The sequence below is a fragment of the Capricornis sumatraensis genome, chromosome 9, assembly GCF_032405125.1.
Source record: "Capricornis sumatraensis isolate serow.1 chromosome 9, serow.2, whole genome shotgun sequence".
Taxonomy (NCBI): domain Eukaryota; kingdom Metazoa; phylum Chordata; class Mammalia; order Artiodactyla; family Bovidae; genus Capricornis; species Capricornis sumatraensis.
The window spans coordinates 9,924,870-9,996,958 of NC_091077.1; the positions used below are offsets into that span (position 1 = coordinate 9,924,870).

The 72,089-nt window shown below is 43.1% G+C and overlaps 2 protein-coding genes across 2 annotated transcripts in view; both read right to left on the bottom strand.

Moving 5' to 3' along the window:
* Positions 1-24,457: 24,457 nt before the first annotated feature.
* CASP14 (caspase 14) lies at positions 24,458-28,776 on the bottom strand. The gene is made up of 6 exons (XM_068979265.1): positions 28,750-28,776; positions 26,430-26,579; positions 26,102-26,327; positions 25,844-25,960; positions 25,505-25,608; positions 24,458-24,562 (listed from the first exon to the last, which is right to left on the bottom strand). The coding sequence occupies exons 1-6, from the start codon at positions 28,774-28,776 to the stop codon at positions 24,458-24,460; spliced, it is 729 nt and encodes a 242-aa protein (XP_068835366.1).
* A 40,393-nt stretch (positions 28,777-69,169) lies between these two features.
* TEKTL1 (tektin like 1) overlaps positions 69,170-72,089 on the bottom strand; it is a 10,093-nt gene continuing 7,173 nt past the window's right edge. The window contains exons 3-7 of the mRNA XM_068981471.1: positions 70,957-71,155; positions 70,606-70,772; positions 70,356-70,451; positions 70,153-70,266; positions 69,170-69,421 (exon numbers count right to left, since the gene is read on the bottom strand). Of these exons, the coding sequence (XP_068837572.1) occupies positions 69,170-69,421; positions 70,153-70,266; positions 70,356-70,451; positions 70,606-70,772; positions 70,957-71,155 (828 nt within the window). The remainder of the gene's footprint in view (positions 69,422-70,152; positions 70,267-70,355; positions 70,452-70,605; positions 70,773-70,956; positions 71,156-72,089) is intronic.

The window sequence follows — 72,089 nt, forward strand, 5'->3', positions numbered from 1 at the left end:
TGTGCCTGAGTATGAACTCCAAAAGTGGGGTTGATGGGCCAAAGGTTGCCTTCTGATAAATATTACCAAGTTTTTCTCCACAGAAATTGTATTAATTTACAGTCCCCTTAGAGATATGTGAATGCCTGTCTTCTCACACATTGTTCATCAACAGTGTGTGTGGTCATCTCTTGGGTATTGTTCCTGTCACTCTGATATGTAAAAAAACTAGTATTTAGTATGATTAAAAATAATTAACAGACTTTATTATTTTATTACAGTTTTAGATTTGCAGAATAATTGAGCAGATAGTACAGTGAGTCCATATACTCACCCCTGCTTATTGTTTCCCTTATCAGTAATGTTTTGCATTGATGGGTGCATTTGTTACAGTTAATGAACCAATATGGATACATTCCTCAGTATGAATTTTTTAATTTAAAATTTCCTTTTATTTTTATTTGTTTTTTCATTTATTTTTATTGGAATATAATTGCCTTACAATATTGTGTTATTAATAGTTTCTACTGTACAACAACATGAATCAGCTATAAGTATAAAAATATCCCCTTCCTCTTGAACCTCCCTCCCACTCCCCCATCCCACCCTTCTAGGTCATCACAGAGCACTGAAGCTTCCCACTAGCCATCTATTTTACACATGGTAGGCAACCCACTCCAGTACTCTTGCCTGGAGAATCCCAGGGATGGGGGAGCCTGGCGGGCTGCCGTCTATGGGGTTGCACAGAGTCGGACATGACTGAAGTGACTTAGCAGTAGCAGCAGTGTATATACGGGAGAAGGCAATGGCACCCCACTCCAGTACTCTTGCCTGGAAAATCCCATGGACGGAGGAGCCTGGTGGGCTGCAGTCCATGGGGTCGCGAAGAGTCGGACACGACTGAGCGACTTCACTTTCACTTTTCACTTTCATGCATTGGAGAAGGAAATGGCAACCCACTCCAGTGTTCTTCTTGCCTGGAGAATCCCAGGGACGGGGGAACCTGGTGGGCTGCCATCTCTGGGGTCACATAGAGTCGGAAATGACTGAAGCGACTCAGCAGCAGCAGCAGCAGCAGCAGCAGCAGCAGCAGCAGCAGCAGCAGTGTATACACGTCAGTGTTCTTCTCCCAGTTGGTCCCACCCTCCCCATCCCCACTGTGTCCACATGCTTGTACTCTACTTCTGCACCTCTATTTCTGCTCTGCAAATAGGTTCATTTGTACCATTTTTCTAGATTCCAGATACATGTGTTAATATGTAATATTTGTTTTTCTCTTTCTGACTTATTTCACTCTGTATGACAGACTCTAGGTCCACCCACATCACTACGAATGGTGCAGTTTCACTCTTTTTTTACGACTGAGTAATATTCCATTGCATATATGTACTGCATCTTTATGCATTCGCCAGTCTATGGTCATGTCTCAGTATGAATGTTAATTTAAATTTCTATATGAGTGAGATGGAAAATCTTTTTAATATATGAATAGAATCTGCATTTTCTTTTCTGTGAACTCTCTCTTCAGATCCTTTGCCTATGCCTATTTTCCTTTTCATTTGTTGAATTTTTTTTCTTTTATTTTTTTAAGTTCACATCATGTGGAAGGCAGATCCTAATTCCCTGACCAGGGATTGAACCTATGCCCCCTGCATTCGGAGCATGGAGTCTTAACCATTAGACTGCCAGGGAAGTCTGATGTTGGATTTTTCTTTCTTTTTTTAATTTTAATTTTTTTAATTTTTTATTTTTAAAAAAATTTTTATTTTTACTTTATTTTACTTTACAATACTGTATTGGTTTTGCCATACATTGACATGAATCCACCATGGGTGTACATGCGTTCCCAAACGTGAACCCCCCTCCCACCTCCCTCCCCACAACATCCCTCTGGGTCATCCCCGTGCACCAGCCCCAAGCATGCTATATCCTGCATCGGACATAGACTGGCGTCTTTCTTTATTTTTAATATAAATTTATTTATTTTAATTGAAGGTTAATTACTTTACAATATTGTATTGGTTTGGCTATACATCAACATGTATCCACCACAGGTATACATATGTTCCCCATCCTGAATCCCTCTCCCTCCTCCCTCCCCGTACCATCCCTCTGGGTCATCACAGTGGACCAGCCCCAAGCATCCAGTATCATGCATTGAACCTGGGCTGGCGACTCATTTCATATATGATATTATACATGTTTCAATGCCATTCTATCAATTTCTAGAAGCTCTTTATACATGAGGGGACTTAACCATTTGTCTATGCTATAATTGGCAAATCTCTGATCCCTTAAAATCTACTTCCCAGGGTTTCCTTCTTTTTATCTTCCTTCTTTCTGTATTTTCATTCATTTTGTCAGTTGTTTCTGTTTCTGGTTAAGAAAAAAAAATATTTGACAAGGTCAGTGAGGTTGGGGGAAGAAAGCTGTCCACACATGCCTGCTCTCAGGCTGAATCATTGGGAAAACAATTAAACCTTTACACTGCTAAGAGAAGCTGTCCCTTGTGATACTGTGTGTGAAGTCTCCCTTTTCTCAGCTTTGACTTGCACTAAAAAATTATTCTTTAGTAAAGCCTATTTAGGTATGAAAGGTAGCAAGGACAAAGAGGCATACTAAGGAGACAGATGCTTAGATAATTGTGTTACAAAACGATGAAAGGTTTTTTTTTTTTTTGCTACTCTATGGGACCTTAGTTTTTTGACCGGGGTTGAAACTGGCACTCTTTGCATTGGAAGTGCAGAGTCTTAACCACTGGACCACCGGGGAAGTCTCTGAAAGTTTTAATAGAGGTGGCATGGTGCAGTGGAAGAAGCTTTAGAATGAAAGCAGGATTCACTACTTACTATGTGACCCAGAACAAGTCACTTTTCCCCTTCCTCTTTGAAAACATAAGAAGATTCAAATGTCTACTCTAGAGAGTCAGGTGGGTGCCTGATGGGTATGTCTGTTTTGCAGCCCTGTTTCCTGATGTCTGATAAGAGCATCACACTTTCCTAAGAAGAGATATGATATCCAGCTGTGGCTAATCCCTACATCTCAACTGGAGGCAGGGGGTGTACATGTATCAGATCTGGCCAATCAGAATGCCTTATCTCTTAGTGATGGTATCACCTGACCACCACTTGACTAATCATATCCCTCCCTGGACTTTGTTGTTGGAACAGTGCAGCTAGGCTAAGGTAGTAGTGTGGTCTGGAGTTGCTTGGATTAAGAAAAGACTCTGATGATGTGGGGAAATTCAACACGTTCCTACTTTTAGAACAAGTGCCTTGATACTTGCAAATGTATGAAGGAGGGACCAGACCCTTCAAGGACCCAGCAACATTGTTAAATGATAACAGTGAAACCTGGGATCACATACTCATGTCATGTCCTGAGCTTTGATGAGGATGTAGCTTGGGACATGTGTGTTCTTTGTGGCTAATTGGGTTTCACCACAGTAGGTTGAGGTGATGCCCAACCACCCAAACCAGGACAAGTTCCTGCTTGTTGGGGGATGATACTCATCATTCTGGCAGAGAGTCACTTGAGGAGAGAGTCTCAAGGATCAACTTGAGAAATGCTTCCCAGATGGAAAGATGGAGATGGCATGTTGACAGAAGAGCATTTCCACAGGGTCTTATGGCTTAATTTTCATCGTCAACAGCAGGCATGATGTATGGAGAAGAGGATGGAGATGAACATTGTGAGGGGAGAAGGAAAAAGGGATCAAATAGGAAGAGAGGCCTTGAGTCTTGGTACCGTCACTTACTCACACGTGATTTGGGAAAGTTCATCCTCTTTGCCATCGACTGAGTTGTCATTGTGTGCCACACATGCTTCATACTTCATCTGTAAAGTTTATGATTGTTCTTCAAAGTAGCTATTTTTAACCCCCATTTTGCAAACAGAGAAATGTGAGCTTGGTGAGATAAAGTGATTTGTCCAAGGGTGCATGGCTGGGAGTTGGAGGAGTCAGGTATGAAATGCAGAGTCAGTTTGATTCTGAAGTCTTTGTTCTTTCCATCGAATCTTATCATTTAACCTCAGTTTCCTCATCTGTAAAATGAGACTCATAATAATGCCTACCTTATAGGACTGTTGCAATGATCAAGTGAGATAAAGAAATTATAAAGGAAAAAATGCTGTAAGAAATGTGTATTGTGGTCATTATATATAGTTTGCAGTGTATATTATATTGTGGGGTTATGTAATGCTTGTCAGTATATTTAGGAGTAGAATGATTAGGTTTAAACTTGTTTACTCAATTACAAACCGACAGTTTTATTTTATTTTACAGTATGATTTTGCTTTTGCAGAAAATTATACACATATATGTATAGAGTGGACTTGCAGTATAGGAGACCTGGGTTTGATCCCTGGGTTGGGAAGATACCTTGGAGGAGGGCAAGGCAACCCGCTGCAGTATTCTGGCCTGGAGAATCCCCATGGACAGAGAAGCCAGGCAGGCTACAGACCATGGGGTCGCAAAGAGCTGGACATGACTGAGTGACTAAGTACAGCACAGCACATGCATAGAGTGGTGGTTCTTTTTCTGAGTTTTTTTTTTTTTTTTAATTTATGTATTATTTTTGGCTTTGTTGGGTCTCTGATGCCGCGAGCAGGGTCTACTTTCTAGCTGTGGTGTGAGGGCTTCTCATTGCAGTGGCTCCTCTTGTTGCAGGACCCGCAGGCCCTGGTAGTTGCAGCCTTATGAGCTCAGTAGTTGGAGGTCATGGGCTCTAGAATGCAGCCTTAATAGCTGCTCCGGGGCAAATGGAATCTTTGCGGACCAGAGATGGAAACCATGTCCCCTACAATGGCAGGCGGATTCTTAACTGGTGGACCACCAGGGAAGTCCAAGAGCGGTGCTTCTTAACTAGAGATGATTTTACCCCCAAGAGACACTTGATAATGTCTGGAGACATTTTTGATTGTCACTAGTAGGAGGTGCTGCTGGCATCTGAGGGGCGGAGGCTGCTGCTCAACTTCCCACAGTGCACAGACAAACCCCATCACAACAAATAATTATCCAGCCTCAAGGGTCAGTAGTGCTGAGATTGAGAAACCCAGGTATAGGGTAAGGAATAGGAGTAAATATAGGACAAATCTCCCTCTATTTATCTCTGGCATCTGGGAATGTAGGATAATTTTGATTATGATTCTTCACGGTAATCTATTTTTTCCCTAAAATTTAAAAATCAGTAAACTTGTATTTATTGAATATCAGTTAATATATGCATAAGAGCTCTTTATGGAGGAAAGCATAATTTTGCTCATATAGGATATGACATGTGAGGTGGAGAACTATGGGTTTTGCAAAAGAAAATGTAGGGTTTAGTTGTTCAGCAAACTAACAGATTCTATTTTAGGAGTAGGATAGGGTTTGAATTTATACCAAGAGCACTGAAAAGAGAGAGATAATGCTATAAACTTTTGATATCTATTATTGTTATTACTGGATGCCAACACCTGAACCACCTAAGTTGTCCTCTCAAGAACCCCTAGGGGGTAATTTATATAACTGGAGATATGGATGAAATGTAGTATAGAAGGATATTCACTGACCTGCTTTTGAAATGGTAAAAAGCTGAAAATCATTTAAATCCCCATTGAAAGACTGGTTACATATATTATGAAACATCAATAAAAGGCTATTATTTGTCATAAAAGGTGCTTCAAAATGATTTTTTAGTATCATGGTCATAGTTTTAGAAAACAAAAATTATTTCATTGCCAACAATGTATTAATAACAACCCAAGACAAACATTATACCTATATATGTAAGCATATGGGCTTCCCAGGTGGCACTAATGGTAAAGAACCCACCTGCCAATGCAGGAGATATAAAAGATGCGGGTTCAATCCCTGGGTTGGGAAGATCCCCTGGAGGACGGCATGGCAACTCACTCCAGTATTCCTGCCTGGAGAATCCCATGGACAGAAGAGGCTACAGTCCATGGGGTCACAAGGAGTTAGACACGACTGAAACGACTTAGCACGCACGCATGTACTAGTACGTGTTCATGTGCAGAGTTACTTTTATGTTTTAATTCTTTAAATATTTATTTATTTATTGGTTATGCCAGGCCTTAGTTGCGGCATGAGGGATGTTTAGTTATGGAATGCAAACTCTTAGTTGTGGCATGTGGGATCTAGTTCCCTGACCAGGGATCAAACCAGGGCCTCCTGTGTTGGGAGCGTGGAGTCTTAGTCACTGGACCACCAGGGAAGTCCCTGCATGGTTAATTTTAAATATGAATAGTAACATCATAGCATTTTATATTCCATAGTGAAAGTGAAAGTGAAATCGCTCAGTCGTGTCCGACTCCTTGTGACCCCATGGACTATAGCTTACCAGGCTCCTCCGTCCGTGGGATTCTCCAGGCAAGAGTACTGGAGTGGGGTGCCATTTCTTTATCACTATTGGGCCATTAGTATTTTCTACTTTGTTTCTATTTGTTTTTCCTTATTATCATTCCCTTGCCCTATTCTGGGGCTTCCCTGATAGCTCACTTGGTAAAGAATCTGCCTGCAATGCAGGAGACCCGGGTTTGATCCCTGGGTCGGGAAGATCCCCTGGAGAAGGGAATGGCAACCCACTACAGTGCTCTTGCCTAGAGAATCCCATGGACAGAGGAGCCTGGTGGGTTACAGTCCATGGGGTTGCAAAGAGTCAGACATGACTGAACTACTAACACTTGGCCCGTTCTACACCTACCCCTTTCAGATAATTATCGTTAACAACATGATGTGTCCTGATGTATACTTCTCACCTGAGACTGTACTATACATCCATATATATATATATATATATATATACACTAATGTATATATACTAATATATATATATAAGTTGCTTTTAAAAAACACTTGGGAACTTCCCTGGTAGTCCAGGGGCTGACTCTGTGCTCTCAATGCAGGGCGCCCTGGGTTCAGTCCTTGGTCAGAGAACTAAATTCCACATGTCACAACTAAACATCTTGTATGCTGTCACTAAGACCTGGTACAGCCAAAAAAGAAAAAAAAAAAACAAAAAACTTGGCAGTGCATACCTCATAGTATTCTTCCAGGTGATTAGATAAATATCTCACTCATTATTTTAATAGGTGCATAACATCACACTATATGAATGTAATCTGATTATTCACTCAATCCACCCTTGAGGACACGCAAGTTATCTCTACTTTATCTTTCATTGTCGCTATAAACAATCTTTGGTAAACATGTTTCTATAAGGTGGAGTCCCAGATTTGGAATTTCAAACAGGTAAGTCATATTAACTTCCCAAAAATGCAATAGTAAATCATGTTCCCACTAATAATATGTAGGCGTGCCCTTTTCAACACATCTTTGTAAGCACTGGGTCTTATTTACAAAGAAATCACCCGTCTGATGAGTGCAAGTACACATCATTATCGCTTTTATTTCCATTTCCCTGACTGCTAATGAAGTTGAACCTGTTTTCATTAACTTATTTTATTTAAGAATTTCTCTTTTGCGATTGCCCAGTTCAAATATTATTTGCGATTTGGACACATTTGGGATGTGTTTTATTTGCAGAACCTTTTTCTATGTTATAAATATTGATCTTTTAATTGTTACAAGTGTTACTTGGCTCCAGAACTGTACAAAATATTATTAATCCTGACCCATCTACACACTTAATTAATTGGGAATGCCTGGTGGTTCAGCCATTAGGACTCAGCAGTTTTACTGCTGTGGCCGGGGTTCAATCCCTGGTCAGAGAATTAAGATCCCTCAAGCCCTGTGGAACAGGCCAAAAAAAGAAAAGCTTTCTAAATTAATTAACTATTTTAAAAATGAAAGTATAGTTAATTTACAATGTTGTGTTAGTTTCAGGTGTAAGCAAAGTTATTCAGCCATCTATATCTATCTATGAAGGATCAGTTCAATTCAGTCGCTCAGTTGTGTCCGACTGTTTGCGATCCCATGAATTGCAGCACACCAGGCCTCCCTGTCCATCACCAACTCCTGGAGTTCACTCAGACTCACGTCCATCGAGTCAGTGATGCCATCCAGCCATCTCATTCTCTGTTGTTCCCTTCTCCTCCTGTCCCCAATCCCTCCCAGCATCCGCTGGATCATTGAAAAAGCAAGAGAGTTCCAGAAAAACATCTATTTCTGCTTTATTGACTATGCCAAAGCCTTTGACTGTGTGGATCACAATAAACTGTGGAAAATTCTGAAAGAGATGGGAATACCAGAACACCTGACCTGCCTCTTGAGAAACTTATATGCAGGTCAGGAAGCAACAGTTAGAACTGGACATGGAACAACAGACTGGTTCCAAATAGGGAAAAGAGTACGTCAAGGCTGTGTATTGTCACCCTGCTTATTTAACTTCTATGCAGAGTACATCATGAGAAACTCTGGGCTGGAAGAAGCACAAGCTGGAATCAAGATTGCCAGGAGAAATATCAATAACCTCAGATATGCAGATGACACCACCCTTATGGCAGAAGGTGAAGAGGAACTAAAAAGCCTCTTGATGAAAGTGAAAGAGGAGAGTGAAAAAGTTGGCTTAAAGCTCAACATTCAGAAAGCTAAGATCATGGCATCTGGTCCCATTACTTCATGGGAAATAGATGGAGAAACAGTGGAAACAGTGGCAGACTTTATTTTTTTGGGCTCCAAAATCACTGCAGATGGTGACTGCAGCCATGAAATTAAAAGACGCTTACTCCTTGGAACTAAAGTTATGATCAGCCTAGACAGCATATTCAAAAGCAGAGACATTACTTTGCCAACAAAGATCTGTCTAGTCAAGGCTATGGTTTTTCCAGTAGTCATGTATGGATGTGAGAGTTGGACTGTGAAGAAAGCTGAGCACCAAAGCATTGATGCTTTTGAACTGTGGTGTTGGAGAAGACTCTTGAGAGTCCCTTGGACTGCAAGGAGATCCAACTAGTCCATTCTAAAGGCGATCAGTCCTGGGTGTTCTTTGTAAGGAACGATGAAGGATCAGGTCAATCATATTAAGGTTTCATAGTAAGTCCTATATACTAAAGGGATGTTACAGCTCTGGATTTACTCAGCATCTGCTCAACAGTCATACCAAGAAATTCACACATTTTCCAGTCCCAGGTGAGTCTTGGAGATGCTGGGATTTATTTTTATTTTTTTCTCTTTTTTTTATTTTTATTTTTACTTTATTTTGCTTTACAATACTGTATTGGTTTTGCCATACATTGACATGAATCCACCACGGGTGTACATGCATTCCCAAACATGAACCCCCCTCCCACCTCCCTCCCCTGGGACTTATTTTTAATTTTTGGTCTTGGTGGAACTTTCTGGACTGGATTGGTTCTCACCTCTTCAGCTTCTCCAAGCCAGAGCAAGAATAACTCACATTTGAAAGCTCTAAGAGGTTCAAGTTCACTTCATGATTTGCCAAAGACCTTGTCATCCAATTATCATTCATTTCTGAACATCTCAAGTCACTTGTCTTTGAACATAGACTTCTACCCACAGTCATTTGGTGGTGTCAGTGAGAAATTCCACTGTTGACATTGTGTCCGTGTGTCACTGATGTGACCATTTCAGTCAGCTTAGATGTCCACAAGTAGGAGGACCTGGGCTCAGTCTAATTCAGTTTCTGAGAGGACTCCAGCCTTTGGCTTTGTCATCTAATATTAAAATCACTGTAACGTGCAGTCACTATGGAAAACAGTATGAATGTTCCTTAAAAAACTAAAAATATATGATCTGACAATCTCACTTTGGGCATATATTTGGAAAAGATGAAAACTCCAATTTGAAAAGATACAATCACCTCAATGTTCATAGCAACATTATGTATAGTAGCCAAGAAATGGAAGAAACCTGTGTCCACTGACAGATGAATGGATAAAGAAGATGTGTTACATATATATATGATCAAATATTACTCAGCCACAAAAAAGAATGAAACAATGTCGTTTGCAGGAACATGAATGGACCTAGAGATTATTATATTACATCAGAGAAAGGCAAATATCATATGATACCACTTAAAAGTGGGATCTAGAATAAGACACAAATGAACTTATATAAAAAAACAGAAATAGACCCACAGAAACAGAAAACAAACTATGGTTACCAAAAGGGGAAAGCAGGGGAGGGGTAAACTGAGTTTGTGATTAATAGATATAAACTACTGTATGTAAAATAGATAAACAACCAGGTTATACTGCACAGTACCTGAAACTATTTTCAATATCTTACAAACCAAAAAGAAAATGTATATACATATATTAAACGGAATCACTTTGCTGTACACCAGAAACTAAAACAACATTGTAAGTCAACTACTTCAATAAAAAGTTTTAAAAAAATCACTGCACTGTAATTTTAAAGAGAGTAATAATGTCTCAGTTTCTTTGCAAGAGGCCTCATTCTGGGGCCAGACAGAACTAGCTAAACTCTTTGGAATGTCTTCTGTCTATAATATGTGAGTCCACACCAGCTAACTAACAATGGGTCAGTGACGCATGACAATGGATTAAGACTCTAGTCTCTTGGGAACATTGGTCAAAGCTGAATAAAATGGGCTACTGTAATGGAATTTTGTTTTTTTTTAATTTATTTATTTTTAGTTGAAGGGTAATTGCTTTACAGTATTACATTGATTTATACCATTTTATAACTAGAATTTTATTTGGGAATGATTGGGGAAAACTAATCACTATGTTAGTTTCCCTGGTGGCTCAGACGGTAAAGCGTCTGCCTGCAATGCGGGAGACCCAGGTTTGATCCCGAGGTCGTGAAGATCCCCTGGAGGAGGAAATGCAACCCACTCCAGTACCCTTGCCTGGAAAATCCCGTGGACAGAGAAGCCTGGTGCAGGCTACAGTCCATGGGGTCACAAAGAGTCAGACGCGACTGAGCGACTTCACTTTCACTTTCAATCACTATGTTACTCACTTTTCAAGTAGGAGCAGTTTGATTTCATGGCTACCTTATATGTTTACTCATTTATTCATTTTTATGGATGAGAATGCCTTTGTGCTAAGTTGCTTCAGTCATGTTTGACTCTTTGTGACCGTATATCCTATAGCCTGCCAGGCTTCTCTGACCATGGGATTCTCCAGGCAAGATTACTGGAGTGGGTTGCCATTTCCTCCTTCAGCAGATCTTCCCAACCCAGGGATCGAACCCACATCTCTTATGTCTCCTGCATTGGCAGGTAGGTTCTTTACCACTAGTGCCACCTGGGAAGCCCCAGATGACTATAAATATTTGTCAGGAGTTTTTGAGGCTCAGCCCCTTCTCCTGATTAGAATTTATTAGCTCAAGGAAGGAGAAATAAAGCACAATAAGCTCTATGATGACGTGATAAGCAGCAAGCTTGTGAACTGCCCACGGTGGGCCATCTCCCAGATTTGGAAAGTCAAACTCTTTCCAACAGCTAGAGGAAGGTTCCACTACACTCTGATGCCGACATGGGGGCACCTCCCTCTCCACCCCTTTTGCCCCTCGTTCACAGCACGTGAGTCTCTGTCTCTGTCCTGGGTTCTGAAGTCTGATTGGTACTGATGCCCTTTGGAGGGAACCAGATGCGGGAAGAACCCAGGGCACAGATGAAATGGGCTTGTGTCACCAGCTTGTAACACTCATCTCTCATAGCTTCCATCTCTTCTTTGAAGACAGATGGGGAGAACATGTTATCTTTCCTGCAGGGTCCGCATGACAAGGAATTTTAAAAATGTATTTTCTGTATTACTTCCTTATTTTATTAATTTTTTTAACAGTAGGTCCTTGGTTATCTATTTTAAATATAGCAGTGTGTACATGTCAACCCCAAAGTCCCAATCTATCCCCCCTCCCCTTCCCCCTTGGTAACCGTAAGTTCATTCTCTTAAGTCGGTGAATCTGTTTCTCATTTGTAAATACATCCATTTGTATTATTTTTTAAAAACTTTTTACTCAGCTTTAAAAAGATTTTTTACTTATTTAAAAGAACTTTTTGTTTTGTATTGGGGTCTAGTGACAGAGGATGAGATGGTTGGATGGCATCACTGACTCCATGGACGTGTGTTGAGCAGACTCTGGGAGATGGTGAAGGACAGGGAAGCCTGGCGTGCTGCAGCCCACAAGATCACAGTCAGACACGACTTAGCGACTGAACAACAACAGCTAGCTGATTAACAGTGTTGTGACGGTTTCAGGTGACCAGTGAAGGGACTCTGCCATACATGTATATGTCTACATTCTTCCCTCAAACTCCCCTCCCATCCAGGCTGCCACATAACTTTGAGCAGAGTTCCAGGTGCTATATAGTAGGTCCTTTATCCACTTTAAATATAGCAGAGTGTATATGTCCATCCCAAACTCTCTAACTATCCTTTCCCCCAACCCCCACTCCCAACCAACCCTAAGTTCATTTTATGAGTCTGAATCTCTGTTTTGTAAGTTTATTTATATCATTTGTTTTTGGATTCGACATATAAGGGATGTCGTATGAAATTTTTCCTTTTCTATTTGACTTATTTCATTTAATATAATAATCTTCAAGTCCATCCATGTTACTGCTGTGCTGTGCTTAGTTGTTCTTAGAGTCCTGTCTGACTCTTTACAACCCCATGGGCTTTAGCCCGCCAGAGTCCTCTGTCCATGGGGATTCTCCAGGCAAGGATACTGGAGTGGGTTGCCACGCTCTCTTCCAGGGGATCTTCCCAATCCAGGTCTCCCCTGCATTGCAGGTGAATTCTTTACCAATTGAGCCACCAGGGAAGCCTGTGAACAGGAATCAAACCAGGGTCTCCTGCATTGCAGGCAGATTCTTTACCAGCTGAACTACCAGGGAAGCCACGTTGCTGCAAGTGGTATTAAAAGTCCATGTGGTGAAAGCTATGATTTTTCCATTAGTCATGTATGGATGTGAGAGTTGGACCATAAAGAAGGCTGAGCACTGAAGAACTGATGCTTTCGAACTGTGGTGCTAGAGAAGACTCTTGAGAATCCCTTGGACAGCAAGGAGATCAACCCAGTCAAAACTAAAGGAGATCAACCCTGAATATTCAATGGAAGGACTAATGTTGAAGCTGAAGCCCGAGTACTCTGGCCACCTGATGCGAAGAGCTGACTCGTTGGAAAAGACCCTGATGATGGGAAAGATTGAAGTGCAAAAGGAGAAGAGGGGATGGCGGAGAATGAGATGGTTGGATGGCATCACCTACTCAGTGAACATGAATTTGAGCAAATTCTAGTGAAGGACAAAGGAGCCTGGCATGAACTGCAGTTCACGGGGTGGCAAAGAGTCGGACATGACTTAGCGACTGAACAGCAACAACATACGTGTGTCTGTGTGTTGTGTGGGCATACGTGTATGTGTGTGTATAATCTCCCCAGGGCTGCTGTAACAAAATGCCACAGACTAGGTGGCTTACACAACAGAAATTAATTTACTTGAAGTTCTGGAGGCTAGAAGTTTGAGATCAAGGTGTCAACAAGTTTGGTTTCTTTAAAAGTCTCCCTCCTTGGTGCGTGGATGACTGTCTACTCTCTGCAGCTGGTCCTAATCTCTTCTTATAAGGACAGTGGCTATATATTGGATTAGGACCCACTGCAATGACCTGCTGTGCGAAAAGTGAAAGTGCTAGTTGCTCAGTCGTGTCTGACTCTGTGCAACCCCATAGACAGTAGTAGCTCCTCTGTCCTTGGAATCCTCCAGGCAAGAATACTGGCATGGGTTGCCATTTCCTCCTCCAGGGAATCTTCCCGACACAGGGATCGAACCCAGGTCCGCCTCATTGCAGACAGATTCTTTACCATCTGAGCCATCAGGGCGGTCCCATGTGAATATGTACTTATGTGTACATGTATGTGTGTATGTGTATCAGGCGAGCATGGTTATGTGTGCAAATGAATGTGCATTTATATGTGTGGACGTGTACTTATGTATTTACTTAAGCACGTATATGTACTTAGGTATGTGTGTGTATATGTGTATGTGTAGACATATGTGTTTGGGTATAATTTTATTTATTTTTGGCTGTGCTGGGTCGTTGGTGCTGCTCGAGCTTTTCTCTAGTTGAGGCTAGCGGGATACTCTTCATTCAGGTGCATGGGCCTCTCATTGTGGTGGCTTTGATTGTGGACATGCGCAGCAGTAAGCGGCAGCTTGCAGCAATCAGCAGTGAGGGGTAGCTGAAAGCAGGGTCTTAGTTTCCTGGACCAGGAGTCCTAACCACTGGACCACAAGGGTGAGCAGTTAGGGCTAGAGTCCCTAGTCCTTGCCTGCCTAGTCAGGAACAAATTCAGGCAAGGAGGCAGAAGGTAAAGAGTAATGTATAAAGGAAAGGAAAAGTACATGCAGAAAGGCACACGGGCCAGCTCAGAGAGAGACTTGCGCCTTTGGGAAGTGTAAATCCTTGATAAGCTTTTCCAGGTCTTTGTCTTCCCTCAGGCCAGTCATCTTCTTCTGTCCTCTCTCTGGTTAATTTGCCTCCGGTCCCTCCCCTGGGTGCATGCATACCCTTCAGCCAAGATGGGTCTCAAAGCGAAGGCTTTTGGGAGAGCAAAATGCATTATGGTCTGGAATTATCCCCTGACTTTTGACACCCAAGGAGCCTTTCTGCACAGGTGTCGTATCTCCCTTGTCCCACAAAGACAGGGATTGGAGATCCCTTAATCCTTTACTCAAACAGGGTTTTCCCTCTTTTTGTTCTTGCTATGATTGTAACCTTGACTATTGCCGTGACTATTACCTTAAGGTCTTTACTAGAGGCAAAGACTGGTTATTTACCCTGTTTCTGTTGTTACTTCCATTTTGGATGGCAAACAGGAGGCTGATTGTAAATGCCTTGACTGGTGCCCACCTGTCTCTTGTCTCAGGGAATGCAAACAAGAGGCTTGTTTTAAGTATTCATTCTGAAGACCATTTGTTCTAGCCCCGTGAATTGCAAATAGGAGGCGAGCTGTAAATCACACTTGGAGCTCGTCTATTTCCTACCTCAGCTTCTCTTGTTGTGCAGCATGGGCTCTAGGGGCGGGGCTTCAGTAGCTGTGGCATGTAGGCTCAGTAGGTTCTGGGCTCTGGGGCACAGGGTCAGTAGTTGGGGCACATGGACTTAGTTGCTTCTTGGCATGTGGGATTTTCCCAAGTTAGGGATTGAACCACGTCTCCTGTATTGACAGGTGGATTCTTCACCACTGAACCACCAGGGAAGCCCTGTTGAATTATTTCTTTATGATAACTTTCCTGAAGTGGAGTTATAGGGTCAAGGAAAAAGAACATTTTTACAGCTCTTGATGAAGCCAATCATTTCCAAAGGTTATAAATTTATACATCATCTATTCATAAAACTTTGTACTAATTTTTAGGGTGTTACAGGTCCCTATCTGGTGCTGTGGTAAAGAGCCCGTCTACCAATGCAGGAGAGAGATGTGGGTTCAATCCCTGGGTCAGAAGATTCACCTGGAGAAGGCCATGGCAACCCACTCCAGTATTCTTGCCTGGAGAATCCCATGGACAGAGGGGCCTGGAGGGCTACAGTCCATATGGTTGCAGTCTCAGAAGTGATGGAAGCAACTTCGCATGCATGCACAGGTCCCTTTGGAGCTGGTGGAGTTTGCATTGCTTTTTTCTGCAGAACACTCCCTTCTTTGCTTGCATGGGATTTATGAGCTTCTTTGGGGCATTGCTGTGGGTGCTGCTGCTGCTTCTAAGTCACTTCAGTCGTGTCCGACTCTGTGAGACCCCATAGACGGCAGCCCACTAGGCTCCCCTGTCCCTGGGATTCTCCAGGCAAGAACACTGGAGTGGCTTGCCATTTCCTTCTCCAATGCATGAAAGTGAAAAGTGAAAGTGAAGTCGCTCAGTCGTGTCTGACTCAGCGACCCCATGGACTGCAGCCTACCAGGCTTCTCCGTCCATGGGATTTTCTAGGCAAGAGTACTGGAGTGGGTTGCCATTGCCTTCTCCTGCTGTGGGTGAGCTCTGTTTAAATAGCTTTGGGGTTTGGAGGTTGCAGGAAGGGAGATCTTGAAATTCAGAAGTGGATGCTTACCTTGGGGGATGGGGTAGATTTTGGTACTAGAAGTTTCTAAGGTTAAGCCAAAATTGCTTCCTTAACATTACTTCCTGGAGGTCCTTGCTTTCATCCCCAAACCAGAGAGAATGTTCTCACTGCTTTAAGAGCTTAGTGTTTTCAAGGTCCCTTTGTGCTAATGTGTGAATCAGTGGTGGTTTAATTGCTAAATCATGTCCAACTTTTGTGACCGCATGGACTGTGTAGCCTGCCAGGCTCTTCTGTCTGTGTGAATCTGTATTACATGCTTTTTTAGATTGCCAGATAATATTCTGTTGTATGTTGTATGGGTAAGTTCTATTCTTTTTTTAAAAAATAGGCTCATTAGAAGAATTGAAGCATAGTTAATTTACAATGTTGTGTTAATTTTTGGCATACAGCAAAGTGGTTCAGTTATACATTGTCAACTATGAATTGGCACTTGCTATCTGTCTCTACAAGGATTAAACCATACGCTGCTGTCGCTGCTGATTTTCAACACTCTCCAAAAGTAGTTCAAGGTGGAGAGCAGAAATGAGGCACTCTGTGCTCAGGGGGAAAAACTGGCAGAACAGGTCTTGAGATAGTTATTTTCAGGAGTTGATTTTATGAACCCAATTCTTGCGTCTCCTCATAACTAGAAAGGCACTGAAATCCCTCATGGTGATAATTGTTCCTTGTGTCTGGCAGAAAGCTTCAGGAGACTAACAGAAACCTTCTGGAAGAATATGTGCTTGATTGCATGTATTCCCCTTCATCCAAATCATATATATACTGACCTTCCCTGCCTCCCCCGCCTCTTTGGAGCAGACTCTCAGAGCTATCTGAGGTGCTGTCTCCCAGGCTGCAGTCCTCATTTTGCCCCAAGTAAAACTTAACTCACAGCTTTCATGCTGTGCATCTTTTAAAAGTAGACAACATGTATGTTTATCTGTCTGCTCTTTTTTCAGGTGCTTATCCATTATAGGTTATTTCAAGATACCGGGCATCGTACCCTGTGCTGTACAGTAGGTCCTAGTTTATTTTATCTATAGTAGTGTGTGTATGTTAATCCCAATCTCCTAATTTATCCCTTCCTCCCTTTTTTCTTTAGGAACCATAAGTTTGCTTTCTATGTCTGTGAGTTTATTTCCAACAGTTTATTTTTAAATAAAAAAGAATTTAAAGAAAAACTTGAGTAAAATAATAGCATAGGGGTTTGTAGATATATGATGAACATAATGTGCACAGACCATTAAGTCTTTACATGGTTCTCACTCATTGTTTCCTCAGATAGATCTCTGCTCAACTATCACCTTTGTTGTTGTTCAGTCGCTAAATGATATCCGACTCTTCCCTCCAATTCTTTATTCTCTTAAGGTGCTCCCCCATTCCACTGCACTCAGCACTATCCAAAATCATATTGTACTGTTTATCATCTCTCCACCAGAATGTGAATTCCATGAGATCAGGAGCTTGGTCCACCACACTATTTACAGAACCTAGAACAGTATTTGGCATTGGGTAGGAATTTGATAAATTATTTTAATGTAACGAATGAATGAACACACGGAAAATAAAAATGCTCATAACTTTGTCTTAGCAATGCTTTGAGAAATGTTTATACACATGAACAAAGAGGCAAAGACCAGGATATTGGCCATGATGTCAAAAGGCAAACTGGTTGTACACTGAGGTGACTTTTGATGTTTCATACATAAACATTTTTTTTTCTGTTACCACTTTTTAATGTGGTAAAATAGGCAAGTTTATAATTTTATACATTAAAATGTATAGAGTTTATAAAATTTCATACAATTTTATAAATATACAATAATATATACAATTTTAGTCATTTTTAAGACTATAGCTCAGTAACCTTAAGTACATTCACATGGTTGTACAATCATTACAACTATCCATCCAAAACTTTTTCATCTTACCATACTAAAACTCTGTACCCATTAAACAATAACTCTCTAGCCCTCACCCCAAACCCTGGTAACCACCATTCTTTTTTTGTCTCTATCATACATGAACATTTAAAATTTTAATTGTATGTATGGACTAAAAAATTGAGATATAATTGACATGCAACATTATGTAAGCTTAAGGCATACCATATGCTGTTTTGAAACATTTATATATTGCAATACAATTTCCACCACAGCATTAGCTAACACTTCTATCATGTCACATAATTATCATTTCTTTTTTGTGGTGACAACCCTTAAGATTCAGTCTTTTAGCAACTTGGAAATGTATACTACAGCATTGTTGACTATAATCCCTACACTGTGCATCAGACCTCCTTAACTTATTCATCATCCAGTTTGCAAGTTTGTACCTTTAAAACATCTCCCCAATTCCCCTATCTCCCAGGCTCTGATCACCACCTTTCTACTCTGTTTCTACAAGTTCAGCTTTTAAAAGTTTCATGTACAAGTGATTTCATACAGGATTAGTCCTTGTCTGGCTTATCTCACTTAGCATAATGCCTTCAGGTTCCATCCATGTTGCTGCAAGTGGCAGGATTTCCTCCTTTCTCATGGTTGAATCATATTTTTATGCTTATCTCCTAATTATGGCAAGTAATACTGACTTTCCACATATCATAGTATGTAACTACTCCATTTCAAACATAACTCTATTATATATAATTCACACACGATCAATTTACCCTTTGAAACTACAGGGTTCAATGATCTTTGGTGTGTCTAAAGAGTTGCACAACCACATACCAAAGGAGTTGGAATCACCAAAGGAGTTTTAAAAATCTTTATTAAGGTAGTTTTATTCCCTGCAAGGCAAAAAAATAGTATATTTTTTAAAAACAACTTTGTTGTTGTTGTTGTTGTTTAGTTGCTAAGTCATGTCCAACTCTTTTGTGACACCACAGATATAGCCCACCAGGCTCCTCTGTCCACGGGATTTCCCAGGTAAGAATACTGGAGTGGGTTGCCATTTCCTCCTCCAGGGGATCTTCCTGACCCCAGGACTGAACTCACATTTCCTGCATTGGCAGGCAGATACTTTACCACTGAACAACCAGGGAAGCCCAAAACAACTTTATTGAGATGTAATTCACATGCCATCCAATGCACCCATTTAAATTGCTCAATTCATTGTCTTTTGGTATATTACATTATTAGCTTTCAAAAATTGTGGTAAAATATATGTGACACAAAGCTTGCCATTTTAACCATTTTAAGGTGTGTGGTTCATAATGGGCAGCCAACTTCACCATCTATTTCCAAAATTTTTTGTCACCCCAAACAGAAGCTCTGTAATCATTATACAGTAGCTCCCCAATCTCCTAGCCTCCAGCTTCTGGCTATCTCTAATCTACTTTGTGTCTTTATGAGTTTGCCTATTTGGAGTAGGCAAACCTATTAATGGACTCTTATAACACTTGCCTGTTTATTTTTTTTAAGCTTTTATTTATTTATTTGGCTGTAATGGGTCTTAGTTGTGGGATACAGGATCTTTAGTTGCAGCATTTAACTTTTAGTTGTGGCATGTGGAATCTAGTTCCCTGACCAGGGATTGAAGCTGGGTCCCCTGCATTGGGAGCACCAAGTCTTAATCACTGGACCACCAGGGAAGTCCCAATACTTGTCCTTTTGTGTCTGGCTTATTTCACTGAATATAACACTTTCAAATTTTATCTGTGTTATAGATGCACTCAAGGTATTTTAAAAGAGAGAATTTACTGTGGGCATTGACCTAACAGGTAGTGGGGGACTGGAAAGGCAAGAAGGCATTTCTAGAGTTAAACCAGAGATAGTTCAGGTAGGGATCAGGTGACCTGCCCAGGCCTGGGAAGTAAAGGGAGGAGCTGAGGTTAGCAGATCCTGGAAGCGCGAAGGATGGAGAAGAGTGTGCCATGTGAATCTGGCACTCATACCTCTGTGGAGGGGTCGCTGACCAGCGGGGGCTGGTGTATTTAGGGGGAGGCATGATGATGCCAGTTTTACATATGGGTCAAAGGAATTGGAAACTGGAAAGAGCTGACATAGCTGGACAACAACAGGAGAATTCAAATCACATGTCCTTCCTCCTCCTTCCTGTTTCTCTCTTGTGTCTCGTATGGTCAGAATGTAATAGGAAGCCAACTGGGCGTAAGAAGCTCACATTGGGTGAGTTGTGGGCATGGGTGTAGACTGTGGGCAAGGAGGTTAAATTAATTGGCCAGCATGAGGATGACCTCATTTCCTGTAATTGATTATCTGTGATGACAACTTCATAAACAGCTGAGATGTTTTACTCCCCAAATAACCCAACCAATTAGAATGAAAGCAGACCAGTTTGTATCCCAAGTTCTGAAAGCTAGACATCCCATTGCTTTTCTCGTGTCTTGTGCTGAACTGGAGGACTTTAGAATGGCTTAGGGGATCAATTCCTTGTGCCTCCCTTGCTAACGTATGTTGTTGTTTAGTAGCTAAATTGTGTCAAATTCTTTGCCACCCCATGGACTGCAGCATGCCAGGCTTCCCTGTCCTCCACCATCTCCTGCAATTTGTCAGGAGATAAAGTTTGTGTCTATTGAGTCAGTGTGCTATCTAACCATCCCATCCTCTGCTGCTGTATACAATTTTTAAAAATAAAAAAAGATATTAAATGACTTTCCAGTTTATCAAGATATTCCAGTGGTCATCTATGGATGTGAGAGTTGGACTGTGAAGAAGGCTGAGCGCTGAAGAATTGATGCTTTTGAACTGTGGTGTTGGAGAAGACTCTTGAGAGTCCCTTGGACTGCAAGGAGATCCATCCTAAAGAAGATTGGTCCTGGATGTTCTTTGGAAGGAATGATGCTAAAGCTGAAACTCCAGTACTTTGGCCACCTCATGTGAAGAGTTGACTCATTGGAAAAGACTCTGATGTTGGGAGGGAGTGGGGGCAGGAGGAGAAGGAGACAACAGAGGATGAGATGCCTGGATGGCATCACCAACTCAATGGACGTGAGTTTGAGTGAACTCTGGGAGTTGGTGATGGACAGGGAGGCCTGGCGTGCTGCAATTCATGGGGTTGCAAAGAGTCGGACATGACTGAGCGACTGAACTGAACTGAACTGAAGTTTAAGGTATATGATGTGATGATATACTGCAAAAATTGCAAAATGATTAAGTGGATAAACTTTAAAAGAAATTTACTTATTTGACTGCATCAGTCTTAGTCGTGTGGCATGCGGGATCTGGTTCCCTGATCAGAGACTGAACATAGGCCCCTGTTTGGAAGGTGGATTTCTTATTTCATTGTTCTCATAGATTTGAAAAAAAAAAGTGTTTATTTTCAATTGAAGGATAATTGCTTTACAATATTGGTTTCATTTCTGCCATATATCAACATGAATTAGCTGTAGGCATACATATGTCCCCCCATCTTGAACCTCCCTCCCACCTTCCACCCTTTCCCACTGCTCTAGGCTGTTACAGAGCCCCAGTTTGAGCTCCCTGGATCATATAGCATATTTCCATTGGCTATCTGTTTTGCATATGGTAGTGTATATGCTTCCATGCTACTCGCTCCATTCATCTTACCCTCTTGGGAAGGAGGATTCTTAACCACTGAACTGTCAGGGAAGTCCCCAGAAAGTGTGATTGATTAGTCATGTCTGCCATGGGCACCAACATAGAGAGAGGTGGCACACTTGCTAAATATCTGTGATCCTATAACTAGTTGATCTACAAGATCCCTCAGGGTTCTGAAAAGCTACAGCTCTGTGTCTGGATACTTCCTTGGGAACATTCTGGAGCTGGAACTGTCATGGAAAATATGGCATGGAAGTGTGGCCTGTAACTTTCCCATTCCTAGCACATCTGCTTATATGAAAGGAATGAGGCTCATTATTCTCTGTGCATGATAGACACACTGGGAGACAGCTGGCTATCAGAGAAAAGAAATCAAACACACAATGCCTATCTCATCAGTCTCACTGTTTAAGTACAGAGCAAAGATTCCAACATATTCTTTTATTTAATTATTCAAAAAGACACATCTACCACAATGTCCATTGCAGCACTATTTACAGAAGTCAGAATATGGAAGCAACCTAGATGTCCATCAAGAGATGAATGCATAAAGAAGTTGTGGTACATATATGAGATATTACTCTACCATAAAAGGAATGAATATGAGCCAGTTGCAGTGAAGTGGATGAACCGAGAGCCTGTTATAAGTGAAATAAGCCAGAAAGAGAAAAACAAATATCACCCATTAATGCATATTACATGAAATCTAGAAAAATAGTACTGATGAACCCATTTGCAAGGTAGGAATGGAGACCCCACAGATTCTTAAAGTTTGACAACTATTTACTGAACATCCGTTATGTTGAGCAAAGACTTATTCCCCACCCTGGAAAAATTGTAATTTGTTTCTCATCCTGGGTGAGAGAGCAGAATCAACCGGAAAGAATATTAGGAATGGCTTTCTGGAATAAGTAGGGGTGGGAGATGGTGGAAAGTGGATGAACAAGAGCGAGAGGGCACTCATGTTTGGAGAAATGTTAAGAGCAAAGGCTTAGATGCAGGGATGAGTAAGACATTAGTCTTGTTGGAGCATGGTTGGGGAGGTGGGAGAGGAGTTTAGATGATTGCTGACAGGAGTGGGATTGTACAGGTGTGAGAAATCAGGGTGTGGGGTTGAGCCTTGATCTCTGTGTAATGAGGCACCATTGTGTCTTCTTTAGTGTTCTGGGGAGATCAAGAATTGTAGATGATATGGAGGTCAGAGGAGGAGTGAGATGGGAGGGCATAGGGACAAGGAAGGAAACTGGTGCAAAGATACAGACATGAGAGGGATGGAACTAGAGAGTGACAAGGAAAGGAAGAGAATGTTTCAAAGTCAAGCTGGGCTGGATATGGTGGCTGGTGACATATGAAGGATGAAGAAAGATGGGTGTCATAGATGACTGCAGAGGTTTGAGGTTGATGGTTCCAGGGAACACTTGGAGGATGGACCAGGAAGAAATGATTCCTCGTTAGCCATGCTTTTTCAGTGATGGCAGATATGACCACAGGTTATCATGGTGGGAAAGGTCAGGGCTGTAGATAGATAGAAAATTGTCATAGACTTGGGAGCCTCTGATCCAGCTTCCAGCCCAATGTCAGAATCCCATGGAAGTAAACTTGCCCAGGTGGTGCTAGTGGTAAAGAACCTGTCTGCCAGTGCAGGAGATGTAAGAGACTTGGGTTAGATCCGAAGGTTGGGAAGATCCCCTGGAGGAGGGCATGGCAACCCTCTTCAGTATTCTTGCCTGGAGAGTGCCATGGACAGAGGAGCCTTGTGGATGACAGTCCATGGGGTCAGAAAGAGTCAGATCAGACTGAGCGACTAATCACACACTCACTAATGGAAGATTTAGCAGGTAGTGGAAGTGGGGCTAGCCTGGAAGCCAGACCTTGACCCTGCCACTGGCTTACTGTGTGGTATTTGAGGAGAGATTTAGCCTCTCTAGTCCTCTATAATCTTCTCTGAAAAGTAACAGGGTAACACTAGGGGTTTTTCCATAGCTCCAACACGCTATGATTTCGAGTTGGAAGTTGACTAGTGGGAAGTTGGTGTGTGACACAAGGAACTCATCCTAGTGCTCTGTGACCACCTGGATGAGTGGGATGGGGTGGGGTGGGAGAGAGGTTCAAGCGGGAGGGGATATATTATATTCATGGCTGATTCACGTTGTTGTATGGCAGAAACAACACAATGTAGTATAGCAATTATCCTCCAATTAAAAACAAAAAAAAATTTTTTTTTAAAGAGAGTCAAAACTCTGAGAATGGGTAAATGGATGGATTGTCTCAGACACATGTCAGAATTCAGAGCAGTGGATGGGGTGGCATTAGTCAGGAGGAAGGGCTTCAGAAAAGGAGGAAGCAGCTCCATTAACCAGAGAGAACCCATGAGGTGGATGGCGTCAAGGCACCTGCTTGTTGGCCAGAGAAGAGGGGTCTTGGAGAGAGAATAACCCTTGCTTTACTGAATTTCCAGAGGTTGAGAGGAAATCTCTGGGAAATGGGAATGGATGCAATTGCCAGGAGGAGGAGGTTATAACTTCACGTGAAATTCCAGAGCCAGTGAAGTTTTGATTGGGATGGGAGGTGATGAAACGGCATGGTTTAACAGTGGAAAATCTTGCGTTTCATCTGGTTACGTTTGTATGGGTATGATTCATAGCAGAAAGAAGAGGGCTTCACCAGAGCATAGGAATAGAGAGTGGGATAATTGAATGTCTTTTTAGGTGTATTAATAGAGGTGGAGAGTCCAGCCCGAGGGAGGTGATGTTAATGTTATCACCATGCTTTGTGTTCAGTTTTAGCTGGTTTGCCCTAAGAAGGACGGGGATAGATTGAAGGAGGGCCTTCATGAAGGGTGAAGAGCTGGGCACCATTTAGCTTTGGGAAGAGAAGATTTTGGAGAAGTGGTGAGAGCTGTCTTTAAATCTCTGTGGGGGCAGAGAGGGCACCTGAAAGAGGGCCCCACCCCACCCTTTCTACTTCTACTGCAGGTAGAGTCGTTTCCGAAGAGTGCTTTGGATTTCAGGGTTCACTTTCTTTGGTTCCCCTTCTTGAACCATCTCTGCTTCTGCCATCCGCCGGGTCACCTGCAGCAACAGGAATGGTCAGCTTGGGCCTGGGCTTTTGGGGGAGTCAGGTAATGTGCTTATTGGGAGAAAGTTAGGGCAGGTGAGTCTCCATGTCCTAAAGTGGGAGACCTTTACTGTCTCATCCTACACTATAATTGGGCTTTCCTAGTGGCTCGGAAGGTAAAGAATCTGCCTTCAGTGCAGGAGAGCCAGGTTCCATCCCTGTGTCAGGAAGATCCCCTGGAGAAAGAAATGCCCACCCACTCCAGTATTCTTGCCTGGAGAATTCCACAGACAGAGGAGCCTGGGGGGCTACAGTCCATGAGGTCGCAAGGAGTTGGGTACGACTGAGCAACTAACTCTTTCACACCATAATTTCTGTGGAATCATTGGCTGCACATTCTCGTTATATGTTTTTTCTAATCTGCCAAAATAACACATACCCATCAGAACGGCCAAAAATGAGTTAAACCTAAGGGGCTTGTTTACAGAAATTTATCCATATTTCATCTAAATTATCTCACATACTGTAAGCTTTGGAATTCCTCGCTTTAGGGAAAGTCACTCCTGGGAGATGGGTGTTCTAGTTTCTGTGTTGGGACCCAGGTTGGCCTTGCAGCAGGAGGCAAGGGAGGGGGAACATGCAGAAAGGTTTGGAAGAGGCTGAGCCTGCTGTGCTTCCAGGGGGTGCAGTTGGTAAAGAACATGCCTGCCAGTGCTGGAGGCGCAAGGGATGTGGGCTTGATCCTGGGTCAGGAAATCCCCTGGAGGAGGAAATGGCAACCCACTCCAGTATTCTTGCCTGGGAAATCCCATGGATAGAGGAGGCTTGTAGGCTATAGTCTATGGGGTCACAAAGAGTCGGACATGACTGAGTGACTGGGCACGCACATACAGCCCATTCTGCATGCTCCCTGATTAGGCTGGGTGGGGGTTCCAAGGTACCCTCTCCCAACTCACCTCTGTCAGAAGCTCCAGGATGGGTCCTCTCTTATTGGTGAACACATCAACCAGAGTCTGGATGAAGTAGGAGCCCTCCTGGTCATGTCTGTAGGCAATGTACCCTGGGAATTCCAGATAAGTGGGCTCAGGGGAGCTCAGTGGGGGTGGGTGACTGTGTGTGTGTGTGTGTGTGTGTGTGTGTGTGCGTGCGTGCGTGCGTGCATGTGCATGCACCTGCACGCGCATTTGCTACAAAATGCCTTGGACAATGGTGAGTCCTGGAGGGGAGTCTCAAGGGTCAGGAGTGGCAGGTGAGGTGGAGAAGCAGGCCGCACTGGGTCAGCTGGAAGCTCATACCTTCTATGGTGGAGAAGACGTGGAGGGTGTCTGTGTACGTTGGGATGGTTTCAGGACTTTCTTCTGTGATCATTGCAAGATGCCCTCCAGTGACTGGTTCACCAGGGTCCCTTTGTTCTGAAACATCAAGAAGGAAAAGGCAAAATCAGAAAGAAGGAGAAGAAAAAAGAAGGTCATAAGACAGATGGGAAACCCAAGGCTTGGCGGGGTTTTGGATCTGGGAGGGAGGGGCTCTGTGTCCTTGGCTGTTGGCCCCACCTCCTCGACAAGCCTGCACGATGTACACCTTAGGCTTGGCTCTCAGGGCCCGGCAGTTCTTGTTGTTCAGAGCCTGGAAGAGGTCCTCCAGCTCGACCATCCTCTCATCCTCCCCTTTGAGGCGCCCTTCTAATCCGTGTGCCATGAGAACCACGAAGGCACAGCTGACAAAGTCTTCTCGGGCGTCGATGGCCTGTTGGAATTTTTCCAACTCTTCCTGGAATTGCTGGAGTGAGAGGAATGGCCGGACTCAGGGGTGACCCTGGAATCCACCTTCTCCTTCAGCCCCCACCCCTCCCCTGCTGGGCTGGAGCTGGCAGCACAATACCTGGGCAGTAGGGTCTCTCTTCATGGTGCTCTCAAACCCCAGATGCTGGAACATGCGCTCCAGGGCATCCAGATCTGCCTCGGAACCTTCTCGGGCTTTGGTGACACACAGTGTCAGGGCCAGGCGGGCACCTGACATGTCGTATGTCTCCTGGGCCAAGAGACGACAGAAGTTATCAAAGGGGAGGAGAAAGCAGATGTGGTCCAAAGGTGCCTGGGGGTAGGGTTGCTGAGTAGAATACAGGATGCCAAGGTATACTCAAGATTCAAATGAAAAAAAAAAAAAAACCCAAGTTTTAAAGAATAAAGGGCTTCCCAAGTTTTAAAGAATAAAGCCCTTTAAAGAATAAAGGGCTCAGATGGTGAATCTGCCTGCAATGTGGGAGACCCAGGTTTGATCTCAGGGTTGGGAAGATGCCCTGGAGAAGGGAATGGCGGCCTACTTCAGTATTCTTGCTTGGAGAATCCCATGGACAGAGGAGCCTGGTAGGCTACAGTCCATGGGGTTGCAAAGAGTTGGACATGACTGAGTGACTAACGCTTTGAAGAATAAGTATGTCCTCAATATTGCATGGAGTATATTTACACTGAAAGGTTATTTGTTGTTGATGTGAAATTAAAATTTGACTGGACATCCTTTATTTTTATTTGCCAAATCTGGCAATCCAACCTGGAGTCCAGTATGAACTTGAGTAAATCACTGCTCCTATTTTTTTAAATTAAAAAATATAAATTTATTTATTTTAATTGGAGGTTAATTACTTTACAATGTTGTATTGGTTTTGCCATACAGCATCATGAATCCACCACAGGTATACACGTGTTCCCCATCCTGAACCCCCCTCCCTCCTCCCTCCCCATATCATCCCTCTGGGTTGTCTCAGTGCACCAGCCCCAAGCATCCAGTATCATGCATTGAACCTGGACTGGCTATTCATTTCATATATGATACAGTTGGGCATACACACTGAGGAAACCAGAACTGAAAGAGGCATGTGTACCCCAATGTTCATTGCAGCACTGTTTATAATAGCCAGGACATGGAAGCAACTTAGATGTCCATCAGCAGATGAATGGATAAGAAAGCTGTGGTACATATACACAATGGAGTATTACTCAGCCATTAAAAAGAATACATTTGAATCAGTTCTAATGAGGTGGATGAAACTGGAGCCTATTATACAGAGTAAAATAAGCCAGAAAGAAAAACACCAATATAAGATACTAATGCATATATATGGAATTTAGAAAGATGGTAATGATAACCCTGTATGCAAGACAGCAAAAGAGACACAGATGTATAGAACAGTCTTTTGGACTCTGTGGGAGAGGGCAAGGGTGGGATGATTTGGGAGAATGGTATTGAAACACTGCTCCTATTTGAATCTCAGTTTCCAAATATAGGGGCTTCCCTGGTGGTTCATATGTAAAGAATCTGCCTGCAATATGGGAGACTTGGGTTCAATCCCTGGGTTGGGAAAATCCCCTGGAGAAGGGAATGGTAACCCACTCCAGTATTCTTGCCTGGAGAATTCAATGGACAGAGGAACCTGGTAAGCTACAGCCTGTGGGGTTGAAAAGAGTCGGGCATGACTGAGTGATTGACACACTTCCAAATAGAGACAATGACTATGAGTAAGGCGGGCGAATTTTGAGGGTCTCCTCCAGTTGTCACATTTGATAGCTTTGTCTCTCTCTCCATCATTCCCAAGAGTATTCTGAGCATTACCTTCTCACTTGCAGAGGTCTCAGACTTTATGAAGCTAATTCCGAGATTCTATCTCATCCTATCAGAGGAAGAATATTGGGGCCAAAATTTCTTTTCTTTAGAAAATAGGCAGTGTGAGACTTCCCTGGTGGTTCAGTGGTTAAGAATCTGGCTTCCAATGCAGGAGACACGGGTTCGATTCCTGGTCCAGGAACTAAGATTCCACATGCCACAGGGCAATAAACCTGTGTGCCACATCTGGAGAGAAGCCCTCCAGCTGCAGTGAGGATCCTTTGTGCTCCCATTAAGACCCAGTTCATCCCAAAATATGTAAATAGTTATAAAAAAAAAGAGAAGCAGGATACTGAGTACCATAATTATAAGAATTTTATCATCGAGACAAAGGTAGCCAGGGTGCCCCCTTCTTTTCCCAGTTGCCATAACTTCAGTTCCATTGCTGAGTCTTTTTCTCCAATTGAATGACCACAAAGCACCTGAGTTCTGAATCCATGTCATGAGTTTTCACCCCCTCTAGTGTCTCAAACATTAAGTTCCTCTCTTCCCCTCTCCCCGGATGCTCCCACCTCTCTCCCCTAGCCTGCACCCAGCCTACCTCTTCCAAAGGCTGAGGACTGCTCATCTCTTTTGATTCTGAGTCCAAATCTCACCACCCTTGTCTGATCCTAAGGGAAAAGGGACAAGAGAAGATAGGTTAAAGGTCTCCAAAGGAAGACAGAGGGGCTCAGGGGACAGACTAGGCTGTCTATTTGTGTTTTTGAGATTGAACAGGATCCCAGTGGTGGGGACTTGGTTCAGGCTGAGACTTGGGGCAAGAGGTGACAGTCCATGAAGTGTGTCCTGTCTAGTGTGATACTCTGGTGATTCTCATTCACTGCTTCCCAGGTGGCTCAACGGTAAATAACCTGCCTGCCATTGCAGCAGATGTAAGAGACACAGGTTTGATCCCTGAGTAGGGAAGATCTCCTGGAGAAGGAAATGACAACCCACTCCAGTATTCTTGCCTGGGAAATCCCATGGACAGAGGAGCCTGGTGGGCTACAATCCATGGGCTTGCAGAGTTGGAATAACTGAGCAACTGAACAATAACGACAATGTTCATTACAGCATTGTTTACAAATGCCAAGATATGGAAACAACCTACATGCTCATGGTAGATGAATGGATGAAGAAGATACTTATATAAGTGATGGAATATTGTTCGGCCATAAAAAGAATGAAATCTCGTCATTTGCGACCGCATGGATGACCTACAGGGCATTATGCTAAGTGAATAAAATCAGACAGAGGAGGACAAATGCTGTATGATTTCACTTATATGTGGAATCAAAAAGGAAAAAAAAAAAACCCCAAAGCAAATGAAGAAACATAACAAAACATAAGCAGAGCTATAGATACAGAAAATAAACAGGTGTGTTTCCAAAGGGGAGGAGGATGGGGGTGATGAGAGGAATAGGTAAAGAAGATTAAGAGGTACAAATTCCTAGTTACCAAGTAAATGAGTCATGGGTAAGAAATGTACAGTGTGGGGAAAATAGTCAATAACTATTGATAGCGTTGTATGGTAACACATTGTAATTAGACATTGTGGCAATCAGTTTGAGATGTAGAGAAATATCAAACCACTGTGCTGTGTAACAGAAACTAACAGTGTGTTAGGTCAATTATTCTCAGAAACAAATTAATAAAAAAGAGATTAGATTTGTGGTTATCAGAGGTGGAGGGGGAGGGGAATTGGATGAGGGAAGTCAAAACGTACAACTTCGCCAGTTATAACATAAATAGGTATTAGAGATGTAGTGTACAAGATGGTAATACAATCAACATTGCTGTATGCTATACATGAAAGTTAAGACAGTAAATCTGAGTTCTCATCACAGGAAATATTTTCCTATTTCTTTAATTCTGTATCTATATGAGATGATGGATGTTCACTAAACTTATCATGATAATCATTTCATGGTGTATGTAAATCAAATCATTATGCTGTATACCCTAAACTTATTCAGTGTTGTATGTCAATTGTATCTCAATAAAACTGGAAGAAAAAAAAATGAGGATGTCATCAAAGTGGGGAATACAATTTTGAAACTGTCCCAGAAGGTCTTCAAATCTGAATAGATCAATTTACCTTCCTCCCTCTGCCTTGAGCCTGAACATCTGTCCAAGTTCTTCATTCTCATCTCTGATTCTTTTTCTGGATAGAATGACTGTTTCCATAGTCTTGACATTTCCCCATTTCTTTACTTTTTGTTACATTTTGTCCTCAATCTTGAGTGCTTTTTACTAGTTAAGACCCTGCTCTGCCAATCTTGGGGGCATCAGGTCTGCTATGACTTCCCCCCACCATTTATCCATCCACTCACACATCTGTCCATCCAACCAGCCATTCACCCATCTGCTCATTCATTTATCCATCCCTCCACGGATCCATCCATCCATTCATTCATTAGTCCATCCAACACCTGCCCATTCATTCGTTCATCCACTCATCTATCCATCCGTCTACTTCTCCACCCAATCACCCATGCATCTATCTATCCAGCAAATACTTTCTGGGTGTCCATTATGTGCTGGGCACTGGGAATACACTGTATAAGACAGACATGACCCCTGCCCTAAGGTAGCTCTAATCTGTGATAGAACTCTATAATTTAATGCTCTATAAATGAGCATTAAATCTCTACCCATTTGTTAGAAACACACACACACTGGAGCCAGTGCTGTGAGGAAAGAGGAATTCAACAAGAGAGAGAGAGAAAGAGGAAGGAAGCTTAACTTAGAATTAAGTCCTGCCTTGGCCCCTTCCCAGCTGTGTGCCCTTGAGCATCTCACTCTCCTCTCTGAGACAGTTTTCCTGTCTGGAAAGGACCTAGAAATGATACATGCTTTATAGCAATGGCACTGCAAAGTGGGTTTTAGGATCCCTGTTGACCCACTGGAAATTGCCTCTCCCTCCTCTGGGCTCCCACAGCTCTGCCAGTCTACACTTATGTTCCAGCTTTTGATTCTTATTCTAGTGACTGAACGAGCAGCTCCATTTTTAGAACTGATAGCCTGACCTGTTTATCTCTGTCTCCATCAGGGTCACCGGTGTGGGAATGGGCACAGAGCTGGTGTCAGGGAGAATTTGTTGAGCAAACAAATAAATGAATAAAAGAAAGAAAGAATCATGGATGTGTAACTGGATGGACATTCCTTCAGTTCTGCCCAAACTGGACTGAGCACCCACTCGTGCAGGGAGAGGGAAAAGAGAGGAGAAAGTAGGGGACTAAGGGGGAGAGAGGAGAGAGACAGAGAGAGGTAGACAGACAAACACACACTCACATACATACACAGAGAGAGACAGACAGACAGACACACACACACACACACAGAGACAGAGACAGACACACATGCAATCACAGAGAGAGAGACAGACAGACACACACACATACACACACACAGAGACAGACACAGACAAACGCACATACACAGAGAGACAGACAGACAGACTCACATACACACACACACAGACAGAGACAGACAGACACAAACACACATACATACACAGAGAGAGACAGAGAGGGACACAGACAGACAGACACACATATGCAGACATTTAATATCACTTACTGACTCTGGAAGTAGCGTCTCAAATTCAGGCTCTCTCACCACCCTCCTAGCTGCCAACACGTCAGGGCACTGAGGAGGGGTCAGGCTGCACGTGCTGACCTTGGAGAAAGGGCTGCCAGCCTGGGATCTTCTCAGGTGTCTCCTGAGAGGCCTGCCTATGAGCTGGGCAGCACAGCTGTCTGGGCCTTTATTGCTGACAAGCTTTCTGTTGCTCAAGAAACCTCATGACAGGAGGGACACACCCTTGACACAACCTCGGTGAGGAAACAGAACTTAACGCCCATGGAACGAGTGATGGCAAAGCTTCGCTGATACCCTCTGGCTAAGGAGGCTGAGGCAGGGCATCCAAATTAGACAGGGCTTTGATGCCATCCCAACCACCAAGCACCTCCCAGATTCCAGCTCATCATTGTCATTCTTACACCTCTTCTATCCCTTCCACATTTGACCGTGCAGATAATGCCAACTTCACGTTTCTTAACTCCTCCAGTCCTCAACAGTCCTAGGAAATCAGCACTGTTGCTCCCATGACGCAACTGAGACTCAGAGGTGAAATGACTGCCCAGCCACTAATTGGTGCAGTTGGTATTCAAATCCAAGAGGGTCCAGCCCCAGAGGGTTTGGTCCAGCCCCCTGGATGGACACTTCACAGCTGATTCAGTCTCTCTCTTCTCTTCCTCATGACCGCCTTCCTCTATTCTTTTTCAGCTTTGATTTTATTTTACTTTTAAATTCAATTCAATTTACTTTTAATTAATTCAAATTATTTTTTAATATGATTTTAAAGGTTACTTTCCATTTATAGTTCTTATAAAATATTGGCTATATTCCCCATGTTGTACAGTATATTCTTTTATTTAGTTATTTAAAAATAAACAGTAATTTTAATTAATTAAAATATTTTCGATAAAATACATAAATTTAAATGTTTTGTTTTAAAATATAAATAAATCCCCTTGAATTTTAATACCAATTGTGCCAATGAGTTGTTGGGCAGTCATGTCACCTCTGAGACTCCGTTGCTTCATGGGAGGAACAGTGCTGATCTCTTAGGGCTGCTGAGGACTGCAGGAGATAGTAAACGTGTGAAGTTGGCATTATCTGCACAGTCAAATGTGGAAGGGATGAAAGAGATGTAATGATGGGGATGATGGACTTAAAAGCTGGATGAGCTGGAATCTGGGGGGTGCTTTGTGGTTGGGATGGCATCAAAGCCCTGGCTAATTTGGATGCTCTGCCTCAGCCTCCTTAGCCATGGGGTGTCAGTTAAGCTTTGAAATCATTGTTCCACGGGTGTTTGGCTCTGTTATGTCCTTCCTCTTCTATCCTTTTTCAGCTTTAATTTTATTTCACTTTTCAGTTCAATTCAATTTACTTTTATTTAAAAAATTAAATTAAAATAACGATTTTAAACCTGCCTCTTGAGAAATCTGTATGCAGGTCAGGAAGCAACAGTTACAACTGGACCTGGAACAACAGACTGGTTCCAAATAGGAAAAGGAGTCCGTCAAGGCTGTATATTGTCACCCTGCTTATTTAACTTCTATGCAGAGTACATCAGGAGAAACTCTTGACTGGAAGAAACACAAGCTGGAATCAAGATTGCCAGGAGAAATATCAATAACCTCAGATATGCAGATGACACCACTCTTATGGCAGAAAGTGAAGAGGAGCTAAAAACCTCTTGATGAAAGTGAAAGAGGAGAGTGAAAAAGTTGGCTTAAAGCTCAACATTCAGAAAATGAAGATCATGGCGTCTGGTCCCATCACGTCATGGGAAATAGATGGGGAAACAGTAGAAACAGTGTCAGACTTTATTTTGGGGGGCTCCAAAATCACTGCAGATGGTGACTGCAGTCATGAAATTAAAAGACACTTACTCCTTGGAAGAAAAGTTATGACCAACCTAGACAGCATATTCAAAAGCAGAGACATTGCTTTGCCAATTAAGGTCTGTCTAGCCAAGGCTATGGTTTTTCCTGTGGTCATGTATGGATGTGAGAGTTGGACTGTGAAGAAGGCTGAGCACCGAAGAATTGATGCTTTTGAACTGTGGTGTTGGAGAAGACTCTTGAGGGTCCCTTGGACTGCAGGGAGATCCAACCAGTCCATTCTGAAGGAGATCAGCTCTGGGATTTCTTTGGAAGGAATGATGCTAAAGCTGAAGCTTCAGTACTTTGGCCACCTCATGCGAAGAGTTGACTCATTGGAAAAGACTCTGATGCTGGGAGGGATTGGGGGCAGGAGGAGAAGGGGACGACCAAGGATGAGATGGTTGGATGGCATCACGGACTCGATGGACGTGAGTCTGAGTGAACTCCGGGAGATGGTGATGAACAGGGAGGCCTGGCGTGCTGCAATTCATGGGGTCGCAAAGAGTCGGACATGACTGAGCGACTGAACTGAACTGAAATGAATTGAAAGGTTACTCTCCATTTATAGTTATTACAAAATATTGGCTATATTCCCCGTGTTGTACAATCCATTCTTTTAATTAATTAATTTTTATTTTTGGCTGTACTGGGTCTTTGTTGTTGCATGGGCTTTTTCTCTAGTTGTGGTGAGTGGGGGCTACTCTCTGGTTGTGGGTCTGAGGGCTTCTTGTAGCCTTGGCCTCAGTAGCTGTGGTTCCCAGGCTCTAGAACACAGCCTAAGCTGTTGCGGCACATAGGCTTAGTTGCTCTGTGGCATGTGGGATCTTCGTGGACCAGGGGAAGAAACTGTATCTCCTGCATTGGCAGGCAGATTCTTAATCACTGGACCACCAGGGAAGCCCTATAGTATATTCTTGTAGTCTGTCTTACACCCAATAGTTTGTACTTTCCTTCCTCATCACTATATTGCCCACCTCCTCTCCCCACTAGGAGCTTCCCTGATAGCTCAGTTGGTAAAGAATTTGCTGGCAATGCAGGAGACCCTGGTTCGATTCCTGGGTCAGGAAGATTGTCTGGAGAATGGATAGGCTACCCATTCCAGTATTCTTGGGCTTCCCTTGTGGCTCAGTTGGTAAGGAATCCACCTGCAGTTCGGGAGACCTGGGTTCCATCCCTGGGTTGGGAAGATCCCCTGGAGAAGGAAAGGCTACCCACTCCAGTATTCTGCCTAGAGAATTCCATGGACTGTATAGTCCATGGGGTTGCAAAGAGTCAGACATGACTGAGCGGCTTTCGCCTTCTCCCCACTAGTAATCATTAGTTTTTTCTCTAAATATGTGAGTCTGCATCTTTTTTATTGTGGTATTTTTAAGATTCCACATATAAGGGCTGTCATATGTATATGCTTTTCTCTGCCTGACATTTCATTTAGCGTAAAGCCCTATTTTATGTTAACAGCTGTAATAAAATGTAATTCACATAGTGTATGTATCCATACAATTCACCCATTTAAAGTGTACAATTAAATGGTTTTTTACTTTATTTGCAGAGTTGTGTGACTATCACCACAGTAAAATTTGGGACATTCCCATCATCTCAAAGAGAAATTTTGTGCCCTTTAGCGATTGTCCTGAATTTCCCCCTTCCCCAAACTCCTACATTACAGGCCTAGGAAGCCATTTCTCTACTTTTTGTCTCTATCAACAAAGTTTGAAGGGCTATTAAAAGACAAATATTAAAAAGCCAAAACTTTAGAACTTGGATGACAAACCTAGACAGCGTATTAAAAAAGAGACATCACTTTCTGACAAAGGGGCTTATAAAGCTATGCTTTTTCCCACAGTCATGTATGGATGTGAGAGCTGGACCATAAGGAAGCCTGAACACCAAAGAATTGATGCTTTTGAACTGTGGTGTTGGAGAAGACTCTTGAGAGTCCCTTGGACTGCAAGGAGATCAAACCAGTCAATCCTAAAGGCGATTAACCCTGAATATTCACTGGAAGGACAGATACTAAGTTGAGCTCCAATACTGTGACCACCTGATGTGAAGAGCCAATTCAGTGCAAAAGACCCTGATGCTGGGAAAGATTGAAGGCAGGAGGAGAAGAGGATGACAGAGGATGAGATGGTTGGATGGTACCACTGACTCAATGAACATGCGTTTGAGCAGGCTCTGAGAAATGGTGAAGGACAAGGAAGTCTGGTATGCTGCAGTCCATGGGGTTGCAAAGAGTTGGGCATGACTGAGCACCTGAACAACAAAACTTTAGAATTTGTAGAAGAAAGTAAAAAGAGTACCTTTATATCCTATAGGATCTTAGAGTAAAGGATTTCTTTTCATAAAATTTTTTTTTTATTCTTGGCTGGGTCTTCGTTACTGTGAGTGGGTTTTCTCTAGGCAGCGAGCAGGGGCTGCTCTGCTTTGCCGCGCTCAGGGTTCTCACTGTGGAGGCTTTTCCTGTTGCAGAGCACAGGCTCCAGGCATGTGGGCTCTGTAGCTTTGGTGTATGTGCTTAGCTGCCCTATGGCATGTGGGACCTTCCTGGACTAGTGATAGAATCTGTGTCCCCTGCATTGGTAGGTAGATTCTCATCTACTGTACCACCAGGGAAGTCCAAATTCCTTTTTTTTTAAATAAATTAATTTTTATTTGCATATAATTGCTTTACAGTGTTATGGTAATTTCTACTGTACAGCAAAGTGAACCAGCCACATGTATACATATATCCCCTCTTTCTTGGATTTCCTTCCACTTTAGGTCACAACAGAGCACTGAGTAGAGCTCCCTGGGCTATAGAGTAGGTTCTCGCTCATTATGTCTTGCTCTGTGGGGATACTGTCACTCTCTCTCTCTGCTTCTAAGTGCCTATTTCCTTCCCTTTCTCTCAGGGGCTGTCACTGTGTGTCTCTCTCTGTGTCCTATTAGTCCATTTCCCCCGGGTAGCATAGTGTTTCTAAGGTTCATCTATGTTGAAGCATGTATCAGTATGTCACTCCTTTTCATGGCTGAATAATATTCCATTCTATGGATGGACCTAATTTTCTTCATCTGTCCATTAATAGGTATTTGGGTTGTTTCCACTTTTTGACTGTTATGAATTATGCTGCTATAAACATTTGCATGCAAGTTTTTGTGTATTTCTCTTGAGCTTGTACCTAGGATTGGAATATTCAAATAACAATATTCAAATAACAATACTGAAATTGTTCAGCAAAGCTGGAACATTCTTTCCAAATGCTGTAGTTACCATGGAAAACAGTATGATGGCTCTCCCAAAAGTTAAACTTAGAATTATCATTTGATCCAGCAATTCTACTTCCGGGTATATACACAAAAGAATTGAAAACAGGTGTACACATGTTCCCAATACAATATTGTAAAGTAATTAGCCTCCAATTAAAATAAATAAATTTAAATAAAAAAAAGAATTGAAAACAGGAACTTGAACAGATATTTGCACACCACTGTTCATAATAGTATTATTTACAATAGCCCAAAGGTGGAAACAACCCAAATGGCCAGTGATGGATGAAAGGATAAAAAAGTGGTGTGTCCATACAATGGAATATTATTCAGCCTTGAAAAGGAGGGAGATTCAGACACATGCTACGATACAGATGAACTTAAAGGACATTATGCTAAATGAAATAAGCCAGACACAAAAGGACAGGCATTGTCCTTTGATTCCATTTATATGAGGTGCCTAGAATATTGACATTCATAGAGAAAAAATGTAGCATGGTGGGTACCAGGCACTGGAGGAGGAGGAATGTGGAGTTAGTGTTTAATGTATGCAGAGTTTCAGTCTGGGAAGCTGACAAAGTTCTGTAGATGGATGGTAGTGATGGTTGCACAACAATGAGAATGTACTTAATACTGCTAAGCTGGACACCTAAACACGGTTAAAATAGTAGATTTTACATTTTGTGTATTTGACCATAGTAACAAAATTTAAAAAACTGGAACATTCCCATTCCTCCAGTTCTTCTTTTTGTTTTGAGATAATTCAGGCACAAGACCAGACAGTTTTTCGCCAAATCTCCATTTCTGCCTGACTTACCCATTAGAAGCTGTTGTAAATGTTGACTCATTCTACCAAATTGTTCTTTTACTGCTTTGTTCATTTAATTATATGTCTGAATCATCTTTCTGTGCTGGTGCACATGGAACACTCATTTCTGGTTTTCTTTTTAAAAAGATTTTATTGAAGAATAAGCTACATGCAGAAAAAGGGATAGGTCATGTGTATAACTCAATGAATTTTCACACTGAACACAACCATGCAATCAGGACATGATCAAGGAAAAGAATGACCCAATCTCTCTGTCCCTGGACTTTCTCCTGCTTCTTTTCTTGTCATCACTCTGCCCTTGCCTTCCCCAAACATTCTCTTAATATAAACATTATAGATGAAATTTACCTGTCTTTGGAAATTTATACGAGTGGACTCACACAATATACACTCCTTTGTCTGCTTTCATTTACTAAACATTCTGATTTCAAGATTCAGCTTTTTAAAAATTGAAGTATATCTGATTTATTATATTGTGTTAGATTCAGGTATACAGCAAAACAGTTCAGTTATACATACATGTATAACTGCACATTCTTTCCTATTATAGGTTATTAAAGATATTGAATAGTTACCCATCAGTTCAGTTCAGTTCATTTCAGTCGCTCAGTCATGTCCGACTCTTTGCGACCCCATGAATTGCAGCATGCCAGGCCTCCCTGTCCATCACCAACTCCTGGAGTTCACTCAAACTCACGTCCATTGAGTCGGTGATGCCATCCAGCCATCTCATCCTCTGTCGTCTCCTTCACCTCCTGCCCCGATCCCTCCAAGCATCAGAGTCTTTTCCAGTGAGTCAACTCTTCACATGAGGTGGCCAAAGTATTGGAGTTTCAGCTTCAGCATCATTCCCTCCGAAGAATACCCAGGCCTGATCTCCTTTAGAATGGACTGGTTGGATCTCCTTGCAGTCCCAGGGACTCTCAAGAGTCTTCTCCAACACCACAGTTCAAAAGCATCAATGCTTTGGCACTCAGCTTTCTTCATAGTCCAACTCTCAGATCCATACATGACTACTGGAAAAACCATAGCCTTGACTAGATGGACCTTTGTTGGCAAAGTAATGTCTCTGCTTTTGAATATGCTGTCTAGGTTGGTCATAACTTTCCTTCCAAGGAGTAAGCGTCTTTTAATTTCATGACTGCAATCACCATATGAAGTGATTTTTGAGCCCCCCAAAATAAAGTCTGACACTGTTTCTACTGTTTCCCCATCTATTTCCCATGAAGTGATGGGACCAGATGCCATGATCTTCGTTTTCTGAATGTTGAGCTTTAAGCCAACTTTTTCACTCACCTCTTTCACTTTCATCAAGAGGCTTTTTAGTTCCTCTTCACTTTATGCCATAAGGGTGGTGTCATCTGCATATCTGAGGTGACTGATATTTCTCCTGGAAATCTTGATTTCAGCTTGTGCTTCTTCCAGCCCAGCGTTTCTCATGATGTACTCTGCATAGAAGTTAAATAAGCAGGGTGACAATATACAGCCTTGATGTACTCCTTTTCCTATTTGGACCAGTCTGTTGTTCCATGTCCAGTTCTAGCTGTTGCTTCCTGATCTGCATATAGGTTTCTCAAAAGGCAGGTCAGGTGGTCTGGCATTCCCATCTCTTTCAGAATTTTCCACACTTTATTGTGATCCACACAGTCAAAGGCTTTGGCATAGTCAATAAAGCAGAAATAGATGGTTTTCTGGAACTCTCTCTTGCTTTTTCCATGATCCAGCAGATGTTGGCAATTTGATCTCTGGTTCCTCTGCCTTTTCTAAAACGAGCTTGAACATCTGGAAGTTCACGGTTCACATATTGCTGAAGCCTGGCTTGGAGAATTTTGAGCATGACTTTACTAGCATGTGAGATGAGTGCAATTGTGCGGTAGTTTGAGCATTCTTTGGCATTGCCTTTCTTTGGGATTGGAATGAAAACTGACCTCTTTAGTGCTGTGGCGACTGCTGAGTTTTCCAAATTTGCTGGCACATTGAGTGCGACACTTTAACAGCATCATCTTTCAGAATTTGAAACAGCTCCACTGAAATTCCATCATGTCCACTAGCTTTGTTCATAGTGATGCTTTCTAAGGCCCACTTGACTTCACATTCCAGGATGTCTGGCTCTAGGTGAGTGATCACACCATCATGATTATCTGGGTTGTGAAGATCTTTTTTGTTACAGTTCTGTGTATTCTTGCCACCTCTTCTTAATATCTTCTGCTTCTGTTAGGTCCATACCATTTCTGTCCTTTATCAAGCCCATCTTTGCATGAAATGTTCCCTTGGTATCTCTAATTTTCTTGAAGAGATGTATAGAATCTTCTCTTGTGTTGTTGGAAGAGGGTGTTTGCTATGACCAGTGCATTCTCTTGGCAAAACTCTATTAGCCTTTGCCTTGCTTCATTCCGTATTCCAAGACCAAATTTGCCTCCAGGTGTTTCTTGACTTCCTACTTTTGCATTCCAGTCTCCTATAATGAAAAGGACATCTTTTTTGGGTGTTAGTTCTAAAATGTCTTGTAGGTCTTCATAGAACTGTTCAGCTTCAGCTTCTTCAGTGCTACTGGTTGGGGCATAGGCTTGGATTACTCTGATATTGAATGGTTTGCCTTGGAAACGAACAGAGATCATTCTGTCATTTTTGAGATTGCATCCAAATACTGCATTTTGGACTCTTTTGTTGACCATGATGGCTACCCCATTTCTTCTAAGGGATTCCTGCCCGCAGTAATAGATATAATGGTTATCTGAGTTAAATTCACCCAATCCAGTCCTTTTTAGTTAGCTGATTCCTAGAATGTTGACGTTCACTCTTGCCATCTCCTGTTTGACCACTTCCAACTTGCCTTGGCTCATGGACCTAACATTCTGGGTTCCTATGCCGTATTGCTCTTTACAGTATCGGACCTTGCTTCTATCACCAGTCACATCCACAGCTGGGTATTGTTTTTGCTTTGGCTCCATCCCTTCATTCTTTCTGGAGTTATTTCTCCACTGATCTCCAGTAGCATATTGGGCACCTGCTGACCTGGGGAGTTCCTCTTTCAGTATCCTATCATTTTGCCTTTTTGTACTGTTCATGGGGTTCTCAAGGCAAGAATCCTGAAGTGGTTTGCCATTCCCTTCTCCAGTGGACCACATTCTCAGGTCTCCCTATCCATCACCAACTCCTGGAGTTCACTCAAACTCACGTCCAGCGAGTCAGTGATGCCATCCAGCCATCTCATCCTCTGTTGTCCCCTTCGCCTCCTGCCCCCAGTCCCTCCCAGCATCAGGGTCTTTTCCAATGAGTCAACTCTTCTCATGAGGTGACCAAAGTATTGGAGTTTCAGCTTCAGCATCAGTCCTTCCAATGAACACCCAGGACTGATCTCCTTTAGGATGGACTGGTTGGATCTTCTTGCAGTCCAAGGGACTCTCAAGAGTCTTCTCCAACACCACAGTTCAAAAGCCTCAATTCTTTGGCACTCAGCTTTCTTCACATAAGTTACCCATGCTACATAGTTAATCCTTGTTATCTATTTTATGTATAGTAGTGTGTATCTGTTAATTCCATACTCTTAACTTATCCCTCCCCCTTTTTCCCTTTGGTAACCACACGTTTGTTCTGTGAGTCTGTCTTGTAAATAAATCCATTTGTATTCTTTTTTAGATTCCACATGTATGTGATATCATAAATATTTGTCTTTTTCTGCCTGACTTAATTCACTTGTAATACTGATAACATGTAATAGCATCCATGTTGCTGCAAATGGCAATATTTCATTCTTTTTTATGAAAAAGATTTTTTTGCATGTATCTGTAGATCTTAAATCTTGCAGCTTTATTTCTCAATCCTTTTTTCATTATTACCCCCCCAGAAACTGTGTCAGACAATTTTCCTAACTGCCCTTCCATGAAATTTAATATCACAAATATACTCACCCTATCTATCTATCCATCTATATTCATATATATATTGTATGTACATCTGTTTATTTTTTCTTCTTCCCCAAATCAATTTTTGCCCTTGTGGAGGTAAAATATTGCTTCCATCAAGGACATGTACCTTTTAGTATTTCATTGTGTGAATATACCACAACAAGTCATATATCCAGTCTGTTATTGATGGACATTTTTGGCCAGTCCAATACACTCACTTTTCTGTTGGATATAACCTTATAAATGGGAGTGCTGGAGTATTGGTAATGCTTATGTATAGTGTTACTAGCTATTACCAAACCATTTCTAAAGAGGTGTACCATTTTTATCCTCCCACCAGCAGTGCGTGAGCACTCCAAATCCATGACAACATGTTATCAAACTCAGGTCCAGCTCCTTGCCACTCAGAAGCCAATACTCAATATTTGTTTTCCTCTTTCCGACTTACTTCACTCTGTAGAATCTGGAAAAATTGGTATAGGTGATCTGATTTATAAAGCTGAAACAGAAACACAAATGTAGAGAACAAACCTGTGGATACCAAGGTTGAAAGGGGCAGAAGGGATGAGTTGGGAGATTAGGATTGACATGTATACATTACTGCTACTGTGTACTAAGTAGATGACCAACGAGAACCTACTGTATCACACAAGGACTCTACTAGGTGCTCTGTGGTCTAGATGATCCAAATGGGAAGGAAAGCCAAAAGAGAGAAGATATATGTATATGTATCGCTGATCCACCTTGCTGTACAGTAGAAAGTAACACAACATTGTAAAGCGACTATACTTCAATATAAATTAAAAAAAAGAAAGGAATGAAATGTGTATTTGGAGATGATACAATTTTGTAAAGGAAATCAACCCTGAATATTAATTAGAAGAACTGATGCTAAAACTCCAGTACTTTGGACACCTGATGTGAAGGGGCAACTCTTTGGAAAAGACTCTGATGCTGGGAAAGATTGAGGGCAGAAGGAGAGGGGGCGACAGAAGATAAGATGGTTAGATGGCATCACCGACTCAGTGGACATGAGTTTGAGCAAACTGGGAGATAGTGAAGACAGGGAAATCTGGTGTGCTGCAGTCCATGGGGTCACAAAGAGTCAGACACAAATCAGTGACTGGACAACATGACTCTATATATACTGCGTATGTAGATAATCTGTGTTTTAGTGAAACAGTAAGAGTTTCTTATAGAGTTTAATATGGTTGTTTGATATATGGTTGATAGAAAAATTAATTGCATTTTCAAGTACTAGAAACTAATAGAAAATAAAAATGTTTAAAAGAGTAAGAAAAAATAGCCAATACTCAAGGACAAATGTTGTTAGGAAAGGAAAGTTTGCTTTATTTTGGAGGCTGTCAACCAGGGGAGAAGGTGGACTCATGTCCAAGAACCAACTCAGAATTACCGCTAGGGGGCGAGAGCTTCTAAAGAGGAGTTGCAGGGGTGTATTGGCACAGGGAGGGGGCAGAGCAACAAGTCAGCTCTGAAAGTCATCTTGAAATCGGGAGTGTGGTGGTCTGACCAGCACCATCTTGATTGTTTTAAGTACAGTTAACCTACAGTGGCAGGGTTTGTTCCTGTTTCTCTGAGGCCAGTTCTTGGAATTGCATAAATGGGGCAGCTTATGTCACGGCTACAATTTGGTCATCATGGAGTCATCTTCCTTCACCTGCTGGGGACTTCAGTATCTGCAAAACAGCTCATAGAACATGGCTGAGAATATTAGCTACAGGGGGCTTCCCCTGTGGTCCAGTGATTATGACTCTGAGGTTCCACTGCAGGGCCACAGGTTCAATCCCTGGTCAGGGAACTAAGAACTAAGATCCCACATGCCTTGTGGCACAGTCAAAGAGGTAAATAAAATAAACAAAATAAGTTAAAAAAGAGAATATTATCTATATCCCTTGAAGAGTAGCTAAAGTTCCTTGACTTTGTTTAAGGACTAAACTATTATTATTTTGTCCTATGTAATGGCCTAGAGTTTAAAGTTCAACTAAGTTTAAGGCTAAGGGGGAGTGCTTAAAAACACTTGGTATTTTCCATTTTTTTTCATTGTAGCCATTTCAGTGCCTGTGCAACACCACTGGTTTTATAAGGTGCACAGTATTCTAAAGAATGGGTGTGTAATAATTGTTTAGTCATTCTCCTGCTGATGGACATGTTGTGTGTTCCCAGGTTTTCACCATGACAAGTAACGCTGTCAGAAGCAGCCTTGCACATACTTCTTTAGGCACAAGATTGAGCCTTTTCCAAAGAGTCTCCAACCACGTGTCTCCAGTGTGGAAGAGGGTATTTCCAGACGTAAACTTTCTTTAGAAAAGCAGGTGGGTCCAGATAGACCAGTCCCTGGGGTGGGGACCATGTTCGAACACTTCACTCAAAGTCAAAGGAGGTCAAAGGAGGAAGAGCTGGGTAGATGAAGGCTCTGGCATGTCTGGTTGTCTCCTGAAAGGGAGAGCAGCAGAAATGGTTCCTCATCAATTTCTCCTCAGTCCATCAGTGACAAAACATCAGAAGGTCCTGGCTTCTCCGATGAGACACATATTTATACAATGTCAGTGTGTGAGAGAAAAATATGTCACTGCAGGCTACAGGCTGAAGTAACTGTTAATTGATCTAGTTGTTATTGTTCAGTCGCTCAGTAGTGTCCAACTCTTTGTGACCCCATGGACTGCAGCATGCCAGGATTCCCAGTCATTCACTATCTCCTGGAGTTTGCTCAAACTCATACCCACTGAGTCAGTGATACTATCCAACCATCTCATCCTCTGTTGCTCCCTTCTCCATCCACCCCAGCATCAGGGTCTTCTCCAATGAATCAGCTCTTCACATCAGATGGCCAAAGTTATTGGAGCTTCAGCTTCAGCATCAGTCCTTCCAATGAATATTTAGGGTTGATTTACTTTGGATTGACTGGTTTGATTTCCAGGGAACTCTCAAGAGTCTTCTCCAGCACCACAATTCGAAAGCATCAATTCTTTGGTATTCAGCCTTCTTTATGGTCCAACTCTCACATCTGTACAGGATTACTGGAAAAACTATAGGTTTGACTATACAGACCTTTGTTGGCAAAGTGATGTCTCTGCTTTTTAATATGCTGTCTAGGTTTGATATAGCTTTTCTTCCAAGAAGTAAGAGTCTTTTAATTTCATGGCTGCAGTCACTGTCTGCAGTACTGATTAATTATATTAATCAGAGTTATCTGACAGTTACCAAGAGAAAGACAATCTGGTGTAAAGACTCCATGGAGGGATGGATGCATAAGATTATACAGAGCTGCAGGTTGGCTTCCTAGAGAAGCTAGCATTTCACAGGAGACCTGAGGAATGAGAAGGTGCTTTCCAGGTGGGCATTTGGGGGAGGCAGTTATTGCAGAGAGACCTCAGCATGGGCAATAGCAGAGGTGAAGGAGAGATCTCAGCAGCTTCAGGGTACTATGTCTACTTCTGTGGGACTAGATAATAAAGTGTAAGTGGGTGGCGCTAGTCACAAAAACCTGCCCGTCAATGCAGGAGATGTAAGATACTCAGGTTTGATCCTTGGATCAGGAAGATCCCCTGGAGAAGGGTATGACAACCCACTCCATATTCTTGTCTGTAGAATCCCATGGACAGAGGAGCCTGCTGGGCTACAGTCCATAGGGTTGTAAAGAATTGGACGTGACTGAAGTGAAAATGGCAACCCACTCCAGTATCCTTGCCTGGAAAATCCCATGGACGGAGGAGCCTGGTAGGCTGCAGTCCATGAGGTCGCAAAGAGTTGGACACGACTGAGTGACTTCAGTGACAGTGAAGTGACTTAACATGCACATGCTGGTGGTGAGTTCAGGTGGTGAGAGGTGAGTCTAGGTGAGTGTTCATGTATTAAGAACTGAGTCTAAATAAAGTGAAAATAAAAATTTAAAATAGAAAAAAAATGTACAAAGAATAAAAATAAATAAATAAATCAAAAAAAAAAAAAGAACTGAGTCTAGAAGGGGATGAGATCATAAAGGGACTTGAAACTTCTTAAGGAGTCTGGATTTGGTTGGGTCACAGGGAGAAAATTCATTCTGGTTTGACTGATTTTTTTTTTTTAACTTTTTACTTTAAATTGGAGTATAGCTCATTAACAATGTTGTCATAGTTTCAAGTGCACAGCAGAGTGACTCAGCCAACCTATGTATGAGTATCCATTCTCCCTCAAACTCCCCTCCCATCCAGGCTGCCACATAACATTGAGCAGAGTTCCGTGTGCTCTACAGTAGGTCCTTGTTGGTTATCCATTTAAAATATAGCAGTATGTACCTGTCCATCCAAAACTCCCTAACTATCCTTCCCTCCCACACTTCTCCCTGGTAAACATAAAGTCATTCTCTAAGTCTGTGAGTACGTTTCTGTTTTGTAAATAAAGTTCATTTGTATCATTTCTTTTCAGATTCCATATAAGGAATATTATAAGATATTTCTCTTTCTTATCTGACTTACTTCAGTATGACAGTCTCTAGGTCCATCCGTGTCTCAACTAGTGACCCAATTTTGTTCCTTTTTATGGCTGAGTAATATTCTGTTGTAGGGGAATTCCCTGGTGGCTCAGACGGTAAAGCGTCTGTCTACAGTGTGGGAGACCTGGGTTCGATCCCGGGGTCGGGAAGATCCCCTGGAGAAGGAAATGGCAATCCACTCCAGTACTCTTGCCTGGAAAATCCCATGGACGGAGGAGCTCCTGTTGCATATATGGACCACATCTTTATCCCTTCCTCTGTCGATGGACATTTAGGTTGCTGCCATGTCCTGGCTACTGTAAACAGTGCTGCAGTGAACACTGAAGTGCATTTTGGACCATGCTTTTCTCTGGCTATGTGCCCAGGAGTGGGTTTGCCAGATCATATGCTAGCTGTAGTTTTAGTTGTTTAAGGAATCTCCATACTGTCCTCCATTGTGGCTGTACCAATTTACATTCCCACCAACAGTGTAGGAAGGTTCCCTTCTCTTCACACCCTCTCTAGCATTTATAGTTCATGGATTTTTAAATGATAGCCGTTTTGACTGGTGTGAGGTGGTGCCTCCTTGTGGTTTTGATTTGCATCTCTCTAGTAATTGCATCTCTCTAGCAATGTTGAACACCTTTCCATGTGCCTCTTGGCCCATTTGAATGAACATTGATGGATTTCCTGGGGTTCAGGGATTTAAGTGCTAAAAACCTGGAAAAGTCCCTGGGGAAAGCAAAATGAATTGGTCCCCTGTTCAATAGGTGGTGGGAAGCCACTGAGGGGTTCTAAGCTGGGGGATGATTTAATAACTCCTGGTTGTTAAAAGATCAGTTGGATGTCAGGGGAAGTGAAGCTTCTGCAGGAAGCCGTCTCTGAACCCTCCTTGCACTTCTGGGCAGTGACACTAGTCTGATTATGCTGACTTGACATCTATTTTCCCAAAGGACTGCTGGCTGGTGAGAAGGTGAGCCACACTTGTTAACTCAGCGCCCAGCCAGCCTCATGGAAAGCCTTCAGTAAAGGTCTGCGAACTGGGAGCCTGGTCTTGTCAGCATTGATACTAGTGCTCCCTAACCCTATAGGTATAAACTGGGAATAATACCACCTCCTTCATCAAGACCATAGTATGAAAACTCTAACACAGGACTTGGGCGTGGAATGGGGGCTTAAAAAATCTTAGTGCAGTAAGCACTGGAATCATAAGGCAGAAAAGGATGAGTCAGCATGGATTGGAGCAACTGTTAGTAATTAATCAACTAATAAAGTTGATGAATTATATTTATTATTGCATTCATGCTCAGTTGTGTCTGCCTCTTTGTGACCCCATGGACTGTAGTTCGCCAGACTCCTCTGTCCATGGGATTTTTCAGGCAAGAATATTGGAGTGGGTTGCCATTTCCTTCTCCAGGAGATCTTCCCAATCTGGGGACTGAACTCACATCGCCTGTGTCTCCTGCACTGACACATGGATTCTTTACCACTGAGCCATCAAGGAAGCCCCTTCTTTTCTTTTTATTGGTGTATAATTGCTTCACAATGTTGTATTAGTTTCTGCTGTATGACAAAGTGAATCAGCTATAAGTACACATATACCACCTCCCTCTTGAGCCTCCCTCCTCCCCGCTCCATCCCAACTCTCTAGGACATCACGGAACACTGAGATGAGCTCCTTGTGCTAAACAGCAGCTTCCCACTAGCTGTCCATTTTACACATGGTAGTGTATGTATGTACTCCATTCATGCGAGGCTCCCAACCCCCTTGTGTTCGCATGTCTTTTCTCTATGCCTACCTCTCCATTTCTACCCTGAAAAAAAAAGTATTTATTATAAAAAATAGGGTCCCAGATGAATCAAATGCATTGTAAGGTTGAACACCATTGGTTTTGTGGGAAGGGACAGATAACAACTGAACAAATAAATGAACAAGGTAATTTCGATGGTGACATGCATTTAAAATGGAAATAGGCCAGATGAGGTGACAGGAAATGACTGAAGTGGTGAGAGTATGGGTGGCTCTTGGAGGAGATGGCACTTAATAAGTCCTGGGAAGTGTGGATGTTTAATTCTCATTGTTCTCCCTCCTTTCCTAACATTAGTGGTTCTCTAACTTGCTGTACTTTGGAGTCACTGAGGGAGTTTTAAAAAGTACTCAAACCAGGGCTCTGCAATGATCTAGAGGGGTTGGGTGGGGAGGGAGATGGGAGGGAGGTTCAAAGAGGGAGGGGACATATGTCTACCTGTGGCTGATTCATGTTGATGTTTGGCAGAATCCAACACAGTTCTATAAAGCAATTGTCCTTCAGTTAATAAATAAATAAATTCAAAAATAAAAAAAAAAAAGAAATAAATACAAAAAGGAAAAAAATTAAAGCAAAAAAAAAAAAAAATTAAAGCATGGCTCCCAACCCCAGAGTCCTGGTTTAGTTGTGACCCAACTGATTTAATGGGGCTTAAGCCATAAATAGGGCTTCCCTTGTGGCTCAGATGGTAAGGAATCTGCCTGCAATGTAGGAGACCCGGGTTTGATCCCTGGGTTGGGAAGATCCTCTGGAGAAGGGAATGGTTACCCACCCTAGTATTCTTGCCTGGAGAATTCCTTGGACCGAGGAGCCTGGCAGGTTATAGTCCATGGGATTGCAAAGGGTTGGACATAACTGAGCAAAGAACATCTTCATCATCAAATCATAAATGCCGAAATTTCCCATTGTAATCATTCTAAAGAATGCAGCTTAGTAATATTGACTGCATTCACAATGTTGTGTCACAATCTCTCCTATCCATTCCAGAAAATTTTCATCATCCCAAATGGAAAGCCTATACTGGTTAGGTAGTATATTCTCCCCTTCTCCCAGAAGTTGCAACTAGATTAATTCTGGATTAATTCTACCTCTAAACATTTGCCTATTCTTGGGACTTCCCTGGTGGCACAGGGGTTAAAAATCCACTTTGCATTAGAAGGGATGTGGATTCAATCCCTGGTCAGGGAGCTAAGATCTCACATGCCAAGGAGCTGCTAAGCCTGTGAGCTGCAACTGCTGAAGCCTGAGAGCTCTGGAGACCGAGTGCCACAACGAAAGATGCCATGTGATGCGGCAAAGATCCTGTGTGTGGCAACTACGACCTGATGCAGCCAAGTAAGTAATTTATAAATATTAAAAAAATAAAGTTAGTTGAAAAAATTGCCCGTTCTTACTCAGAAATAGCCAAAGGGTGGAAGCAACATAAATGTCTATCAATAGATGAATGCATAAAATGTGGCATATCCATACCCCAGGTGTTATTCAGACACAAAGAATAAAGTTCTGACATACACAGCAGACTTAGCGACTGAACAGCAACGACATATGCAACAATACAGATGGATCTTAAAAGCATCAAGTTCAAGTAAAAGGGGTCAGACACAAAATGTCACAAACTGTATGTTGCCACAGGAATTTTAAAAGTCCCAGGTGACTCAAAGCTTAAAAACCACTGCCTTTCTAAATTCCACATGTATGCATTAGTATACTGTATTGGTGTTTTTCTTTCTGGCTTATTTCACTCTGTATAATAGGCTCCAGTTTCATCCACCTCATTAGAACTGATTCAAATGTATTCTTTTTAATGGCTGAGTAATACTCCATTGTGTGTATGTACCACAGCTTTCTTATCCATTCATCTGCTGATGGACACCTAGGTTGTTTCCATGTCCTGGCTATTATAAACAGTGCTGCGATGAACATTGGGGTACACATGTCTCTTTCAATTCTGGTTTCGTCAGTGTGTATGCCCAGCCGTGGGATTGCTGGGTCATCAGTTCAGTTCAGTTCAGTCACTCAGTCGTGTCCGACTCTTTGCGACCCCATGAATCGCAGCACGCCAGGCCTCCCTGTCCATCACCAACTCCCGGAGTTCACTCAGACTCACGTTCATCGAGTCAGTGATGCCATCCAGCCATCTCATCCTCGGTCGTTCCCTTCTCCTCCTGCCCCCAATCCCTCCCAGCATCGAAGTCTTTTCCAATGCGTCAACTCTTAAGGCAGTTCTATTTCCAGTTTTTTAAAGAATCGCCACACTGTTCTCCATAGTGGCTATACTAGTTTGCAGAGACGCAAATGTATAGAACAGTCTTTTGGACTCTGTGGGAGAGGGAGAGGGTGGGATGATTTGGGAGAATGGCATTGAGACATGTATAATATCATATAAGAAATGAATCGCCAGTCTAGGTTCAATGCAGGATGCAGGATGCTTGGGGCTGGTGCACTGGGATGACCCAGAGGGATGGTGTGGGCGGGGGAGGTGGGAGGGAAGTTCGAGATTGGGAAAACATGCACACCCGTGGCGGATTCATGTTGATGTGTGGCAAAACCAATACAATATTGTAAAGTAATAATAATAATAATAAAAGAAAAAAATAACCACCACCTTATTCCATGTTGCGTTGTTCAGTAGCTAAGTCGCGTCTGACTCTTTGTGACTCCATGGCCTGCAGCATGCCAGGGTTCCCTGTCCTTCACTGTGTCCCCGATATCCATCGACTTGTGATGCCATTCAACCATCTCATCCTCTGCCACCCTCTTCTCCTCCTGCCTTCAATCTTTCCCAGCATCAGGGTCTTTTCCAATGAGTTGGCTCTTCGTATCATGTGGCCAAAGTATTGGAATTTCAGCTTCAGCATCAGTCCTTTCAATAAATATTTAAAGTTGATTTCCTTTAGGATTGACTGATTTGATAAGTCCAAAGGACTCTCAGAGTCTTCTCTAACACCACAATTTGAAAGCATTAATTCTTCAGTGCTCAGACTTCTTTATGGTCCAACTCTCACATCCATAAATGACTACTGGTAAAACCACAGTCAGTACAAGATTGGTGTTTAGATGTGGGTTGACATTATTCACAGTGACAGCAATGGCTTCTGAGGCCTGAAATGGACTTACTTCTCAGGCAGATGTTGTGTAAGGACACCCAGTCCCCAGGCTGCCCAGTCTCAGACTGTTTTGCAAAAAAGTGAGGGGAGATGGTTCATTAAACTTTCATATGCTCCTTTGACACTATGTTTCTGTGGGTCCACAGGCATGGTGGCTATGCTCTGCCTTCACACATGGCCAGAGAATGGCCATGTACCCAGAGAGCTCATACTCACCCCTTGGGCACATCTATGAATTTGCCTTTCCAGCAGAGCCCCTTGTCTGCCCATGCCTCTCTTCTCATCTGTGACATCAGTCCATGTTCCCTTCGGACTTCAGGTCCTGATCTCTGGGGTGCCCTCTGCCTGTGTCGAGAGCTGCAGCCGTAAGAAGTCTTCATGATGAAAGGAGGTGGTGTTGCTCAAAGATTTGGCCACTCTCATCATCTCAGTCTCCCTTGGGGGTAAACAACCCATGGGTGCCTGACAAGACTAGACGAGACAATATCTTGTCAGACAGGATTCTGTCGATACAGTCGTGAAATACACCCACGTGCCTCAGGCACTGGTGTCAAAGTTGCGTAAGTTTTGCATAACAGTGGGGAGCAGAGTTCTGCAGCTGTCTGTTCTCAGGCACATTTGAACAATGGGAACTCAAATGCTGACATAGCTCGGAGAAAACTGAGGTTCAGAAAACTCAGTGGGAGAAGGAGAGGGTGGCATGATTTGACAGAATAGCATTGAAACATATACATTGCCATATGTAAAACAGATAACCAGTGCAAGTTTCATGTGTGATGCAGGGCGCCCAAAGCCGCTGCTGTGTGACAACCTCGAGCGATGGGGTGGATGGAGGGGACACCTGTATTGCTATGGTCGGTTCATATTGGTGTATGGCAAACACCATCACAATATTGTAAATAATTATCCTCCAATTAAAATAAATTAAAAAGAGAAAAAATATACCCTCCAAAATTCCTCTGCATAATAAATAATGATAAATGACTATAATAAACCCCCACCCCAAAAAAAGAATAGTAAGTTGGCTCACCAGTGGTACAGCTGAACTCTGACGACAGCTGTTTTGGAGTCCCGAGTCCTCTTATTTTTCCACTAGAAAACCAGCAAATTTTATTAAAATTATTAACTAGCAAAAATAACACAATTAACATATCTATTTGGTATTGTAGCCAAATCTTATGCATAAACTGCTGTAAACACATAAAATTTATTATGTTGGTATATAAACAAGGTGGACTTCCCACATGGCTCAGCGGTGAAGAATCCAGCTCCCAATGCAGGAGATGTGGGTTCAATCCTTGGATGGGGAAGATCCCTGGAGAAGGAAATGGCACCTCATTCCAGGATTCTTGCCTGGGAAATCCTATGGACAGAGGAACCTGGCGGGCTATAGTCTGTCCATGAGGTCACAAAAGAGTCGGATATGATTAAGCGACTAAACAACAACAACATATAAACAAGGTATCAGGATGAGTCCCCTTATTTTTCTTCCTTCATAGTCCAAGCATCAGAGCAATGAAAAAGAAGCCAAAGAGGAAAGATCCAGCTTAAGGAGCTCAGCAGAATAAATGGGTTAACCCAAGCTTCTCAGATTTTTTTTTCAGTTCCCTGGTGACTCAGATGGTAAAGAATCTGCCTGCAATGTGGGAGACCCAGGTTCAATCCCTAGGTCAGGAAAATTCCCTGGGGAAGTAACTGGCAACCCATTCCAGTATTCTTGCCTGGGGAATACTGGCAGTCTACAGTCCATGGGGTTGCAAAGCGTCGGACATGACTGAATGACTAACACACAGACTCGCTTCTCAGAGTGACCTAAAGCAGGTCCGACAATCAATGAAGTTCTCTCTCTGAACTTGATTGAATGCATCCATTCAGCATGGCCACATTCTCTGACCTGGCCCACTCCTTGGACATCTACATATCTCAATTTCTCCCATTCCTACCGGTCTGCTGTAGATGTGGGTATATGCGTATGTAAGTGTGTGCATGTGTGTGTTAAGGGACGTGGGTGGAAGAGATGCATATATATAGGAAATCTTCTAGCAAGCAGAAGATTGCTAGCAAACTCTCTAGCAAGCAGATAATTTAGCAGAAAGAGAAATAGCATAAGGGTAAAAGATGTAGGCTTTGGAATCAAACAGCCTGGGTTGGATACTTGGCCCCAGTGACTTGAATTATGTAACCTCTTGGTGGTTCTGTGCCCTTGTTTGTGAATAAGAGACAAAAATGCCCACCTTACTTGAGTGTTGCGTGGAATTAATAATATATCCAAGGCACTTAGAAAAGTGTCCACTATTTATTTATTTAAATTTTTAATTCATTTTTTATTGGAGTATAATTGCTTTACAGTGTTGTGTTGGTTTCTGCTGTGCAATGAAGCGGATCAGCTGTATGCATATGTATACCCCCTCTCTCTGAAGTCTCTCTCGCACCTCCATCCCACCCCTCCATGTTGCAGGAGAGCACCGGGATTGGCTCCCTGTGGTATACAGCGGCTTCCGACTAGCTGTTTTACAGCAGTAATGTGTGTGTGCCAGTGGCCTTCTCACAGTTTGTCCCACCCTTCCCCTTCCCTCACCGTGAATACCTGGCCTTTCTATATATCTACAGCTCTATGCCTGCCCTGCAAATAGGTTCATCAGTACCATTTTTCTAGATTCCATATTTGTGTGTTAATATATGATATGGCGTCCATTATTTGGACTTCCCTGTTTGCTCAGATGGTAAAGAATCCATCTGCCAATGCATTAGACCTGGGTTCGATCCCTTGGTCCATCATTCAGAAAGCACTCTATTTTACTTCATCAATACTTTTTGGATTCATCTGTTTCTCTCCAGCATCACTTCCTAGTTTAGATGCCTGACATCCATGACCTGGATGGCAGCTGAAGATGTACTGATCTCCACTAGCTAGTTGGGTGACTTGGAAAAGCCCCTGCCACACCCCAGTACGCCTGCCTCTTCATTCTGCACGAGGATATTAGCTCTGGTCAGTTGGTTTGTTTTGGAAGCCAAGTGGTGTGTATACTCTTATGCTTTTTTTCATGATAAGGATGGAGGAGAAAAGAAAGGAAAGAGGTGGCCATAAACTGATACTATCAATGACCTCAGCTGACTCTTCTGGGAAGGGACCAGGTTCACACCATTGTGAAGAGCAATTACTTAATAGCAATAAATGATGGCTATTGTGCTATTAATGAGGCATGAGATGAAGATAAAAAGAATAATTATCATGTGTTAGTGCCATGAACAAGCAGAAATGGCAATTGTGGTTACTCTTGCAATGAAGAGTCATAAACAGGTTTTTGCATTCAGAAATGGGTGAGGAAAGAGACAGGAACTAATGAGTGAGACAGAATTCCAGCAGGTATGTGAAAGGGTGCCTGGGTGGAAAATTGCTGCTGGAGAAGGGATTATAATGGAACTGTGAGGATGTTTTAAATAGGATGTTTAATGGTGTTACACAAAGAATGTTTTTTTCCATGCTAGGGGGACCATTTTAGGTAGGACTTCCTCCCTCTCTGCCTCCTTCTATGCCTTCCTTTTCTTTTTTCTTCTCTTCTTTTCTCCTTGCCTCCTTCCCTCCCTCTATTCTTCCTTTCTTTTCTCTTTCCGCTATGTTTATTAACTGCCTACTATATTCCAGGCATAGTAAATATAATGGAGAAAAATTAGATATAATCCATGCTGTCATGGACTTTACTTCCACCTTTATTGGGTGGAGACAGTCATTAGCAAAACAATCACTCTAATGAATACATAATCAGAAGCTGAAATAAGTATGGTGGAGGAGAGAAGCATGGGTATCTGAGACCAACTGATAACTAGGAAGACTTCTTTGAGGAAGAGACATGCTTACGTGGGGATCTTCCAGGCAGAGGTGTCGGGTGGGGGTGATCATGAGAAAGGGTGGCTTAGGTACAGAATCAATGGAGACAAGAGGCCCTGGGACTGGAAGGGTGATGGGACAGTAGTCCAAGATGTGAATGAAGAGAGGCAAAAGTCAGTCCTGCAGAGTTATGTCCCAAAGTGACTCTTTCCTCCAAGTGGAATGGCATAGGATCTTCCCATCTCAGCCTCCAGCTGCTGCAGGTCATAGTGTCAGAACTCAGAAAGGTAAGTATCTCCAAGACCACCCAAGTCAAACCCAGTGAAGACTTTCCTCAATTTACAATGTTGCATTAGTTTCAAGTGTGCAGCAAAGTAATTCAGCTTTGCTGTATCTATTCCCTTATGTGTGTGCGAAGTCACTTCAGTCATGTCAGACTCTTTGAGACCCTATGGACTGTAGCCTGCCAGGCTCCTCTGTCCATGGAATTCTCCAGGCAAGAGTACTGGAGTGGGTTGCCATTTCCTACTCCACTATTCCCTTATAGGTTATGACAAAATATTGAGTATACTCCCCTGTGCTACATAGTAGGTCCTTGTTAGTTACCTATTTAAAATACATAGAGTAGTGTGTATATGTCAATCCCAATTTCCCAATCGATACTCCCCCTTATCCACTGGTAACCTTAAGTTTGTCTTCTACACATGTAACCCTACTTCTGTTTTATAAATAAGTTCATTTGCACCCCCATTTTAAAAAAAGAATCCCATAAGCAATACCATATGATATTTGTCTTATTCTGTCTGGCTTACTTCACTTAGTGTGATAATCTCTAGTTCCATCCATGTTGCTGCAAATGACATTATTTAACTCTGTTTTTATGACTGAGTAATATTCCATTGTATAAAAAGGCCACATCTTTATCCGTTCATCTGTTGGACACTTAGATTGCTTCCATGTCTTGACTGGTATAAATAATGCTGTGATGAACATTGGAATGCATGTATCTTTTTGAATTATGGTTTCCTCTGGATATATGCCCTGTAGCGGTATTGCTGGGTCATATGGTAGGTTTATTCCTAGTTTTTAAAGGAATCTCCATACTGTTCTCCATAGTGGCTGTACCAGTTTACATTCCCACCAATACTGTGGAAGGGTTTCTTTTTCTCCACATCTTCTCCAACACTTATTATTTGTAGACTTTTTGATCATGGTCTTTCTGACTGGTGTGAGGTGATATCCCATTATAGTTTTGATCTAATCTCTAATAATTAGAGATTTTGAGCATCTTTTCATGTGTCTTTTGTAGGCCAGGCACTCTGGTGTTCTGGAGGGATTCAAGGCACCTGTTGACAATAGTTGAACCCTCAAGCATACTGGCGGTTTGCAGAATTGTTCATCAATACTAATGAGATTCTTGATGTAAGAAATCAACTTTATAACAGAGATCAGTCTGAGGAGATGATGAAGAATGTGCAGAAGAAAGGAGTGGGGCTCTCAAATGAATTATAGGAGAGGAAGTATCTGGACCACATCATGACAGGAATCTGATCTGCAACACTGGGTCCCTGGCTGCCTACTCAGTCTCACCTGCCACCATCCTAAAACTGTTTATTCAGCTTTCCAAGTGTACCATATGCATTCTCTCTTGCCTCAGAACCTTTTCCCAGGCTGTTCCCCTTTCCTGGAACATTTGTCTCCACTCTCCTTTCTCTTACCTAGGCTACCAAAAAGTATTGAGTGTGGTTCCCTATGCTATGCAGTAGGTTCTTACCTAATTGATTTATGTTCATATGTCAGGTGACAGAGCTTCCCCTGTGGCTCAGACGACAAAGAAATCAGCTTCTTTAAGGCAACCTTTTACGACCTGCTTTGTCTCCACTAAGTTTCCTCCATCCATCCATTTACACCTTACTCTCATTCTTTATAAAACTTCTAATTACACAGGTCAAAATCTGTGTTGTCTGTTTATGGAGTGCTCACTGTGTGCCAGATACTCTCTTAAGCACTTAATTTAAAAATTAAAACAAATTTTTTTGGGTTGGTATTATGTCTTTACTTTTTATTGAAGTATAATTGTTTTATGATCTATTAATTTCTGCTGTGCAATAAAGCAAATCAGCTATATGTATATATATATCCCCTCTGTCTTGAACCTCCTCTCACTCTCTTAAGCACTTTATTTTATTTAGGTTTATTTACTTTTTTTTTTAAAGACAGGTTTATTTACTTTTAACTGGAGGATAACTACTTTACATTTATATTGTGTTGGTGTCTGCCATATATCAATATTAATTAGCCATTGTTGTCATTCAGTTGCTCAGTTGTGTCCAGCTCTGTGTGACTCCATGAACTTCGGCACGCCTGACTTTTCTGTCCTTCACTATCTCCCTGAGTTTGCTCAAACTCATTTCTGTCGAGTTGGTGATGACAACCAATGGTCTCATCCTCTGCCTGCCCTTCTCCTCTTGCCTTCAATCTTTCCCAGCATCAGGGTCTTTTTCAATGAATCAGCTCTTCGCATCAGGTGGCCAAAGCAATGAATCAGCCATAGGTATGTACATATGTCTCTTCCCTTGTGAACCTCCCTCTTACCCGCTTAAACATTTTAAGTGAATTATCCCATTTAATTCTCATAGCCCTGTGAGGTAAAAACTGTTATTAAGAACATTTTAAAAATGGCAATATAGGTGACATACATATATTATTTTCAGGTGTACAACATAATGTTTCAACATTTATATCCATTGCAAAAGGATCACTACGGTAAGTCTAGTTACCATCTGACTATGGCCATTTTACATTTTGGGGAAGCTGAGGTACAGAGAGATTAAATAAGTTGGTCAGGGTTTCTCAATGAGTGCTTGGCAGCACCAGAGTTCGAATTAATTTCTGACTTCAGTATCCGTGTTCTTCACTACTTCCTGCAGAATAAAAGGATGAGGGATAAAGCTGGAAAATTAGGCAGGGGTTTCCCAGAGCAAGACAGGTCTGCCCTTTCCAGGCCACTCTGACAATCAGAGCTTACCCCAGAGCATAGGGATCAGTACACCTCAAGGTACACGCTTGCAAGCTCAGTCGTGTCCTACTCTTTCAGTTCAGTTCAGTTCAGTCACTCAGTCGTGTCCGACTCTTTGCGACCCCATGAATCGCAGCATGCCAGGCCTCCCCGTCCATCACCATCTCCCAGAGTTCACCCAGACCCATGTCCATTGAGTCTGTGATGCCATCCAGCCATCTCATCCTGGGTAGTCCCCTTCTCTTCCTGCCCCCAATCTCTCCCAGCATCAGAGTCTTTTCCAATGAGTCAACTCTTCCCATGAGGAGGCCAGAGTACTGGAGTTTCAGCTTTAGCATCAGTCCTTCCAAAGAAATCCCAGGGCTGATCTCCTTTAGAATGGACCGGTTGGATCTGCTTGCAGTCCAAGGGACTCTCAAGAGTCTTCTCCAACACCACAGTTCAAACGCATCAATTCTTTGGCACTCAGCTTTCTTCACAGTCCAACTCTCACATCCATACATGACCACAGGAAAAACCATAGCCTTGACTAGACAGACCTTAGTCGGCAAAGTAATGTCTCTGCTTTTGAATATACTATCTAGGTTGGTCATAACTTTTCTTCCAAGGAGTAAGCGTCTTTTAATTTCATGGCTGCAATCACCATCTGCAATGATTTTGGAGCCCCCCAAAATAAAGTCTGACACTGTTTCTACTGTTTCCCCATCTATTTCCCATGAAGCGATGGGACCAGATGCCATGATCTTTGTTTTCTGAATGTTGAGCTTTAAGCCAACTTTTTCACTCTCCTCTTTCACTTTCATCAAGAGGCTTTTTAGCTCCTCTTTGCTTTTTGCCATAAGGGTGGTGTCATCTGCATATCTGAGGTGATTGATATTTCTCCTGGAAATCTTGATTTCAGCTTGTGTTTCTTCCAGTCCAGCGTTTCTCATGATGTACTCTGCATAGAAGTTAAATAAGCAGGGTGACAGTATACAGCCTTGACGTACTCCTTTTCCTATTTGGAACCAGTCTGTTGTTCCATGTCCAGTTCTAACTGTTGCTTCCTGACCTGCATACAGATTTCTCAAGAGGCAGGTCAGGTGTTCTGGTATTCCCATCTCTTTCAGAATTTTCCACAGTTTATTGTGATCCACACAGTCAAAGGCTTTGGCATAGTCAATAAAGCAGAAATAGATGTTTTTCTGGAACTCTCTTGCTTTTTCCATGATCCAGTGGATGTGGCAATTTGATCTCTGGTTCCTCTGCCTTTTCTAAAACCAGCTTGAACATCAGGGAGTTCACAGTTCACGTATTGCTGAAGTCTGGCTTGGAGAATTTTGAGCATTAGACTATGCCCCAACCAGTAACGCTGAAGAAACTGAAGTTGAACGGTTTTATGAAGACCTACGAGATCTTTTAGAACTAACACTCAAAAAAGATGTCCTTTTCATTATAGGGGAATGGAATGCAAAAGAAGGAAGTCAAGAAACACCTGGAGTAACAGGAAAATTTGGCCTTGGAATGAGGAATAAAGCAGGGTAAAGACTAATAGAGTTTTGCCAAGAAAATGCACTGGTCATAGCAAACACCCTCTTCCAACAACACAAGAGAAGACTGTACCCATGGACATCACCAGATGGTCAACACCGAAATCAGATTGATTATATTCTTTGTAGCCAAAGATGGAGAAGCTCTATATAGTCAACAAAAACAAGACCGGGAGCTGACTGTGGCTCAGATCATGAACTCCTTATTGCCAAATTCAGACTTAAATTCAAGAAAGTAGGGAAAACCGCTAGACCATTCAGGTATGACCTAAATCAAATCCCTTTTGATTATACAGTGGAAGTGAGAAATAGATTTAAGGGTCTAGATCTGATAGATAGAGTGCCTGATGAACTATGGAATGAGGTTCATGACATTGTACAGGAGACAGGGATCAAGACCATCCCCATGGAAAAGAAATGCAATAAAGCAAAATGGCTGTCTGGGGAGGCCTTACAAATAGCTCTGAAAAGAAGAGAGGCAAAAAGCAAAGGATAAAAGGAAAGATATAAGCATCTGAATGCAGAGTTCCAAAGAATAGCAAGGAGAGATAAGAAAGCCTTCCTCAGCGATCAGTGCAAAGAAATAGAGGAAAACAACAGAATGGGAAAGACTAGAGATCTCTTCAAGAAAATTAGAGATACCAAGGGAACATTTCATGCAAAGATGGGCTCGATAAAGGACAGAAATGGTCTGGACCTAACAGAAGCAGAAGATATTAAGAAGAGGTGGCAAGAATACACAGAAGAACTGTACAAAAAAGATCTTCACAACCCAGATAATATGATGATGTGATCACTAATCTAGAGCCAGACATCTTAGAATGTGAAGTCAAGTGGGCCTTAGAAAGCATCACTACGAACTAAGCTAGTGGAGGTGATGGAATTCCAGTGGAGCTGTTTCAAATCCTGAAAGATGATGCTGTGAAAGTGGCGCACTCAATATGCCAGCAAATTTGGAAAACTCAGCAGTGGCCCCAGGACTGGAAAAGGTCAGTTTTCATTCCAATTCCAAAGAAAGGCAATGCCAAAGAATACTCAAACTACCGCACAATTGCACTCATCTCACATGCTAGTAAAGTCCTACTCTTCGTGACCCCATATACTGTAGCCCGCTAGGCTCTTCTGTCCATGGGATTTCCCAGGCAAGAATACTGGAATGGGTTGCCATTTCCTCCTCCAGGGGATCGTCTTGACCGAGAGATCAAACCTGTGCCTCCTGAATTGGCAGGCAGATTCTTTACCACTGAGCCACCTGGAAGCCATCACAGTAGCTCTCACTAAATAGGAATGTGATGGTTTGCAGAAATATGTAAGAGTTGAGTCAGTAGGTGACTCAGGTGATGAACTGGGGGAGATGGGAACAGATAGTGGCTTAGTGGTGCATGGCTATGTCTCTGGAGGAAAGAGAAAAAAGGGGCTCTGGACTTCTACTAACACAAGGTGTGAACCTAAAGAAATAATGTTTCTATAAGTATATTGTTTAGAAAATGTTTGACTGTTGTAACTGGCCTAAGAAATAGAAGATCACTGGGAGCTCCACTCAATATTCTGTTGTTATTCAGTCGCTAAGTTGTGTCCGACTCATTGCAACCCCATGGACTCTAGCTAGCCAGGCTCCTCTGCCCATGGGATTTCCCAGGTAAGAATACTGAAGTGGGTTGCTGTTTCTTTCTCCAGGGTATCTTTCCAACCCAGGGATCGAACCGGTGTCTCCTGCATTGGCAGGTGGATTCTTTGCCACTGAACCACCAGGGAAAACCCTGAAAAAGAGTGGATATATGTATATGTATTACCGAGTCACTTTGCTGTATACCTGAATGCCGGGAGCCAGCATGAGGAATTCCACCCGTGACAAGGTCATGCAGCAGAGCTCTGATGGCAATGGCAAGGCTAATCAGACCTCAGGTTTTCCCCCTGGAATTTCCTGAGCATCCACCACCCCCCCCCCAAAAAAAATAAGAATCTGCCGGCTTTTCCACTCTTCTAATATTCTCTGGAAAAAGTCAAATCAGGGCTTTAGTCTTCTGCATTTGAAAGGGATGTTTCAGTTAAAACCCCTCTGATAGCTCTCTAGCTTGCCTAACAGGTTCCCCCGGACCTCTTACAGCTTGTGAATTGCTTACAGTCCCCCAACTGCGAGAGGCACAGAGCTTAAAGCATCTTAAGATACAGAACCTTTTCTAAGAGCTAAAAATCATATCGGTGACGGGTTTTCACTGTTGACTCAATGATTGCTGCCAGGCCTCCATATTCTTTATCTTTTAGGCACCTGGGAGGATGTTAATCAATGTAAATGGGATATGGAAAAAGATATATAATAGTTTTGATGTTAGCAACACTAGACTTTTGAGTTAATTAGTTTTCTCTTTGTTATATATCACTGCACTCCTCTTGTGTCCTTGCTATGTAAGAATGTAACTTCATTTAGTGCTTTCTGAGAGGGGCACCAGACTTTGGGAAGATCAACACAAATAAGTCTTCTGGTTGACATATCCTCATCAGAAAAAAGGCTGTAAAATGTTAATTGGCCCTTTTGGCCAGAAGATGATGTAAATTACCTAAGATTTGTTTATACAACTAGGTATGCAGAGAGAAAAGCCTGGTTTTGATGAAAGTCTGGGCTGCTAACGATGCATAACTTTGTGTTACCCATTGATCTCCATGTTTTATCAAAAGTATCAAAGGCCTTCTGAACAATAGAGGACGGGGCCAGCTGCTGGACCGGTTTCCCCCATGTCTCATCTCTAATTTCTGGCTGAATTCCCATCTGGGGTGTGGAGGCTCACCATGTCTACTTACTTGTCCCAGCTTTTAAGATCCACGCGAGGGGGAGCCTAAGGCGGGGCACCGCTGATATTCAAGAGGACGCCGGTGGCTTAACGTAGATGGTGCAAGCTCCTTGTCTGGAACTTTATTGGCTTCCCACATAAACCAAGTTATTCAGCCTTCTTTCTCCACTTAATTTTCCTACTACACTATTTCTCCTAATCTAATCTTCTATTTCTATATTAATAAATAAATAAGTTCTCCTCACCAACGCTGTCCCTGCTTTGAATTCCCTGGATCCACCGGGGCTGGACCCTGGCACCTGAAACTAACACAACATTGTAAATCAACCATAATAAAGTGTAAAAACATCAAAATATTAGTAAAAACTTTACTTCTTGTGTTTTGTACTTACCAAAATTTTTAATATTTATAATGTATTTGTTGTTTTGACCAAGTAAGTGCAGATAAAAATAATTGTGGGGCTTCGCTGGTGGTGCAGTGGTAAAGAATCTGTATGAAATGCAAGAGACGTGGGTTCAATCCCTGGGTGAGGAAGATCCCCTGGAGAAAGAAGTGGCAACCCACTCCAGTATTCTTGTTTGGGAAACCCCATGGACAGAGAAGCCTGGCAGGCTACAGTGCTGGGGCTGCAAAGAGTCAGACAAGAATGAGCATGCACACACTGTTATACTGGGTCTCTGTGTTTTTATTTATTTTTAGTATATAACATATTTATTTTACTTTATGGTAAGTGAGCCTTTCTTTAGCTGCAAGAAGGAATTCAAGCATCAGTTTTTAGCTTTCTAATCATTTTTCCTGTCACAAATACTGTTCCTGAATTATACAGTGAGAACATTTTAGTTGCTGTTGTTCAGTTGCTAAGTCATATCCAACTCTTGTGACCCAACGGACTGCAGCACGCCAGGCTTCCCTGTCCTTCACTATCTCCTGGAGTTTGCTCAAACTCATGTCCATTGAATTGGTGATGTGATTCAACCATCTCATCCTCTGCTGCCAACTTTTTCTCCTGCCCTCAATCTTTCTCAGCACCAGAGTCTTTCCCAGTGAGTTGGTTCTTCTCATCAGGTGGCCAAAGTATTGGAGCTTCAACTTCAGTACCAGTCCTTCCAATGAATATTCAGGATTGATTTCCTTTAGGGTAAACTGGTTTGATCTCCTTGCAGTCCAAGGGGCTCTCAAGAGTCTTCTTCAACACCACCATTCAAAAGCCATCAGTTCTTTGGTGCTCAGCCTTCTTTATGATCCAACTCTCACATCCTTACTAGACTACCGGAAAAAATCACATCTTTGACTATACGACCTTTGTTGGCAAAGTGATGCCTCTGCTTTTTTTTTTTTTTTTTAAATGAAAGGATACTAGGATCCTATGAATGGAAACTTTCAAAGGGGAAAAAACTCATTAAAAATCAATATAAGCAAAATTGAATTAAATCTGTCAAATACTAAACAAACAGATAAATAAATGTTTTTAATAAAATTGAATTTACCACCAAGTTACTGTGATACAAATTTGGTCACTGTCTAATTATTGTGATGCCAAGTAATCACGTGTGAATAGGCATGTGTGATTGGAAAGTCAGAGAAGAGTTCTCAGTGTCCAGAGGACAGTAAAGAAGCCCATCTGATCTGAACTGTTTTCCTTTTTGTAGCCTCAAGAATGGGTCACTTTGCCAAAAGCCTTCCCTGTTAGTCAAGCAATCTGTGTTTTTTAAAAAACCTGTAATCTAACTAATACAGAATTTGGTACCAGGAGAAAAGTATTTCCTGAAGAGAACCCCAAATTTATGAGACTGCCTCGGCATGTGTGCATGTGTGCTTGTTCAGTTGCTCAGTCATATCTGACTCTTGTGACTCCACGGCCTGTAGCCCAACAGGCTCCTCTGTACATGGGATTATCTTGGCAAGAATACTGGAACGGGTTGCCATTTCCTCCTCCAAAGGATCTTCCCAATTCAGGGATCAAACCTGTGTCTCCTGCATTGGCAGGTGGATTCTTTACCACTGGGCCACCTGGGAAGCCCTGGCTTGGTATAGTGATTCTTAATGGTATAATGATTCTTAATCAGTGGCAATTCTACAAATTTGCCCCTCCACCTGGGACATTTGACATAGCCTATGAATGTTTTAGATTGTCTTCAGTTGGAGGGAGATGTTACTGGCATTCAGTGGGTCAAGGATGCTGCTAAATATTCCACAATATACAGGCCACACCCCAGTACAAGGTAGTATTTGACCCCAAATGTCAGCAGTACCATGACTGAGAAACCCTGGCTTAGCAGTACATGACAAGGGTGCATGTTCACATGCTGGAAAGCTAGTCATTCATGTGCTCCTGTGATAAAAACATTTGGTAAGACTGTTCATTACAATGTGTACAGAGCCTGGGGCTCTAGAGGAAACGTTTTTTTTTTAAATTTAAAATGTTAGAGTGTGTGGACTCCTTGCTGCTGTCAGCGTGTTTGTCCTCAGTTGTGTCTGACTCTTTGAGACCTCATGGACTGTAGCCTGTCAAAAGTTCCTCTGTCCATGGGGATTCTCCAGGCATGAACACTGCAGCGGTTGCTGCTTCCCTATCCAGGGCAGCTTCCCTACCCAGGGATTCAACCCACGTCTCCTGCATTGGCAGGCAGGTTCTTTACCACTGAACCACCAGTGTTTATTATATATTTATTTTTATGTATTTATATGTTTCTTCTGCCTTTAAAAGAAATGAAAAAGAAAGCATTTTTGTGGGTCCCTCCTTTAGTGTCTGCTGTGGCCAGTGCAGAAGCTGGCCCTGGGAAGTTGGCAGCAGGGACGGAATGCATTTCAAACACTGGTGTGCATCAGACTTACTAGAAATGCAAATTCTTAGGCCTCGCCTCCTGAGATTCAGATTCTCTAGGTCTGGAGTGTGGCCCAGGAATTTGCATCTTTGGCAGGCACTGTAGGTATTCTTATGCAAATGATACCTGAACAGTTCTTGGGAAGCAGTGCAGAATCTCCTTGTGGGGACATCTCCATGCATTTAAAAGTCCAGACTTAACCCCTCACTTGTTAGGTGGCATTTAAAATCTTTCTGTGCATGCTCAGTCACTAAGTCATGTCCAACTCTTTTGTGACCCCATGGACTGTAGCCCACCAGGCTCCTCTTTCCAGGGTATTTTCCAGGTGGGAATACTGGAGCGTGTCGCTATTTCCTCCTCCAGGGGATCTTCCCAACCCAGGGATTGAACCTGAGTCTCTTGTGTCTCCTACACTGGTAGGTGGGTTCTTTTACCACTGAGTCACCATTGCTTTATTTCTTCAACTCTAACATGGGGTTGATGACACTTACTTTTAGTATCATTGAGAGGCCTCGATTTAGGAGCACCAGCTGAAATATGAGCTCTAAAGCAACCTAGAGAATTGTGCAAAAAATGCTTTCGGGGAACACTGGGTGAGCTGAGGTGACAAACGGGGGCTGTGTTGGTCAGGACAAGGGTTGCAGGTTGCAACCCAGAGGATAAGGCATCTTATGCAAGGGGAATATTCGCATCCCCATGTGATGCATCTGGGAGAAGGATGGACAAAGACGCAGACAAAGAGGACAGTCCCCAGGCTCAGGAAGAACCCCTGAGAGGCTCAGAAGTCAGAAGAGTGGTGATGGCTCTTTGCCTCAAGAGATTGAGGGGAGTGTGTCAATGGACTCCCTTTCTCTTTGACTTTGATCATTGGGGAAGGAGAGGAGATAGAGACATTAATTTCCCAAATATCTGCATGGCGAAGGGCTTCCCAGGCTTTGTGGTAAAGACTCCACCTGCCAATGCAAGAGATGCAGGTTTCATCCCTAGGTCGGGAAGATCCCCCGGAGAAGGAAATGACAACTCACTCCAGTATCCTTGCCTGGGCAATCCCATGGATAGAAGAGCCTGGTGGGCTACAGTCCATGCAGTTGCAAGAGAGTCAAACATGACTTAGCAACTAAACAACAACACTTAATTATATATTGCTCAATAAAATTATATCAGACATTAATGTGAGTTATTACTATTGAACTCAAGGCCAACAGTGCCATAACTGTGCCTTCAGGGAGCTTGTGTAACACATGCATTTTCTCTGTAAGGCACGTGCCAGCTTTCTTGCACTTAGGGTCACCATACAGCATTTTGGTATGATAGGGGCAATTTGAAATAGTGAAACTGGCAACAAAAAGCACGCATGCATGCACACACACACACACACACACACACGTGCCACAAATTAGACTCAAAAGGGATGCTTTTTTTAAGGATGAGACCTAAAACAGAAAGGCAGAGTGTTGCCTTGTTGGACCTTCTGGGAATGTGTGGTCCAGACACAAAAAAATTTTTTCCTGCTCTTTACATACCTGCAAATAACCCAGAAAGCATCACAGTATACTGGGGGTTAGGAGTAAATTTTAGTGAGTTGGGTTAATTCACAAACACAGAATCTTTGAATAATGGAGATCAACTGTCATTTCTTTGTTAAAATTCCTTCAAATCATGTGTGCTGCTTCCTGTCGGCATCTGAATGGGTATATGCGTATATGGAGGGGGCGCCTGAAGAACAATCCTGGGGAAACTGGAGCCCCAGGGAACCCCAGGAGGCCCCTGACTGTGAGATAAGAGAGCTGACTGTGATGCTCACGGACTCTTGAGTAGTTACTGCTGGTTTGAACCCCCTGCCCATGCTCCTCAGCTGAGCACACAATTTCTTGAGTATTTCCTTGTCAAGTGAGCATAATTTGCTCCACCTCCCCTTGGTTGTTAGGGTGAGCCCATGGATGTCTGTAGCCTGGAGCAAGAGAGAAAGAGCATGGACTCAGATCCACGTTTAAATCCTGCTTTGTCCTTTGCTGGCTCTATGACCCTGGGCAAATAATTTCACCTTCCTGAACTTTGTTTCCGTCTCTGTAAAATGTTGGCTGGGCTCAGCTGTGTGCAAGGGGCTATGCCAAAAAGACTGTATTTGTGATGGCCATTCTTAGCCTACGCAGGGTCAGCTTCATGAGAGAGGGATCATGTGTGCATTGGTCCTTGCTGTACAGTCTCTGGCATGAAGCAGCGGCTTGGGAAGTATTTGTGGCTTGAATGAACAACCCTTATTCTGTGTCTACCACACCCTGAAATCTTCCTATGAGAGCAGATGATTATCACAGCTTTGTGTGAGTAGTTCTGTGATGGGAGGATGTCCAAAAGAACACAGAAGAGAAACTGAGCTATGCCTGAATGAGTGGGATGCAATCAGGTGGGCTTCCTGTAGGAGGCCACACTAGAGCTGCAGTATACCTATGGCTGATTCATGTTGAGGTTTGACAGAAAACAGCAAAATTCTGTAAAGCAATTATCCTTCAATAAAAAATAAGTTAATAATAATAATAATAATAATAATAATAATAAAGGATGACACAGGCTGCACTCCATCAACTTGTAAGTTCCTTGAGAGCAGAGACCATGTAAGCCTTGCTCACTGCTGCACTCTCGGCGCCTGGCTCAGAACGTGGCACTTTCCCACTCCCCCTGCACCTCCTCCCCCTATATTCTTTTTTTTTAAATTTATTTTTAATTGGAGGGATAATTGCTTCACAATGTTGTGTTGTTTTCTGCTGTACAACGTGAACCAGCTGTAAGTATACAATATATCCCCTGCTTCCTGAGCATCCTTTCCATGCCCCCCCCCACCCCACTTCTCTAGGTTATCACAGAGCACTGAGCTCCCTTTGTTACACAGCAGCTTCCCACCAGCTATCTGTTTTTGCACATGTTAGTGTGTATATTTCAATGCTACTCTCTCAGTTCATCCCACCCTCTCCTTCCCCTACTGTGTCCACAAGTCTAGAACCTGGCACTTTATAAGGGCTTAATAAGTGAATGAAGGAGGCTGTGAAATTTGAAGAAGCAATATCCACACCCCCGCCCCGCCCCCTGCCGCCCTGGTAAACGGAAATAAGGGCAATGGGAAGCAGGGAGGGCTCAATTGCACCTCCCTACGGGCTTTCCTTGTGGCTCAGCTGGTAAAGAATACACCTGCAATGCGGGAGACCTGGGTTCGATCCCTGAGTTGGGAAGATTCCCCTGGAGAAGGGAACAGCTGCCTACTCCAGTATTCCGGCCTGGAATATTCCATGGACTATACAGTCCATGGGGTCACAAAGAGCTGGACACGACTGAGTGACTTTCACTTTATGGAGTTGCTTGGGGTCTGGGAAAATAAACAGCTCCACTAGAGAGAGCTCCAGGGGAGGAAGTTATATCCCTGTATGTGTGTTTTGTCAATAAAGGGAGAATCCCAGCTCTGCTTAGAGAGCAAGCTGTAGAGTCAGGTATTAAAATTCCAGTTCTTCTAATGACTAGCTGGGTGACCTCTGGCATTTGCTTAACCTCATTGTGCTTCACTTTCATCAAGTGTAGAATGGGAATAATAATTCATCTGCAGTTAAGGATGTTTTATATACAGTCACCATTCTCCCATCCCCTTACAACAAGCCTCCAAAGTTAATGCTACAATTCTACATTTTACAGGCTGGAGACACTGAGGCCAGAGACAAGTAGTGACTTGGCTAAGGCCACATAATCTGAAATTGGGGAGCCGGGATTTGAATTCCCAAAATACAGTGGCCAAATCCATCCTATCATTAATAACTTCCAGGATGCATAGCCTATAACGTGTTGTAGATTAAGTGATCAGCTGGCTCAGATGGTAAAGACTGTGTGCAAAGCAGGAAACCCATGTTCCATCCATGGGCCGGGAAGACCCCCAACCCACTCCAGTACTCTTGCCTGGGAGATCCGATGGACAGAGGAACATGGCTGGCTACAGTCCATAGCGTCGCGAGACTTGGACTCGACTTAGCGACTAAACAACTATCACCACCACAAGCCTAATAAGTGGTAATTATGCATTCTCGTTTTTAATTATAATTCTGCTAGAGGGCGCTCTGAGGGCGAAGGAGGTCAGGAGAGAGGGAGGGCCACTGGTCTGAGGCCTGCTGGGGCAGGGGTGCGCCTGTCACTTGGCGGCAGCGGAGGTGGACTCCACGCGCGGCGGCGTGCGTGCGTCCCAGTCATTAACCAGGCGCTGCGCTTGCTCGTAGCACACGTGCGGGTGCCGCTGGCGGAGGCGCAGGCGCACCACGCTGTAGTCCACGTCGTGCCCGATCTTCTTGCAGTTGAAGCTCCAGGTTAGGTTCTTGCGCATGGCGAGCAGCTCATCCAGGTTCTTTTCCACGTGCGAGATGTGGCGCTGCAGCTTGTCAGTGCCCTGGACACGAGGAGGGGCGGTGTTGGGAGACAGGCGAGCCAGAGCGTGATGCTATCTAGGATGGGCGGGCACACCTGGGCCAGGTATGCGTGTAAAAGACGACAGCTGAAGAGGGGATGGGCCTCAGGTTGGAGGGGCGCACATCTGAGTCAGGTGAGTGTGTGGAAGGACCTTGCCTGGGTAGGAGCACACTTAGGAGGGGGAGTCTACAGTGGGGTTGGGGGTTACACACTTGGGCCTGAATGTACTTGGAAAAGAACCTGTGACAGGGCATGTATGAAGAAGGGGATGCTCATGAAGGTGAGGGGAGGGGCAGACCTTGAATAGAAGTAGGGCAGAGATTGGGGGAACTTATTTGAGATGGGTGTGAGTATTGAGCTTCTCAGGGTGTCTCAGTGGCAAAGAATCCGCCGGCCAATGCAACAGATGCAGGATACCCGGGTTCCATCCCTGGGTTGGGGAGATCCCCTGGAGGAGGAAATGGCAACCCACTCCAGTATTCTTGTCTGGAAAATTCCATGAACAGAGGAGCCTGGTGGGCTGCACCCATGGGGTAGCAGAGTTGGACTCTGCTGAGCATGCTGCACATGTGGGTATTGAAGGCATCCTGTTGGGGACGGGGGGAACTGAAGGACTCACAGACCTGGGTCAGGTGTCTCACCTGGGCTGTGTGCTTGAGAAAGGAGTCTTACCAGGGCAGGGCCTGGTGGGAGGGACTGAGAGGCGCTTACCTGGGCAAGGCGTGTGGCCTCCGGAAGTTGGGTGCCCACATGTCTCTGATACATGCGAACCAGAGGTCTGTCCAGTTTCTCTCGAGTCTCCAGGTAACTTTTGGACAGAGGACCCTGGCGGAGTGAGGTGTGCAGAGCCATGAGGTTTGACTTCCCGGACGTCCCTGGCTGCATCCCCCGCAGACCCTTTCCCCCAAACCTACCTTGATGAGGCCGCGGGTGATGTACATCTCCTGGTTGAATTTTGTGCACCGGTGGATCGTTCCCCTCATGAGTCCTAAGGTCATGTTCAGTCTATCCTAGGTGGGTGGGAGCACAGCGCGGAATCACACCGGCTTCCTGTCCCCTCTCTGCCTACGTCCCTGCGCCGCGCCCCGCCCTCCCCCACCCACCCCGCATACTATAGCATTCTAGACTCCAGCCGCCAACTAGGAGTGGCGCAAGCGGGCGCACCTTCAGCTCCAAGGTCTCGCGCATTTTCTGCGCTAGCGAGGCGCACACGCGGTCGCTTATCTGCTGCTGTTGCACTCGGATGTCCTCCTCGTTCTTTGCCATATCTAGCAAAGTGTCCTTGGACTCCATTAACAGTCGCTTGGCTTCGTACAGCGCCGTGGCGCACTCTGCAGGAGTCGGGGGGAGGGGGGCGGGGGAGTTGTGTGTATGCCTGTGTTAGGCGCTCGGTCATGGCCGACTGTTTGCGACCCCATGGAGTGTAGCCAGCCAAGCTCCTCTGGCCGTGAAGTGGCGGAGCAGTTGGGCATCAAGGGCACCCACTGTACTGGACTCATTTCTGCATGGTTTTACCTGGGGTATAGGTGCCCACAGGGTCTGGAGGCGGGGTTTTCAGGCCCTGAGTGCGCGGAGTGGGGACTCGGGAGATGTTCACCCAAGAGTGGCGGCCCGCCTGCTCCAGAACCTTGTCCAGTGGCTGGTTCATTAGCTCCACAGCTTGGAGCCTCTCCTTACAGCAGAAGACCAGGGCGTCACGACAGGAGGCCAGAGTCTGGGAGCGAGGAAGGAGAAGCAGAGAAGGTCAATTGTAAGCTGGGAGCTAGGGGGAAGTGACTGAAAGTGCGACTTCCCGGGTGGCTCAGTGGTAAAGAATCCACTTGCCAATGCAGGAAATGCTTGTTTGATCCCTGGGTTGGAAAGATCCCCTGGAGAAGGAAATGACAACCCACTCTTGCCTGGAAAACCCATGGACAGAGGAGCCTGATGGGTTTAGTCCATGGAGTTGAAAAAGAGTTGAATGTGACTTAATGATTGAACAACAACAAACAAAAGTTCTCTAGCCAGGGATTGAACATGCATCTCCTGCTTAACCACTGGACCACCAGGGAAGTCTCCATCTTTTATTTATTTTTTTTTTAAATAAAACTGTATTGGAAGATGGCCATGCTCATTCATGTACATAATGTTTCTGGCTATTTATGTACTCCACTGGCCAAAATTAAGTATGATCTTCCTCAAGTTACAATACGGTTACATCCCAGTAAACGCATTGTAAGTTGAAAATATTATGTTGAAATGCATTTAATACACTTAACCTTATTGGATATCATAGCTTAGTCTAACTTACCTTAAATATGCTCAGAACACTTACATTAGTCTATAGTTGGACAAAATCATCTACTGCTGCTAAGCTGCTTCAGTTGTGTCTGATTCTGTGCGACCCCATAGACGGCAGCCTACCAGGCTCCCCTGTCCTTGGGATTCTCCAGGCAAGAACACTGGAGTGGGTAAAATCATCTAACACAAGGCCTATTTCCTAATAAAGTGTTTAATAGTTCATGTAATTTATCGAATACTGTATTGAAAGTGAAAAACAGAATGGCTGTATGGGCACAGAATAGCTAGAAGGGCATCAGTTATTTACCCAGTGGCTGACTGGGAACTGTGACTCACTGCTGCTGCCCAGATCAAGTGAGAGTATTGTA

Excerpts from the sequence above, each read along its gene's own strand:
- CASP14 (XM_068979265.1), bottom strand. The coding sequence starts at position 28,776 with ATGAGCAGTCCTCAGCCTTTGGAAGAG. Across the intron at positions 25,609-25,843 it reads CGTCTTCTCCACCATAGAAG|GGTACATTGCCTACAGACAT; the intron begins GTATGAGCTTCC and ends TGGAATTCCCAG. Across the intron at positions 24,563-25,504 it reads TCCTGGAGCTTCTGACAGAG|GTGACCCGGCGGATGGCAGA; the intron begins GTGAGTTGGGAG and ends CTGTTGCTGCAG.